This window comes from Solanum dulcamara, chromosome 9 (assembly GCF_947179165.1).
Source record: "Solanum dulcamara chromosome 9, daSolDulc1.2, whole genome shotgun sequence".
Lineage (NCBI taxonomy): Eukaryota > Viridiplantae > Streptophyta > Magnoliopsida > Solanales > Solanaceae > Solanum > Solanum dulcamara.
The window spans coordinates 1610854-1663464 of NC_077245.1; the positions used below are offsets into that span (position 1 = coordinate 1610854).

Below are 52611 nucleotides of genomic sequence, written 5' to 3' on the forward strand. Positions count from 1 at the left end.
CATAACTTGGATACTTAAGTTCCAGATAAGTTTGGAATACTTATAATTTATTAATTAGATGAAGTGTATCAACAGTGCAGGGCGGAGCCAATGTGTTGATTATGGATTCAGCCTAATCTAGTAACTTTGGTTCAAACTTTAAATTTATAGCAAAAAAGTTCATTGAATATATACAAATTATTAATTTAAAATCGAGTAAACTAAAAATAAAATAAAATTCTAAACCTATACATTTCAAATTTTGGCTCCACCTCTCTGTCTGAATTATCTCTAATTCCTCTATGTGTTGGATTATAGAAGCAAGCAACAATTTTCTTTATGAAGTAGCTTTTGTGAGGATTATACAAACACGGAATCTACTACTTAGTTTATTCAACTACTTAAAGCCCTTCATTATATATATATCCAACTCGTGTTCGATATAACATTAAGCTTGACTAAATTCGAATTTGCGTAGGAACATCCACACTGCTGAACTAATTGAATTTTACAAGAATAATGTGTCGATGTCGTTGGGTAAGAATATCTAATACATTTTCATAATTAAGTGACCATTGTTGTTGTTCATGAGGTCCCATAGGTCAATGTTTGTGTGAAATGGATATAACAAAGAAGAAGGATCACAATATACGTCAGAAATCTTAGGATTATTATATAAATTGCAATATTTCTCGTAAAATGAAAGCACTAGATAAACTTACTTTCGGCGCTGCAACACATACATCTTTGTCAACTTGTTATTTGTGTAACATCATGCGCACTTCTTAATTCCCAATATTTGAGTCTCGTCCCGCTCGGCTTAGATTTCAACCTGTCTCGCTTTATTGTCATCCCTAATTAAAGATTTCATTTAAAAAACTGGAAGGCTACATATTAGATGTTATAGAGACGATATATAGTGTAGAAAATTTCTATATCAGTTTATTAGGTTTACTTATATAACAATACGTCTTCCTAACCTAGAAAAATAAAATATTAGTAACCAATTATAGTCAATTTAAATTGTAATATTAGTGTAAGAAGTTTATGTACATAGTTGGTGGACATGAGTTCAACTCTTTGTATTTTTTTCAATAGTTTAAGTTTATACACTGAAAGTATTGAATAATTTGGTCACTTATTTTGTAACTACAAGTAAATAGCTTAATAAAAAAATACATAATTAATTAATTTACCAACTATCACAAATTAAAATTATCTTTACATTACACTATGCATGTTTATAAGTTAGTTCACGAAGATTCTAATTTCACCCCAATATAAGCTCCATCATGTGACTTTGGCTAGTTTTACATTTCGAACTTGATTGCTTAGTATTGGATGTTAGAGAAAGTTGTCCTTGGTACCGATATGAGTTGTAGTGGAATTATTGGAATTTTTCGAAATTTCTATGAATAAAAAAAATCATGTTGGAAGTGCTGCCTCTAGAATTGTGTCATGCAATGTTTTAATATTAATTAATTGAACTCCAATACGAATATCAAATCGAAGTCGTTAAGAAACCAAAATAAAAGAGTGAGAGAGAGTGAGACTAGTCCTTTGGGTAACATGTCACGCATTTGTTAACTTTGAAAAGTTAGTTGAGGTGCTTAATTTATGTTAATCAAATAAGTACTATTAGAAATGAAATTTCAAATCAATTATTTTGTGATTAGTCAAGTCAATAACAAAATTAAATAGACAATTTAAGGATAATAGTATTAGTCTATGCTCCATTTTCTATTCTACCACAAGACAAATTAAGGAATCTGGTTGAAAAAAAAGAAAGTGCATAACAAGACACTATTGAAAATTGCTAGGAAGGTTCTTAATTAGTTGAAAGAAGACAAGTTTTTTTTCCTCTTCCAACGATGTGATTTGAATTTCATATTGTTGTTTATTAAGTATTTTCTTCTTTATTATTTTCTATCTCTCCCTTTTTTCCAAAAAAAAGAAGAAAAAAGAATCAATAGTAGTACTTATAGTAGGTTTATTGCGTGTAACCTCTACCTTATTTTCTAGGTCGCTAATTTGTCAATTTTGAACAGTTTCATGCATTTTGATTTTTTAGGAATTCTTCAAGTTTGAGTAATCAACATTTGCATAGTAGAAAGCCCACCATAGGGAATTTTCGCATATAATAACTCAAAAATATCTTAATTATGCTCCATAGCTATAGTTTGCTAATTACAATTCGTAGCTATAGTTATAGCAACGTTTGTATAATTCGCGCAGCATTTGTATACGTTTGTATAATTCGTTATATAATTTACAGTTTTTGTATAACGTTTGTATATTTCACTATACAATTCATGCACAACGTTTGTATAATTAGCTATACGATTTGTAGTGTTTGTATATTTAGCTATACAATTCGATTCTCGCACAGCGTTTGTATAAATCACGCAAATTATACAAAAACTCAACTGTATCGTTTGTATAGTCACGCATAACATTTGTATAATCACGCAAATTATCAAAACTCAAACTGTAATTACAATTAGATGTTTGCCGCGAGTCATAATTAATTCAAACTATAGTTGTTAACTAGTACATACATTGCTTATCCGCATGATTTTCCCCAGATTTTAACCCTCTTTACCAAAGACGGTTTATTTTTCTTTGAATTCGAGATCATAAAAAATTGCGTGTTTTGTCCTTCATATGAGATGATCTTTAACTTGTTTTTCAAGTGGATTGGTCTTTAATTATTTTTCTTTTAGCAATATTGAACTTATGCATAGTGGAGCATAAGTTAATTGAAGTCATGCCTCAACATAATTTATAAGATATTATGATACAAATATATAAACTTATATCCCGTGATAAAATTATATGTTATGAGGGACATACATTGAAAACAACTCAAAATAGGTGCAAGCGTGCAAATAACTCATTCAAGATCTCTAATTAAGGCTAAATGGACCTTTTTATGTTGATTTTTCGCTTGATGTCTTGCATCCGCATTGTGACTTAAATAACCAATCTGAATTCATGTTGAATAAAGCCCATTAAAGGTGGAAGTGTTCATTCTTTCCTACCTCAAACCTCTACTCAATGATGAATGAAACTTTTTTTTGTTTTGTTTTACACGATATCGGGTACAAACATTTGACGCCTGATTAACTTGAATTCGTGTCAATATAAAGCTTATTAAATGACGAATTGAGGAAGTGCCCCTTACTAGAACTTTTTTTCATACTAATGATCAAAACTTAAACTCGAAACGATATGAATCTTTTTTAATCCATCTCGACCCAATCTTTCATGGTTAGGGGTGAAGGAACCTAATTGAAAATAGAGTCAAAGGGACCAACATGTCTTGACTAAAGGCTACAAGCGGTAATAAACCCAAAGCCTTTGGTTCCCAACATACACTTTTTACATTTGTCCTTGAGCCCCTTACACTCCCTCCTATAACACCCGTGTTATCTCTCCCTTCTTTACCACCCCCAACCCCACATGCTTTTGTTTCTCTAAAATAAAAAATAAAAAAAATATTTTTTCTTTTTTCCATTTATATACCCCTCAAAACTCCATTCATTTCCACCACACTCCTTTTCTTAATTCCTGTTTTTCTCTCAAACCATTTTTTTTCTTTCTCTTTCAAGAAATGACTATTAGGAAATCAAACAAGTTGTCACAAACTGCAATGTTGAAGCAAATTCTAAAAAGATGTTCAAGTTTGGGAAAGAAAAGTAGTACTAATGGATATCAAGAGGAACAAGAAGGTCTTCCAATGGACGTACCAAAAGGTCATTTTGTAGTATACGTTGGAGAAAATCGAACAAGGTACATTGTTCCAATTTCCATTTTGTCACGGCCCGAATTTCGGGTACTACTTCAACGGGCCGAAGAAGAATTCGGATTTGATCACGACATGGGACTTACAATTCCTTGTGACGAAGATTTTTTCGAATCTCTAACTTCCTCAATGCTAAGGTAAATAAAAAAGACGAAAATTAGTCGCCAGTAAGTTCCCAACGGAGTTAGTTAAATCTCCAGTAAATTCTTTATAACGGAAGTTCAGGAATCTACTTTATTGCTTCTATCTTTTTTTCTATTTTTGTATTTATTTTTTTTGGCTTTTGGGATCTTGTGTTTATTGTTATAAACTAACTGGAAACCTGGTGAAGGGTATGTTTGTAAATCTCAAAAGTTTGTAATTTTCCTCATAGTGGTGTTTGATAATATTTGTACCCTATGAGAGAATTAACTAATTACTATAATATATATAAGTTATATAATATTTGGTGCTATTTTATTTGTGTTTCAATGATCTTAAAATGTACAGGTTGTTTTTATTTATATTATATTGTTTTTTTATTTTTGGGTGAAGGACATTTTATGAATGCCAACTCCTATTGCTATCAGATATTAATGTTTTCTTTGACTGGCCATTCTAATAGTATACTTCTTTTTTTTTTTGGAAAAAATATGAGTGTAGCTAAAGCTATCAAGTAAAGTAACTATAAATAAATAGGAGTAGAGCTAAAGCTATCAAGTATAGTAGCTACAAATAAATATGAGTTAGGAAGGAAGACGTTAATTTATTTCAACTTTCATAAAAATAGCATTTGAATTTGTTAGTCCAATAATTCAGATGCTCTAACTAGAGTCCATGAAAGGGAAAACGTTTCTAATTAGAAAGTTTTTTTATTCACGCAACTCAATATTTGATATTTATTTTGAGATTCAATTAATTTAAATTTATATCGTAAAATCCCATTATAAGGGGTAAATCATTAAAAACTAAAAGACGACAATTCCTTATTCAAAATTTAAACTCCAAATGAATATTTACTACTAATTAGCCACAACCTTTTGCGGTCTGACAAAATTACTTTCAAGATTCTTTTTTAAGTGTGGGGAAAACACCGTGTCACTTGATATAATGACACTTTAGCATGCTATCAAACAAATCTATGCACAATTAAAACTTTACACCCAAAAAATGTAATCATTAAAATTGTGTCGAGACTAAAAAGTCTTATGTACTATTTATGATTAAAGCATGAATTTTGTGATCTAGAGTGTCAGAGGGTGTCATTTGCATAAAATTGTGCTTGTGTAAATATTTTAATACTATTTTTTTTCCATATATATACTACTTGACAAAATAAAATAAAAAATACCTATTCACGTGAATTCCTAAATATTACTGTAGTAAGATGTAGATATAAATAAGAATTGGCCATATATGTATGTCTAGGTGGAAATAGCAAATGGCTCTGAAATTCTACAGAGCCCACTTGGAGTGAAATTATGTGTACATAGATAAGACTTACAGAGGCTTTAAATAGTGAAATGGTGTAGGAAAAGATAATATATACTACTAGTATGAATTGTATTTATTAGAGTCAGATTCATAATCTAAATTTAATATTTATTTTCTCATATCCCCGAACATATTGCACTTTTATAATTACGCGTATAGAACTTTTTGTTGTAGTATTTAGTTAATTATTTACGCAGGTATATATGTATATGCAAAACCCGTTGAATGTATTTTATATCCATCTATGTGTAATATCTTTAATCATATCCCTTTATTTTTTGTTTGTTTCATCAATATGGGTCGGATTGGATGTGGTCCATTAATCCTGGGCCGATGACACATTAACTAGCAGGTAATTCCTAATTAGTATTTTTTTGTTTGTTTGTAGTTTGTAATAAATTATGAATATTACTATAACAAACCAAAAGCTTAATAAAACCTAAGATTACACATCACACATTTTTAAAAAGGTTTATTGGTGAATTTCTTTTTACGCTAACGATATATATAACTTAAATTAAATAATATAATTAATATGTACCGACATTTTGCATATACAAGAGAGTTTACACTATCCGTTATGGCTGATGCAAAATGTTCCTATATTTACTAATCAGAATAACGCAAAAATACAATATGGGCAGTTCTAATAATTTTAAAAATTAGATAATGGCCAAAAATAAATTTGAAGTATCACTTTTTTATGAGTTTTATGACTGAATTGTCAGGTGTTTACGTTTTCTATCTGCACTATTATCAACTATTTATCAAAATATACTCAAAAGCTAACTAAACTAAGTATTTGAATACAATCGGAAAAAGAGAGCGACAACTTAATTTCCCCATAAAAAAATTCATATGACAATTGACTCTTTAATTTCGACACGTGTTTCGATAGATAGTTGGTGATAATTGAGATACGAAACTCATAAAAATGATACTTCACTTGTCTTTTTTATAATCATAATCTCCTGATTTTTTTTTAAAAATATTCTAATTTATTTATTTAATCATTCGCATGAAAAGAAAATCCTACACCACACACCATCAAAATTAGTTGAAGTGTGTTTGATAAATAATTGATGATAATTCAAATAGGAAACACAAATACCATTATTACTACTATATGGTTTATCATGTTAATTGTTGCATTTAAGTTTGAAACACGTTAGTGTGTTTCAACAACTTGAAGAAGTACTACTGTAAACAGCTTGAATTATAAAAGAAGAAACAGGACATAAACCAAGGTGCACCAAAAGAGTCCAATGGTTTTATATAAATTACTATATTAATTAACTAGTACATTTTACATCATTTTGTTTGACCTAATTGGACATTAAACTACTTTAAAAATGAATCTATCGTTCTTTTATACAATAAGAAATAATTTGAAGGACATATATATCTGTTCTTGCTTCAATTCGAGGAAATAGTATTTCTTTTTTCCTTGTTGCCCAATTAAAAAATAATAATTATTCCACATCTGTTTGTCTTCAATTTGATTAGCAGGAAAGATTAATTAATATTTTCTAGTTGCTTCTTGGCACAAAAAAGGAAAGACAAATAAATATAAATGATAAAGTTGATGACTTCATGCAACTGTTGTTCTAACTCGTTTTAACTAATTCATGTTGACCAATAAAATTAAAACAATTGGGAAGTTTATAATAATATCCTCAAAGACAACAATTTTTTTTAGCTGTATAGATCATGATGAGAATGTGCAGACATATATATCTGTATGAAAAGAGAAAATATACCTGAAGAAATGGATCATATTATAAAAAAAGAAACATGTCTCGTACTTAAATATTTAGTTTAATAATAATAAGTACACTAAAGTCATATTATAACTACTTATGTTGGGCATTCATGACCAAATGGTTAATTTTGTGGTTTTAGATTAGTTTGAACGTGCCTTAATTATTTTACTATTATATTATATTTAGTTCTTGATCATCAGTATATGTATCTAGTATTTTTTTTTCAACCCAATTTAAGAGACAAAAGTTCACAAGTAGAAGATGAATAATTAGGAGGATATATTTATATCATGTAGAATCAAATATACATACATTGGGCACAAGTCAAGTCCAAATCTTTTACATTTTTAGAAGTTGTATCCGTCATTCTACCATGTCTTTTTCAATTTTCCTTTTATAGTTATTAGATGTTCAACTCAATTCTTGTTTCCATTCTCTCTGTAGAATTAAAAATACTGTATATATACTGTCCTCCCCAATTCAAATTTTGAAACGTACACAATTATGTGATGTCCTGGTAACAATTAAGCTTTTAGAATGTAGACATGTTGAGTCTAACATCATTGGGAATAAATATATATATTATTCTTTTTCCATTTAGCTTTTAGTGTTTGTTTGGGTTTGTAACTATGTGACCACCGGAAGTGGAAGAGCTATTTGATGAGAATTCATTAGATGATTGTACAAGAAGGAACTAAATAGATTAGAGAGAAAAAAAGAACGGATAATAAAAATGATAAATAAATAAAGGAATCCCTTTATATGGTCTTGAATAATCTTCGCTCTTCGTGAATTAGTTTGGAGGTTCAGTTCGATCTAAAGTAGAGGCGGAGCTAAAATTTATAATTTATGAGTACTGAATCGCAATTCCTTGTAATGTTTTACTAGGTTCCAAATAGGTTATTTATACATATTGTAAATAAATTTCTCAATTATAAAGATATAAGGTTTGAGCCTAAGCTACTTGATTTTACTAAATTTCGAAATGCAAAATAAGGTAGCGTACAATATATTTTTATAGTCCAATTTATTAATGAATCCCGCACATAGCGCACTACTTAAAAAAGGTACAAATCTACCTCCAAACTGACTGATAACTCCATCAAAGGAGTTAGAGCAAGCATGCAAGATGCTAGATGAAGAAGATGAAGAAGACGAGAGGAAGAAGATGAAGAATGAACAACCAGAGTTATAGAGAGAAGAGAGAGCAGAGAGTTTTACAGAGAGAAAAATATCTGTGTAAAATGAAGTTGTGTATGTCATTCATCAGTACATCTCCTTTTATATATACATCCACATTGTATATGTACTGTATTTATACCTTTATACAAGTTGACTCTTAACTACATTTTAACTAACCATAACAACTTGCTAACAAACTCTTAACTACTTTTACCAACTTATAACAATATTATAACCACTCTTCAACCTTGGTAGCTTGCAAGGTTAACACTCCTCCTCAAGCTTATGGTTTGAAGAGGTTCATAACTCCAAGCTGATTTAGTAAATGTTGATGTTGAGCTTTCCCTAGACTCTTGGTAAGTATATCTGCTAGCTGGTCTTTTGTATGTATAAACTTGGTCTTCAACAATCCTTGACAGATTCTTTCCCTTACAAAATGACAATCTATGTCAATATGGTTGGTTCTCTCATGAAAGATGGGATTTGCAGCAATTTGAATAGCAGCCTTGCTATCACAGATCATGTTAACAGGTAGTTCAATCTGGACTCCTAGCTCTTTAAACAGACTTACCAGCCAGGTGACTTCAGCTGCACAGTTGGCCATACTTCTAAACTCAGCCTCTGCTGAGCTTCTTGATATTGTCTCTTGTTTCTTTGATTTCCAAGAAATCAGTGATCCACCAAACTTTACTAGATATCCAGTAACAGATCTTCTTGTTTCCAGGCAGGCACCCCAGTCAGTATCACAGTAGGCAGTCAAAGTATTTGTACTTTGAGATGGCATTAACAGCCCAAGGCCTGGAGCTTCCTTGAGGTACCTGACAATTCTCAGTGCAGACTCCATATGTGACTCCTTGGGATTGTGCATATATTGACTCAACACCTGGACTGGGAAAGATATATCAGGTCTAGTCATAGTGAGATATAAGAGTCTTCTCACAAGTCTCTGGTACCTTTCAGGGTGCTGCAGTTGTTTATCATCAATTGTGCCTTCATGTGATAGGAGTTCATCATATTTCACTGATGTCAGCTTCTTGTTTTGTTCTAATGGTGTTCCTGCAGGTTTAGCTCCTCCTAGCCCACATTCAGCAATCAGTTCCAGTGCATATTTTCTCTGAGACATGTGAATTCCTTGACTGGATCTAGCACATTCAATGCCTAGAAAGAATTTCAACTCACCTAAGTCTTTCATTTTGAATTGCTTTTGTAGACCCTTTTTTGTGTCCTCTACTAGACCAGTGTTGCTACCTGTAATCAGTAAGTCATCCACATATACCAGTACAATAAGTATTTCACTGTCAACTTGCCTGGTAAACAAGGAGTAGTCATAGTGGCTTTGATGAAATCCCAGCTTCAGTAAGGCCTCAGTCAGCTTCAAGTTCCACTGTCTGGGAGCTTGTTTGAGTCCATACAAGGACTTGTGGAGTTTACAGACCTTGGTAGTAGACTCCCCCTGTCTAGCAAACCTATCAGGGATGGTCATATAGACCTCTTCCAGCAGGTCCCCATTGAGAAATGCATTGTGAACATCCATTTTGTGAATAAACCATCCTCTAGATGCAGCAAGGGCCACAACAGCTCTGACAGTAACCATTTTGGCAACAGGACTGAAGGTTTCACTGTAGTCTAGGCCTTCTTGTTGGTTGAACCCTTTGGCCACCAGTCTAGCTTTCAGCCTTTCAACCTCACCTGTGGATTTATACTTGATTTTGTACACCCATTTACATCCAATAGGTCTCTTGCCAGGGGGTAGATCAACCAGAGACCAGGTATGATTAGCCTCCAAAGCATTAATCTCCAACTGCATTGCCTGAACCCATTGAGGATCAAGAGAGGCAGTTTTATAGGATGTAGGTTCAGTGATTGCTGAGTAAGAAGCTAGACAAGAGCTGTAAGCAGGGGAGACATGAGAGTAGGATATGTGTGCTGCAATAGGATAGGAACAAGTGTTGCCTGTAGAGGTGGTGATAAAGTCTTGAAGCCAAGATGGTGGCTTACTGGGTCTGGAGGATTTTCTGGGTGGAACAGGAAGGGAAGGAGACTGAGATGGTAGCTCAAGAGGTGATGCAGGGGATAGAAGAGATTGGATGGGCTCTGAGTGTGGCTGTGGAGGGAGGTAAGAGGTGTCTAGAAATGTGAGGACTGGGAATAAAGGATTAGAGGAGACTTGGGCATCCTTGAAAGGAAAAATATCTTCTTTGAACACAGCATGTCTATTTATAAAGAAGGATTTGGAGTGAAGATCATACAGGAGGTACCCCTTTTTTGATGAGGCGTATCCCATAAGAACAGCTGGTATGGCTCTAGGAGAGAATTTGTCATAAATGTGTGGGACTGTCGCATAGCAAAAACAACCAAAGACTTTAATGTGGGCTAAGGAAGGAGGGTGTGAATGAAGCATTTCAAAAGGAGTTTTGAACTGAAGGAGCTCGGAGGGAATTCTGTTAAGAAGATAGACTGCAGTAGTGACACACTCACCCCAGAATTTCAGAGGGACATAGGATTGTAACCTTAGTGCTCTGGCCATCTCCAGGATAGTTCTATGCTTCCTCTCAGCAACACCATTTTGTTGAGGAGTATACATACAGGTGGTCTGATGAAGGATGCCAAGTGTAGACAACATATTCTGGAATGCAGCACTCATAAACTCACATCCATTATCAGTTCTCAGAGTCTTCACAGTTGTAGAGAATAAGTTGTGAACCTGTGTGAAAAAATTTCTTAACACTACAATAGTGTCAGATTTAGAGGTTATAAGAAAAATCCAAGTAAACCTGGAGTAATCATCAACTACGGTCACAAAGTATTTCTTTCCATCATGAGTGGGTACCCTGTAGGGACCCCAAATGTCACAATGAACAAGTTCAAACACAACATTTGACACATGAGAGCTTAAAGGAAAAGGAAGTTTAGTTTGCTTAGCAAGTGGGCAAACTGTACAAGTAGAGTGTTCAGTGTCTAGTATCTCAATACTGGATGATTTCTTTATTATATCTACAGGAATGTGGCCTAGTCTTAGATGCCATAGAGAAGCTGTGGCAGGTCTGCTAGTTGGGATGTCACTGCTACTTGTGGAGTTTGCAGGAGCTACACCCTTGAACTGAGTTGCACAACAATTGACTTGTGCATTTGAAGCATCTTCCTTCAGAATGTAAAGCCCTTGATCCTCTTTACCAATCCCCTTGACCTGACCACTGAAGAGATCCTGGAAAACACAGAAGTCAGGGAAGAAAGCTGCCATACATTTGAGTTCTTTGGTGAGCTGTGATACAGAAAGAAGATTACACTTAAAGTCAGGTACAAACAGAACATTTCCAATGGATTGATTCCCAAGAATGTTTGTGCTACCAACATGGGAGACTGACACAACATTTCCAGTGGGCAACATTACTTGTCTCCTTTCAGATGATGATATAGTATGAAGGTCATTTAGAAGTTCAGTCTTAGATGTCATATGATTTGTTGCTCCAGTATCAACTATTCAGCTTTTATCTACATATTTTGAGACTAAAGCAGATAGAGCACTACCTGCTGTAGCTGCTTTAGCTGAGTGTTCTTCTCCATTCTCACCTCCTCTGGCCAGCATCTGCAAAATCTGATTGTACTGATCGTGTGTGAAGAAGGCTGCAGGTGAAGATGTGTCATCTGTGGAATTTTGATCTCTACATTGAGTAACCTCAGCTTGATTAGCATATGAGTTTGAATTAAATGGTTCCCTCTTCTTCTTTGACTTCCATCCAGCTGGATAGCCTTTCACTTTAAAACATTGTTCCTTAGAGTGTCCCCTGTAGCCACAGACCTCACATACAATAGTTGACTTCTGGAACTTTTGTGGCTTGTATTGGTTGTCATAGTGCCCTCTTCCTGGGTTGCCATCACCACCTGGTTGATGTCCAAAGTTGCCACTCTGATTAGTGTCATTTCCCCTATTTTTACTGAATAGAGCAGTGCTTTCAACCATTTTAGAAGTAACACTTTCATGACATGAACTTGCTAGGTTCCTTTGGCTTTCATGATCTACTATTAGTGAATAAGCTTTGTTTAGGTTGGGAATTGGACTTTGCATCAATATCTGACCTCTAGCAGCTGAATAGGACTCATTCAGTCCCATAAGAAACTCAAGCAGTCTCTGGTATTCAAAGTGTTCTTGGAACCTCTTTGATTCAGCACACGAACACCCAGGGCATGGCATGATAGAGTCAAACTCATTCCACAGCCCTCTTAGATGTGTGTAGTATTCTGTAATAGTTATAGTTCCTTGAGTAAAACTATGAATTTCCTTGTGCAATTGAAACACATGCGCACCATTAATTTTATCAAACCTTTCTTTCAGATCACTTCAGACCTTGTATGCATCACCGGCATAAACAATACTACTCAACAGTCCAGGTGTAACATCACTCATTATCCAGGACAACACCATAGCATTACACTTTTCCCAGACATCAAACAACTCAGGCGCAAATTGATACTTAGGAAACCTTCCATCAACAAAGCCTAATTTGCCTTTCCCTAACAATCCGATGCGCATAGATCTACTCCAAACCGCATAGTTTTCTGAACCTATGAGCTGAAGCGAGATTAGAGAACTACCTGGAGTATCATTCGGATGAAGATATAGAGGATGATTGTGTCCTACAGTTGGAGATTCAAAGCCGGTTGGACCAGCAGTTGCACGAGCTCCATTTAGGTTTGCATCACCCATTTCCATAGATCCGGACGTAGTCTCAGCTGTGTACATATCTATTGACAGCTGAAGTCCTAGCTCACAGGTTGACTTCTTCTACTAGAGTCTAGACCGCCGATTGTAGTCTTCTTCTTCTACCCTACGATCTAGGCTCTGATACCATGATAACTCCATCAAAGGAGTTAGAGCAAGCGTGCAAGATGCTAGATGAAGAAGATGAAGAAGACGAGAGGAAGAAGATGAAGAATGAACAACCAGAGTTATAGAGAGAAGAGAGAGCAGAGAGTTTTAGAGAGAGAAAAATATCTGTGTAAAATGAAGTTGTGTATGTCATTCATCAGTACATCTCCTTTTATATATACATCCACATTGTATATGTACTGTATTTATACCTTTATACAAGTTGACTCTTAACTACATTTTAACTAACCATAACAACTTGCTAACAAACTCTTAACTACTTTTACCAACTTATAACAATATTATAACCACTCTTCAACCTTGGTAGCTTGCAAGGTTAACACTGACCTCAACTCATAATTTGGAAAAAGCTTGATCAAAAAATCAAAACGACCTGGTAAGGACAATTTGTAGTTTTTTTGTTGATAATTTTGACCTCAAAAGGTCTTCTTTTTTTTTTTTTTGGAAAATTTTGGCCTTAAAAGAAAAAAATTTATTCCAATCTCAAAGGGACGTCATTTTAAAAAAAATAATAATAAATTTCCAACTTCAGGAGGTCAGTTTCAAAATTACCAAAAAAAGAGTGCACAATTCAAGTTTCAAACCCCTATCTTCTTTGTGATAGAATGTATTTTTATCACTAGATTATTGATGCTTATTGGGTAAAGACTATTTGTTTTTATTTATACACTTTAAATGAATATTTTCGGGGGGAAAATCGACCAAAAGAAGTTGATTTATAAAAACAAATAAAATCGAACTCAGGAGGTTGATTTTCTAAATTTATTTTAATTTTCAAAACAACCGATCTTCAGAGGTTGGTTTGCATTTTCTCGATTTTTGCTCTAAAAATCGACCTTCGGAGGTCCAATATTTTTTTAAAATATTTTATAAAATTTTGATCTTGCTTGTGATCGATTTTAAGTGTTTTTTTAATAGTGGCGAGAATTTAGTGCATGGGGCTTCATATTAAGAAATTTCAATACTATAAATATATAATAAACACAATTACTATCATATTCGATTGACGGAAAAATTTAATATCTAAGAAGAAGTAAAGCAAACAAAAAAATAATAATTTAGTGATATAGCAGGAGCGTGAAAGTAATGGAAAGAAAAATAATGGAAAAAATAATAATTGGAAAAACAGTTAGGGTTGCGCGTTCAATTGGTTTGATTCAATTTGATTCGATTTGTAAAATGTAGTTTGATTTTTTTTTATTTTTGATTTGGTGAAAATGTTAATCCAAATCAAACTGAAATGCATTCGATTCAGTTCAATATTCACAATTTCAGTTGGATTTATTTTGATTCAATTTGTTTAAACTTATGAGGACAGAATGCATACAGACTTTATTCATACTTCAAAAATAGAGAAATTATTTTCGATAAACCTCGCCGTAAAAAAAAAGTTCAAAGCTGTCCAGAAAAAAAATACTACTCATTCCAAGCTACCCCTTATTATAAATATCTTAACCTCTCTTTGTCAAGAAAAAAATAATAATAGTATTAACTATTTGTCTAGTCTTTAAATGATTAAGACCACTTGATCTATCTATCTCCATAAGAATTTTTCTAGTTTTTTTGCATTCAAAATTGGGCTTCATATTCTTTTCTAAAGCCTTTAACGTTCTACGTTGGGAGGGTAGGTAACTATTTGAGTCACTTATATATGTACGTTGCCTTTTAAATTCAAAATATAGTTATGTCTAAAAAGATACTTTTCAAAAAATATTTTTATGTTCAGTTGGTCAATATCATTAATTAAGTGATAAATGTGTGTACAAAGATAAATGGTTTGAATGGCACTTCCTCTATCTCAAAATACTTGTGACATTTTCTTTTACGAGAGTCATATTACATGAATTCTGACTAATATTTTAACATACATTTTCCCATCATATTGATATGAGAAGAATGGGATACTTTTTCGTACAATTTGGATATCCAAATTTCAATTTGAAAATTTTAAATTAATCTAATCCAATTACTCCGAATATTGACTAAATTGACTCTCAAAAAGTGAATCGTGATAATTATTTCAGACGGAGGAAGTATTAATTTGGTGTAACCGGATATATTAATATTAATAGAAACGAATTGATTGGGATCCCTCCAACTTAACTAGAGGTTTTGGGTTTGAACCCTGAGAATATTGAAAAAAATAATGTTGGGAGAGTCGTCTCCAAAGATATGCCATGTGATGCGTGAATCCAAATTAATCGGGCTCAAATGCGGATACCATATAAAAGGTGTGGAACCAAAAAAAGAAGAAGAAATTAATTCCATGTAGGACAAAGACATCTTGATTGTAATAACTGGATGCTTGATTTAATTTTTGTATATGCTTACTAAATTTCTTAGTGCAAATATAAAGTTTAGAATAAAGCTATTATGTTTGGCCGAATTAATAATAAATAATCTTCTAACTCCACTCCTGATTTGTTACAAATGTAAGTCCTAACATATCTATTTTTGTGGTAGAATTATGGGAAGGTAAGAATACATCACTTAATGATAATTAATTGATATATATATAAATACAAAATGACTTAGATTAATTACTTTGGTGATTACAAATGAAGTAAAAGAAGCGCAATAAAAAATCTTTCAATAGTATTTGCTTGTAAATAAAAATGATTTACTTAAGTAAAGTTGATTGATTGAGAGATCGACACATAACAAAGAAACAAAGGAAAAAAAGTGCAAGGTATCTCTCTTATGTTCTAATCAATCACTAATTTTGTAATGTTGACGTGAAAATAGTTACTACAAAGTCAACAAGTGTGTCTTTTTATAAGATACCACAAAATCCACACATTTCCTATCAAAAAGGATTTGTCACTTAAATATGATATTTACAAATGATTCATGATAGATTTGTTTCTCAACTAGATTCATGAATTGCAATATGGGGGTGTCTTAAATTTGGCTTGACGTATGAACTATAAAGTTGCATGTGGCTGAAATTCAAGCACGTATAGCTGAAGTTCAATCACTTTTATCTGAACTTTTAACACATATGATGAAATTTAACCGTTTTCAATTCAGACATAAATATCGTTGTACTTGAAGTTGACCGTGCACGGTTACATACATGACTAATGTTTAATCAATTTTTTCTAAAACATCAACTAACTAAACTTCACCCTTGAAGCATATGTAACTTCACCTCGTGTCTAACATTGAACCTAGTATTAAGCTTGGCTAAAAGGACCTAATTATTTTCCAAATCAAAGCATTAAGAGTAGAGAAATATGTCATGGTCCAAGTCCAAATCAAAGCCTTGAATTAAGAGCTCATAGATAAACAAAAGGGTCAAGTCCAGAAAAAGGGAATTTTGACAAAAATGATTGTGTGCATTAACTTCGTGCAAAAATGATTGAACTTTTGATAACTTCGGTCATATGAAATTTTAGATATATTATCTGAACTTCAGACACCACATGATATCTAAAAATATTTCATAATAGATAAAAGTACAAAAATTTATAAATGTAGCTAGGATTATTATTATTTTTCGTAATTGGAAGTAGGGTAAGGGGATTACAAATGGAGAATTGAACTTTTACCAATAAGATGAAAGTTCAGACATTCAACCAACTTGATTACTAAGAATCCGTAATAAAAGTAGGATATAACTTTTAAACAATATATAGCACCAAAATTCAGTCAGGTGAGGTGTTCTCTTTCCCTGGTGTTGGTAGGGTGCTGGAGAAAATGTTCCAGCTCCCACATTATAATATATTTTCTATAAATATCAGAAATTGTATTTTTAATTTTATCACCTGATATTTTCCTGATTAATTTTATTCTACTTTTAAATCTTAACAAGCCTTTTACGTATGATTACGTGTAATTAAATTCACCCTCGTTTTTCTCCTAAAAACTCACCTTATACTCATAAATGTCCTTTTCAAATCCTAGGTCTTAGTATATGATTAATTTTTGTCTCGAAAATCGCTCTTAGAGAAGGTTCCACGTGGGATTGTATATCGAAGGTTCTTATGATTGAATCTCAAAGGCATTCTTATAATCATCCGATAGATCCAAGTTCATGACCTATTTCAGGTTCACTCAAAACTTTGAAAACCTATAGAACAAAAGAAAGTCTTTGTCCTAACTAAACTGAGTCACGACTATTTATAAATTATTACAGAAGACTCAGACACAATTACATATTTTTAACGTGAGGGCAAGGGAATAATTTTATACTATTAGGGGTCGTTTAGAGAATCTAATGCATGTTTAGTCATGACTCATGTTAATTACACACATATTTAGTATTATAGGGTGTATAATTATACTTAGCAAATTATGGTATCAACAATACAAGGGTGATTAATACATGGATATAAACATGATTAAAGACAGAATTGTCTTAACTACACAAAATCAAACAATACATTAAACAATATTCTCACATTAGTAATACACCTTACTCAGATACTTTCTTATACACTCTAGTAAACGACCTACAGGGTATAAAAGGTAAATTCATTTGCAAATGTTTGCCAAATTACACTTTATGACTGGACCGAAATGATGTGGACTTCCTTCCACAGCTCTATTCCAACATCATATGGCTAAAACCACATTGCACGGCCCAAATCCAACTTTATATGTCTATACCACTTTCAACGGCCCAATCCACCTTACACGGCCCAATTCTAATCTCTCAAGCCGAATACCAAGTTTATTTTCATTAAAGAATTTTATTTACTAAAATCTATTTGATTAATATAAATGGAGTCTAAGTAGGCATTTAGGCATGAAAGGAGTAATATTTGAAAGAAAAATAGTATTTAAATTTTGAAGTTATCCAGACAAAGAAAATTTGAAAATTGAAAGTTGTGTTCAAACGTGCATTTCACTTGAAAAAACTTTTTTTCCCCGTGTAGAGTGAAAAATTTACACAATGTATCACCAAACAAATATGTCCAAATGGGCCAGCATAGCCTTATTCAAAAAGATTGATAGGAAGACTTTCTAGAGAGTGAAGAGGAGGAAGGAACCATCATTTTTAAGTCCTACATACTGTCATTCTCTCAATATCTCTTTAGTATTCAGGAGTGGAAAGCAACTTGTTGGTTGGGGTTGATAAGAGAGGTTTCTTCTTTCTTCATTCAAGTAAGGAAAAGAAGGGAAACAGGGATATAACACGTACGCAACAAGCTTATTGTAGAATAGGCACAGAGAAAAAGAAAAGGTGGAGGAAAAACAGTCGAGCTCATTCTCTTCCCTTCACAGTGCAACCAAAGAGGTTTTGTTTCTTAGAGCATTGACATTTAGTTTTTGAATTATTTTTATCATTTTAGCTTAAAATCAAGTGCTTATAAGCATTTTTTAAATTTACCCAAACACTCCAACTGTGAACTATTATTAAGGATAGCATCCCGCACATATTCTAGACCTTAAATCAGATACCATTGGAAATAATAATGGGGAGAAGCAAAGCCATTTCCACAAAAGGTATATTATTTTATAGTAATCACAAAACATCTTTTCATACAAGAAAAAACATACAAAATGGCTTCTTCATTGTGTAATTTCAAGGAGCTAATGTGTACAAATATTTTAAGAACTTCACTACACAAAATTTAAAAAAAAAAACAACACATAAGCTGCTAATGATGAACCAGAGAAATGATTTTTTCTTGTATAACCTTTTATTTTAGCCTCAACAAGGCCAAAATAGGGGAATTTCCAAAGTGTGAAATACCCTCATGAAGAGTTGCAATGAAGCAAACTGACAAGGTGTACCTCATTATCTACAGTAGTCAAGTCAATGTGTTGCTGCCCTTCGAATCTTTTATTAATGTGGCATACGAAGCCTGCAAGCCGCAAACTAAGATCCGTTCTTTCCCTTAGAAGAAAAGAATCGGCTGAAACCACGAGATTGTTTTTCAGGTGTAGGGCCAGCAGATGATGAAGAGCCAGACTTAGTAGGCCGGTGTTTAGGAGACTTTGAGCTGATTGGTGATCTCAATGGATTGGTTACTTCAGTGTCCGAGGGACTATATGACACATTATATATATCCGCAGGGGACTCACAAGTTGCTTTTACGGAACTGGCACTGTCCATCTCAGCAAGATCATTGTCATGGATGTTCATGCTAGTGGTTGTCGATTCTTCCCGAAAGCCTTCACCTTTTGAACTTCTATCGATGTACGGAGACCCCATAAACTCTGTCTGAGGACGCAAAGAGTTCAACTGTTTCCCGAGAAGAAATATGGTTTCTTGACACTCAGCCAGCTTCTCTGCTGCAGCTGTTAACTCTTTCTCCTGGAGAAAATTAACAGACTTGTCTTCTTTAGACACAGTTTAGATTGAAACGATAGTCATAAAGTTATTCACTAAATTACTCCAGCTGTCCCAAAATAAGTGTTGCTTTCGCGAAAAAATTGTCCCAAAAAAGGTGTTGCGTCAGGAATTAAAGACAAAAAATAGTACGTATTTCCAACTATACCTTTATATTAAAGACCTGGTTCTTCTCAATAGTGCTCAATTCTCAAGAAACATCCAATAAATAGGGGTAACTTAGAACACTATACCTTATATTTATTGTTTCTCTAAATGGGTGTGAAATGAGGTAAAACGACAATTATTTTGGGACGTAGGGAGTAAGACAACAGAGGGATTCCGGGGAGTGAAGACAATAGAAGGATTCCGGGGAGTGAAGACTGCAAACCAGGGAAATTAGGAAATTCGGATTCAATTGTACATGACCTTACGAAACTCCGTGTATACTGAAAATTATGTCAATTTCTTATAGCTGTCTCCAATCTAATTCAATGTTCACTAATAAGACAATGCATTGATAAAAGAAAATTGTTCTTTTACTATTTAAATGATGGTCTCCACCAGAAAAAGGGATCAAGTAATTGATTTAACAGTAATCTTTCAATGGAAAGGTTATACACGATTCTTTGAGTTCTGAATGCAGTAAGACTTAGAAGTCATCTACATATCATATTTTTGCAACATTTGCCCATATTATACATGTTTAATTTGCAGAAACTTTGATCACTGAAACAAAACATAGAGAGATGGACCAAAACAAAAAAATTATTTGCTAGCAGCGATAAAACACCAATAATAGAGGCAAACACAATTTCAAAGTTCAGTTGCATAGCATCACTATCACTGGAATCTAATGTACATGTATAGACAACAACAACATACCCAGTGAAATCCCATTGTGGGGTCTGAAGGGGGTAGAGTTGTACGCTGACCTTACCACTACCTTGAGGAGGTAGAGAGGTTGTTTCCGAAATTAGATGTATGGAGTTAATGTGAAATTAGATCAAAAGTTCGGACAACCAACAAGAAGTACAATCTTTTCCCACTAAATTTAGTACAGTGAACTACTGCATCAAATACACAACTGCAATGGATAGGATTAATCACTTATTAGGGAGCAAGAAAGCAACCTGGTTGGTCTTAGCATCAAGATCAGCAGCACTCTCCATCCTGATTCAAACGAGAAATTAAATTAAACATAGTTTAAGTGTCACTTAACATAATCTTAAATCGACATATCAGTTGCAATATTTCTATAACTCTATGAATAAAACACTTGTGAATAAGAACCAAGAACAATGAATTTTTATAGGATGCTATCAAAAATTAACATGAAACAGTGCTGATGAATTTACAAGTTCAGTTTTTGTGCAATCTTTACTCTCCTTTACCATTGAAAAAACAAAAAAACAATGCTGGTGAACAGAGCAGTAGGTAACAAGCAGTCTAATCCTACACCCTTTATATAGATAGCAAACAACATACCCAGTGTGATAGTGCAATGCCACAGGTGGGGTCTGGGGAGGGTAGATGGTAGAGCGTACACAGTCCTTACCCCTACCTCGTGAGGGGTAGAGAGGCTGTTCCCGAAAGATCTATATAGACAGCAAACCCCAAGCAAATGAAGAATCTTAATCAGGGTGAAAACTCACAAGTGACCCTGACATCGGATCAGCTATAAATTATTGAATCACATAGAAACATGACTTTTTTCCCTTTTGCTTCTGTGTTACTCCCACCGTTCATTTTATGTGGATGGGTCTGAAGTATGAGAGACACACTACTTGGTTTCCTACGTGAATTCAGATATAGAATCTTCAAGTCTTCTGAAATAAAATTTTAAGAAACTACATAAAAAATACAAAAAGTACTAAAAGCTAATAATTTAAAATATTTTACAAAATCATGATCAAAGAAGAACCTGACTTTTTTTCATCCAAAAATTAGGGGGTTTGAGCAAAATTCACTGACACACGAACTTCAAACATTTGAGAGATCAGTGGCTACTTTCACACTAACATAAAATTCATTCGATACGACAGAGCACTATGTAATAACTTTAAAAACTAATTTTGGATTATAAGATCTGACAGTCAAATTTTTTATAATTCCAGGCCAATGTGGAACAAAAACCACTAACCTTTGTAGTTGCTCTTCGAGATCCTTGCAACTAGCTAAAGTATCCAGGTGGCTCTTCTTTTCCTCTTGAAGCTCATTATCAAGACTTTCTATCTTACCCTGAAGACGGTTGACTTCAGTTTGCAATTCGTCAGTCCGAGTTTCAAGTGAGTTATATGACGCTGCCATGCATTTGAGCTGAGTTTCAGCCAAACTGTTTGCCTTTTGAGCAGATACCAATTGTGACTTAACCTCTGCTAGAACCTGCTCAGTCTCAGCCAATTGGGATTTCGAGCTCTCCAGGTTCTCAGAGTATCTAGCAAGATCAAGAGCCATATTGTTTTTCTCTAGTTTCAATTGTTCAACCTCCTCCAACGAGCACTTCAAAGAGGTTGATGCTGACTCTGAAGTAGGAACAAGGCTTCCTTCATGAGGAATGTCTGGATCAGAAGTCGAATCAGAAAAATGAGCACAACCATTTGCATATATCTCTCCTGAGTGCTGAAGACCTTTATTTTCTGGTAAAGCAACCTTGTCTATGCAATCAGAAGTACTTATTTCTGTTTCAGAATTCTTGTAACCAAGTATATTGAAGTGTAGTTGGCTCGCATTACTCAGTACATGAGAGAGATCAAGGACAAAATTCACCATACTCAACCTGCTGCTTATTACCTCAACATAAGTGGCCGAAAAATCATCTAATTTTTCATTGATTCCACTTCCATCAGGAGCTGTTCCCTGGATAGCCTTTGCTTCTTTGCCCAGAAAGAGTACAAAGTCATGAATTTGAGACATAGCATCTGCTAATTCTTTGCTAATACCATGGACAGACTCATTGCATGACTTACTATCTTCTGAGACAGGAATTTCCTTTTCTAAGTTTGCCTCACCATCATCAAGAGAGGGCTGAGATTCAGTAGCAGTCATAGAGGAAAGAGTTATCTCAACAATGCTCTTAGTTGATTGTGGTACGACAGCATTGCGCATTTCCTGCACAATCTCTCTGAGATCCTCTTGAATTCTTTGAATGTCAGCTTCCTTTGACAAAGACTCCAAAATCGTTGAAATTCTTGATTGGAGCTTCATGGATATGGATGTATCTGAAAGAGGTTGATGACTTTGTGATGATACTTCCTTTTTGCGAGATTCTTGATTTCCTGATACACTTGTCTCATTGTGTTCTTTCAGCTGAGAATCTGGGGTTATGGTGACATGTATGGAGTTGTCAACTTTTGTAGTTTCTGGTCTTGCATTATTTGGAATATCTGGACTTGAAACTGATCCATTTGTGTCACTGGACTGATAAGCTAATTTCTCCATCTCCAAAAAGTCATCCATGAGATCCAGGTGGCTTGCACTTTCAGATTTATGTGGACTGTCAAAGTTCTTTTCCTTCTTGACATGGGAGAGTTCAGACATTAATGCTGTCGTCCAAGAGCTAGCACAACTAACATTATCGTCATTTCCATCTTCGGACATGGAAGTCAATCGTGGAAGATGATTTGCTTCATGGATAAAGGAACCTTCAGAAGGCTGTCGTCGAATTGTGGACTTTTGTGGGCTTTTCTGTTCAACATTTGCTTGCAGCTGTGCTTCCAAGTTTTGAAGCTTGCTGGACGTCTTTGCACAAAGACTCCTGGACGCTTGTAATTCACTATTCCGGTGTGCCAAAGCTTCTTTCAGCATCTTTGTTTCCTCCTCCATAGCCAAAAGGCGTTCCGTTAGTTGCTCATTCTCTTTATGGAACTTCTGCACACTATCAAATGAAAAATCTGGCAAACTGGAAAACTGTGGACTAGAAGGCCTTCCTTGGGATTTCTTTACACGGCTGTCCCCATAATCTCTACCCAAACTCTCAACCTCAAGCTTCATTTGGGCCAAGGCTGCAGGCCCAGGCAACTTCTTCCGGACAAGACCACGTAATCTCTGACACTCTGCTTCCAATTTTGCAATTTTTTTCACTCCCTCCAGGTGTTGCTTATTTGCAACTTCGGCAGACCGTACACTCATATTTTTCTCCTCATTACGAATTTCTAGTTCCTTTGAGTTAATATGGAGTTCATATTTCAGAGAATTTATTTCCCTTTCATATGACTCAATATTGCTCTTCAACATCTCTATTTCTCCTTCAGCTTGGGCTTTTTCTTCACTGAGCTGTATCACCATGCTAGAACGCTCCTGCAAAGACCTCGACAGTGCAGAGTTTTCTGCTGCAGACCTGAGTAACTGTTGGTCCAAGTTAGCTATCTTTGCTTCGAACTCATGCTTCATTTTGTCAAACTGTTTGGCTTTATTCTGAATCACATCATGCAGCTTCTGTTCATGCTCTTCTTTCAAATTCCGTATCTGCCGCATGCACTCCTTCAATGCACCATCCAAATGTGATGCCCTGTCTTCAGCAGTAAGCTTCAAAAGTGTGACGGATTCCAGGTGATTTTTCAGTGTCGCAGCTTCTGACTCAGCCTTCTCCCAGCCTGTCCAGAAAGAGTCAATAAAATAACTTAATACCAAGTTACAGAACACTTGTTGCAAGAAAAACACAAGTCAATAAGGAACATCACCTGAGACAGCTTCTTCAGCAACTTTAGCATGCTGTTTCACCAAGTTCTCCTTATTAGTCATTTCTGACTGCGCAGCAGACAACTTTTCATTCAAATCCTTGACTTCATCCTCTAAGCCATTCACTTGTTCCTCGAGAGACTTAACTTGATCCTCCAGTCCAGTCAAATGTGAATAAGATTCAACAGAAATTTGCACATATTTCGGTTTTTTGATTTCCTGTTTACTCTAAAATACAATGGAAACCAAAACATAAATCACCAAGACAAGACAAATTGAATGAACCTTTCTCACAAGGTATTATTGTACACACTTCAATGACTCATTTACCAAACCGAAAACTAAGTCTTCTCCTTTCTAGCACCAATAAGATTGTAATGTAGAGACTAGAGGGGCATACAAAATTTCAGAACTAAATTAGAACTTATAATTTGTCAGGTTAAACTTTTAACACTAGCATCCATCAAATCTCAACTTAAAGCTTTAAGCCTCAGAATTTGGATAAATGTAGTAGTTCTTTACTAGTATCGACCAAATTAAGCAGAAACTTTTTTAAACAAGTCTTTGTACATTAAAAGGTTAGCATGAAAGCTTTATTGTAGATGCAAATATATTGACAGATTGTCTAAAGGAAAAGACATGAAGAATTACGGATATACAATCGAATAGCAGGGGTGACCACAAAGAATGAGAAGAAAATGGAAATCCTAGTTCAAGGAGCAAGCAGAAGAAAAAAAGAAATTGACTTGTACATAATCCTTTCTAATTATATAGCTATCAACTAACACACCTGTTCAACCTTAGATTCAGTTGACTCTGAAGGGGCAGATGGTGACTCCACAATAAGGGCTGCAGGTTTCTCACTTGTTGTCTTATCTGATGATTTCTTCTTCCAAGGCCAACTCCTACGATCCATTGTAGACTGTTGGACAAGGAAAATATAGACTGAATTAAGTGAATGAATAACAAAAGAACGGGCACAAGAACTTTCATAACTGAAAAGCACAAAAAATGCATCACAATTTCACCACACTTGTCAGGAGATACAACCAGAAGTCACATTAGACCTCAAGCTTCAAGTGGTGGTAGTTAATGCAAGAAACTACAACACAACGGAAATATACATTGTATCCAGAAATTGTCCTCTTAATTTACTGAGAAGAAGCAATATAAACTATTATGCCCCGACCCCCAGCTCAGAGAACACATAACGAAATGTTACCATACCTGGAAAACTTTAGACTAACTTGCAAAGCAAACTCTATAACCTCCTTACAACAACATACCAAGTGTAATCCCATAAGTGGAGTCTAGGGAGGATACTTATAGGTAGAGAGGAGAGGTTGTTTTTGATAGACACTCGGCTTAAGGAAAAACATTTCACAGCATTTTAAACGCCACAACTCGGGATACTTCCATGAAACTACAATGCAGCGAGTTTTAGGCAAAGAATTAAGCACAAAAGGAGGAAAACAGAGAAACAGGAGTAGAGGGAGTTGAGAAGGTAATCAAATTGTGTACAAGCAAATATACATAAAGGAAAAAACAGAGTAATACAAGAATCTGGCACCTGAAAAGTTCCAAATAGGTAAAATCATAAGCTCAATGAGAAATATGAAAATATATTAAGGGATTTATTTTACTCAGATCAAAGACTGATGATTGCATTTCCATAACAAAGCCAATTATAAGGCATAAAATGACCCCAGATGACATAAAATAGGCAAAAAGGGGTAGTTAAAGAAAATGACACACCACCATAAACAATAAAAACTAAACATGAATATCACACATTTTCATATTTTAACAAGATGAATACCAAATCCAGAATAAGCATTACAAAGCAATCTGCATTGCTAAAATATGATCCTTTTTTTTTGCGAGAAGCAATATCCATTAAACCTCAAGATTTTAAAACAATCACACACACACACACCCTTTCTGCAAATACAATCAACTACACAAAAAGAGCAAAAAGTTAAGAAATTCATCAAGAAAACTCATACCCAGAAAAAAGGAGACATACTACAATCTCTCTTTACTTGCAAAAAACCATAAAAATCAAATCTTGAAACAAATGAGCTAAAATTTGTCTACAGAAAAGCAATGAAACCCCAAAATGAGGATTGAAACTGATATTGAGATAAACCCACCGACAGAAAATGAGGTAGATGACAAGTTCATGAAACAAAAAAAGAGGAGAAAAAAGAGGAAAAGATTCAAATGGAAACAAAATTAAAGCAATCACAAAAATCCAAGCTAAATGGAAACAACAACAAAAAAAAGTATATTTTTTTACATCCCCATTGACGCCATCATCTTCAAAGAAAATGTAACGGAAGAAAAACAAACATCAAAAAAATTCTACTCACCGCCAACAATGCAGCGTTTCTGCAACTTTAGTAAAGAACCCAAAACAATAAATATGACCCAGTTGATATTTTAGCTAAATATTTAGGATCTAGTTCATAATTTGAGTTCTTGAAAGATGAAGTTTCAGTCTTTTTAGTAACAAAAATTTTAGAGAGAGAGAGTTTTAGAGAGAAAAAGTGAGATCGCCGGAGGAGAAGGTGGTGTTAGTGGGGGGGAAAGGGCGAGGGTTAAAAAAATATATATTCGACATTAGGTGTCACTTAAAAGGCAAGACGTTGGAAACAGCCAAAACTATTCAGGTTTTTATTTATTTAAATAGTAACATTTAAAAAAATTGTAAGTTTAATAAATGCAAATAAACAAAATTATTATCTCTAGTTATTTTATGTCTGGTATAATCTGGATAGAAGTAAATTAAAATATTAAATATTACTACTAGGATATGTGTGACGTGAAAAAGGCAAGTTTACCCTGGAATATATAGGTGAAAGTAAAACTCTTTTGACTTTTTAAGAACATCCCAAAATCTTTGCATCAATCAAATAGTTTTCGGATAGTGATGGAATAGATAGAATTTTTCGATTTATTTTAAAATTTTGTACTCAAATAATAAAAATAAAGATATTAATAAATTTGTGTTTTTATTTTCACAAGATAAGAATATAATTATGAATACTTAATCTTTTTTGATAAAATTTTGTTTATTTTGATATATATATCTGACATTTATATAAATTATTAATATTTTTAAGGCTTCTTCTGTCTTTTCAATTTAAAAGATTTACAACAATAACAATGACACATCTTAAGATCTTTTTCTCCCCTAAATATCTTAATGTGAACTTTTTAGTATAATTAAATTATTTTACATGAAAATAATTAAGGTAGGCTTGTGGGTGAAGCAAGGTGGGGGTGGGGTGGGGTGTAAGAAATAAATAGAGAATGACACTAACTGTAGTCCACACAGTCCAGCTCATTGCTTATGTGCTCTGTCTACCACTCCCCACCCCCCTCTTTTACAAAGATACCTACTGGCTAATGTTACAAATTCAACCATGCCCATAATTTTTATTTTATTATTTTTCCACTCAGCAATCCAATATTATAATTTAATTGTTTTTATTTATTTCTTGCATTGAAGGAAAGTAACCATTAAAAGTGTTCTTTTAATAGATTATGTATTATATTTCATTAAACAACAAATCTTTAAAAAAAAACATCTTAATACTTGTTTCTATGTTATCTTTAAAATAAATGGAAATTTTTTTAAACAGAATATATAAACACAACTGTATATATCAAGATCATATTACATTTATTGGATTCGTTTTGGTAGTCTTTTTTTTTTTTTTTTTTACCCCCCATTTTTGAGGATTTATAGTGTTTTCACACTTCCCTCCAGTGTGACTCGAACCCAGGACCTACCTGTCGTGGGTGGAGGTGCTTAACCAACTGAGCAAGCCTCACTTGTCTTTGGTAGAGTCTAGTATACTACTACCTGCATTATTATCACAATCCAAAAAAAATGAAATTATATGCCATATTTCTCTTTTACACATTCTTTAAAGAAAAAAATAATTAAAAATATTTTTAACTGTTTTATTCTTATATATAAAATCTCTCATCAATAAATATTAACTTGATTTTTTTATGTGTGATCATATTCATAATTGAAATATTTGTAGTCATCAAAACTAATTACTACAAAAGGTAAAATGGACAAAAGAAAAAAAAATCTTGAACTTTTAAAATAATAAATAATTTAATATAATTATTTTTAAAAATCACGATAAATAATTTGAGACATAAATAATTCTCTACTAGAAATATATGATTTTCTCATTGCGAATCAATGAAAAATTTATGTTGCATAAAACATAATTTGTCCATCCATTTTCAACAGAACAAGCTCACTAGAAAAAATTTGGTGGAAAATAAATTTTCATTTAAACAGTAAGAAGCTTCCTAATTTTTTCATGAAAATACTACACAATTTTTTTTTTAGTGATTTAATCAAAATATCTATAAAAATAGTTAATAAATATTTTTAGTGAAAAATAGTAATTTTTTAATAGTAATTTCCCGTCATGTTCTGACTTCGAAGTAATCACCATTTGTCATTTTCTACGTCTTATGTTGTCTCACTAATGCCCTTTTTATTATCCTTTATATTTAAAAAATTATAATTTATGTTTTTATTAATCTCAATTTCCTAATGCAAAGCTTACATCTAAAAAGTTGATAGGGTGAACTTTTTTTAAAAAAAAAAAATAATGTCTAATTAGCAAACAGTATCACTAAGTTACAACATTAAAAGTCAAAAGCGTTACAGTAATTAAAGAGCGTAATCAAATAATTTCCTTATGAAGCAATCTCACTAAGAGCCCGTTTGGATGGGCTTAAAAAAAGTAGCTTTTATGTATGAAGTACTTTTAGAACTTTGAAGTGCTGAAAGTTATTTTTATAAATAAGTAGTTGAGTGTTTGGATAAAAGTGCTTATAATGTGAATTTTAGGGTTAAAAGAATAAAAAAAGGTAGTTTGAGAATTTAGTTAAAATATAAGGGATATAAAAGTAATTTTCATGGTCAAAGAAAATGACTTTAAGCACTTTGGAAAAAAAAGTTAGGAATCCTAACTTTTCATTTTTGACTGACTTTAAGAACTTTATGGCTTAAAGTCAGCATTAGTCAAACACGTCCAAAAGCTAAAAAGGGGCTTTAAGTTGGTTTTGATCAACTTAAAGCCAATCCAAACGGGCTCTAAACATGATTTGACAGTCCCCATTATTATATTAATCTATAACATTTTATGTTAATATTTCTCTATGTTGTAAAACAATCATACTACTGTAACAATGTTTTAAAAATAAAAACTTTAATTGTCAAAACAAATTACTACTAAAATGTTAGTTGCTTTATTGATCTTCAATTTCTTTTTCACAAGCAATGCCGCTCAATCTTAAATAGAAATAATGATTTAAAATAAATATAAAAAGGGTGTAAAATTGAATATTATTACTATTATGGGGGGTGTAAATTAGATTTGGGGAAATCTAGGGAGTAATAAAGAGGACATATGTGTCGCTTTCAAGTAATTAAAAGGGTCATTTTCGAAAATAGTGTGTTAAAGGAATCAAAATAACGAAACATGTGCAGTGAATACAGTACACATGAGTGCAAATTGATCTTCTATGGAAAAAAGTGATGGAGTGCTTCTTTTTAACCTTTTATTTATGTCCATAAGTTATACCTTCGTCGTGTTTATTAGTCTGTTTGAATTGATTTATTTTTAAGTAATTTATAAGCAAAAAATTACTTATAAATTAAAATAAAAAAATAGGTGCAGGTGAATTTTTTTTTAATTTATAAGTTGTTTTCAACTTATAAACTGCTTAAAATAAGTTCATCCAAATAAAATCAACTATTTATTGGTGCTTATTTTAAGCACAAAACGACTTTAAGTTGGTAAGTCAAACACTCAAAAAAAACTGAAAACAACTTATAAGTCAATTCAAACGGCCTCTATTTTAATTTTGTATGATTTTAAAATAAATGATCAATATATAATTAAGATTTAAGATCACTAATAAATTGATAAACTTTACAACTTTACCATTTATTTATATAAATGCAGGTAAACATAACTTAGATAGAGTATAACAATAGCTAGTATTGAGAGATGTTTACATTCAAAATGTCATATTAATTATAAGGGTAAAATGGAAAAAATTTAATTAATATTATCCTGATTTAGTAAGTGATAAAGTAATATGAGACAATTACTTTTAGTGAGATATTCATCTAATATGGGACGAAGATGGTATTAATTGATGTTTAATCTTAAGGCCTTGGAAATTATTTAGAGAACAAGTAATTAATGTTGAAGGTAAAACATAAAAAAAAATGAAAATTCTCTAGATATGTTAAAAGTGAAAATATATTTTTAGTATAGTAGATAAATAAAAATGAATCGAAGGATATTTTTTCGATTCATTGACAATTCTTAACCATCGTTTTTTTTTTAACGGTGTTATTTCATTGTCTATGTACTAAAAAAAAGAAGAGAAAACTAAGTTCTTTTATTTTCTGTTTGTTGTGTATTTCCCCTAATATATTCTCTAGATATTCAGGGAACTAAATCGATTGACCTATATAACAATATATAACAAAAATAGCTCATTAGCACCCAAAGGTTCATTTTGGAACTTTTTACTATACAAACATTAAATAGCACCCGTTATATTATCTAAGTGACTATAAAAAAATGAATTAATTATAATTGAACAATAGCAAAATTATTTTTTAAAACAATATATTGATAAATTTTGATGGAAGCAATGGAACAATAGCAAAAAGTATCATCGTGATCAAGAAATTACAAGTTCAATCCATAGAAATAATAACTCATAGAAATGTGAAGTAACATTACCTATGATCAATATAACATCCTAATTTTCTTTTGAATTGATTTTTATATTATATTAATTATAACAGTAATAAAAAAAAAATAAAAAAAATAGCATTATTATAAAGAGATTTAATTGTACGATCCAACCCTTTTTTCATCTATGCATATGTATGATTGGGATCTAGACCTAATCATAACAATAGGACCACACCACAAAAAAATTACAGTAATGAGGAATCATAAAAACGATGAGCTCTTTATTGTGAATGCGTGACACATAGGAAATGTGCAAAAATAAGATACATATAAGTCCAACAATAATGATTTTATGATTATCTCTTGGACTTTGCCAAAATTTGAAGATTTGATTATAAAATCATTATTTTTTTTAAGGATAAAAAGGAATAAGAAAAAAAATCCTTGAGATGTTTGGTAATTTTGTAACTAGCAGGGTTCATGAGATTTGGAATTTCTTTCATTTTATTTACTAAGAAAAGAAGCAAGAATAAATTAAAGATAAATTTCTCTAATGAGAAATTTAACTACTACTAATTAGTGTATGTGTCTTTATCCTAAATGACATTGTTTTCACATATTTCCAATTTCTAAATTTAAGTATAATATGTATTAGTTGGTAAATTTTATAATATCGACATTTATACTAAATTAAGAAATACGAAAAGGAAAGTTAACTCCAAGTCACCAGCCCCCCCCCCCCTCCCCCCGCCAAAAAAAAAGCTCATACAAACTTCTAAGATTGTTTTTTAATAGATGAAAATATAAATTATTTGTAAATTCTGAATTTTACGAAAATTATCATGTTTCAACATTGTTATTGTATACTCACGTAGGCCGAAGCCTCACATGCTTCTTTTGATAGGGAGCAGATTGTCAACGTATATCAATTCTGGTGCTTACAACAATGTCTAATGATTTAATCAATTAATTACCATTACATAAAATTGTCGCACAAACATATGTAACATTTTTATATTCTTAGGGCTTTAGAACATTCTAAACTGTTAAAAATAACTATTCGTAATTTTTAATTAATGATAAAAAAATATTACTCATTTTATCATATTTTTAACGTTGATATTAGTACAAACCATATAAATTAACATTAAAATGTGTTGACAATTATATGTTTTGTTTTTGGGGTGTGTGATACATTCTTTTTAGCCTAGGCACATAGGTAGAGAGTACTATTCAAGCAGATCCATTAAATCCTGTTTAAAAAGATGGCCATTTTATTCAGTTGTACCTCTTTGTTTTTTCTTTTTACCTCCATTGTATTCAATTGTACTTTTACTTTCATTCTTCTGCACACAAAAAGTTTACCATGACGCTCCTCTATCATTCTTCTAACCTTCTAATTACTGTGTATTACCCCACTAGGTACTAGGTACAGTGATTCACAGTTCATACAGAGCAACTTTTTTTTTGTTTTTTGGTTTCAGTGGTGTTTAACAATTGTATTAAAATAGATTAAATTTGAATTACACACAAGGTCTACTTTTTGATGTGGCATTTTAAACATAATTTATTTTCATTCTCATGGATGTAACTAGAAATTTTGATTAAAGGTGGAAAAATCTCAATTATGGTACAACAATTCTTTCCATTGATCGCTATTGTAACTTTTTCAATAATAAAAACATTTCAAAAAAATAGAATAAAAATTTAGAGAGTCATTTTTTTAGGAATAATATCTCTAGACTCCTCTAAACTTTGATATGTTTTATCGAGTACTCTTTAACTATTTTAAATTCTAGTTATTCCATTTAATTTGGTTGTTTGATAATTTTGACCCTAGAAGCGAAGAGTGTGAATATACTCTCTTTTAGACATATGAGATTTAAATTATTATTTTTTAAAATAAAGTGACGATTTTAACGGAGGATGGACCAACTAAGCTTTTAAAAATAATATGAACGTCATCTAAGACGAAATTCACATCAAAACTACTACTAGGAGAGAAAATTGAAGAGTCTTAATTTAATTAAAATCTCACTTAATAAAATTAAAGAAAAAGGAAGAGGTGAGTGAGTTGTTTTTTGACAGCTTTCACTAACTGGAAGCAATCATAAACTGCACGAAGTGCCCATTCACTTTAGGTTAGATCGGTACAGGCTTTTTGGTATATGCAATTCTACTATTGTACTACTACTATAATTTTTTTTATATTATTGATAGTGAAATAAATAGAAGAATAAAATTATGGTTGGATCAAGTATATTTTTACTAGCTAGGTCGAATTATAATGATTAAAAAGGGTAAGCATTCAAGTTCCACTACTAGACCTTTCTTAGTCATTCACTAATTACTAATAATATCAAAAACATAACTTTTATAACAAATGATGAAAGATGGGAGAATAAAGGTTTTGTTTTGTTTGGAAAACATTTTTCATATTAGGAATAAGGAAATTAAATTTCATAGTGGCTTTTTAAACTTATTGTATTTTGTGGCGGTTTCAAAATTTTCATTTATTAAAAAGTTTGAAATATAAAAAAGTAAATACACATAGAAGTAAGGGTGATTCAATATGCATAAAAAATAATTATAACCTCATATATATTTTAAATATTTTTAATCAAAAATGATTTGAATGAACCACTTTCCCATCCACTTGGTTTTGCCCCTGATTTTCTCTTCCCACCCTCGTTTCTTGACCATTTTATATTATAGTATTGTTCTAAATTATATATAAAAGTTTTAAATTTACATATTATAACACTAGAAATTCACTATTTAAAAAAAAAGATATTTTCATAATTTTTTAATATATATTTTTTTAACCAAACACAACTGTTTGGAAAGAGCCAAGACATTAGACATGGACATATACAAAAATTGATAGCTCTAGTCACTACGTAATGCCAGCTAATGTCCATCAATGCATTAATTAACATATATTAAAACCAAAATAAAAATAAAATTACTGCTATTCGTGAATTCTTCCAACAATATAAAAGATTCCTTTAATTTAAAAATAAAAGTAGAAAAAAATAAGAGTGCAGATGGGTGACAACAGAAATTATCCCAAATATTTGGCAACATATTAATTCAATCAGCATTCACCACCGTCACAAACAGGTCTTTTTTCGACAACATGGTCCGGTTGTTATACGACCAACGAACCCACTCGAACCTCGAAAATTTAATGTTGGACATGCCAACACTAACATATATACTTCCAACCTTGCGGCAGATTCAGAATTTGACAGTGGATAAGTTTTAAAGGTTATTTGTTATATTTTACGGATGAGTTATTTATGCATTAAAATTATCATAAATATCATATTTGATGATTTTTTTGTTGTTCTTTACAAAATTTAGCATATCAAGTATATTATTTTTTATAATTTCACACAAATAAAATATGTGCATATATTATTTTATAATGAATAAATAACTTTATATAACTTTAACTACCTACCAAACGACCTTTCAGAAACGACCTTTAAGTACTATATTTCTTTTACATTAAGATCCACTTCTTATATCACAATTTTATAATTCACTTGTAGAGTGATTCTTATGATGTCAATATAATTTGCACTCCTAGCTTAACTTGGATTGATTCTTCTAATGTCAAATAGTAAAAATTATATTTTGAAATATTAATAAAAGTTCACGTATTTTTATTTTTGAATAGCGAAAAGTATCATATAATTTCAATAGATTTTCACACATATATTATAGGCTCTATATTATATTTCATGTCAAATGAACCAATTACGGAAAGGCTAGGCCCACTCCTGAGCCATACCTATTGTAATTTATATTTTTTTTCCAGAAATTTAAACATTAAATTATAAACTTATATTTACAATAATTCTGAAGGAAAGAAAAGGATTTTTATTTTTTGTCTCTTAGGCCATACATTTGGGTGACAGTGAGTAGTACTTCACGGAAAGACGTGTGGACACCACCAATTACTTCTTCTTTTTTCCTACGAGAGTAAAACGCTTTCTGATGAAGACAATTTTATATTTATAAAGATTCAAATTCAAAACTTGAGTATTTGTTCCTTCACATAAATCCTCGTTGTGGACATCACCAATTACACCTTCACTCAAGCAATTTTTTCCTTTTTAATTTTTATTTTGGCAGTGTGAAATGTATTTTAGAATTATTTATATCACCACAAATTGAAGTCAAGCTAGGGGTATTCTGTAAGGAAAATATTTTTCCTGAAAAATATATTTTCTAGAATAATTTTAGAAATAAATAGGTTATTATTTATTTGTATTTGCTGCATAAATAAAAATTATTATTCTAAATGCATTCGTATACAAAATAGATAAATACAAATACAATGGATGTGGAAGTGGAGGTCGAGTAATGGACAAGGAGCTTAGGTGGTGGATGGAAATGAAGTACGTTGGAGGTGATATATCTCTCGTGGAACTTGTTTTTTCTAATTTCACTATTGAAAAGTCATTTTCTTCATTAAAAAAACTACGTTTATAAAAAAAAATTAACCGATTATATATGAGGGAAATTAAATAATATTTTCCTGCAAACACTCCCCTAATTTCATGTCAAGAAAATCCAGGAATATCCGGATTACAAGGATAAAATTAGTTTGGAAATTGGACATCATTTTGTATATTTATTTGACTCCCCAATAATAATAGTATTCGTAGTTAAAGATTAAATTCATTCGAAAAAAAGAACTTTTACAAGAAAGGAAATCAAAAGTGCATATTTCAAAATAATTAAAGAGTAAATGTGTGTTATTAAAGATAGAGAGATGTATTGAAAACACTCATAAATTTATTGCGAATTATTAGTTTCATATCCCAAACTATTGACATATGTAAAAATAATTTTTTACTTGGCTAACTAAACTTAAATACACCCAGGATCTTGTAATATAAGTGAAATATACCCTTAAATTCTCACCAAGTCTAGGGGTGTTTTCAACACTTTTCTCGACTTTTTATCAAGAGTCTCATACTAGCTCGTCCAAGAATTTGAGACCATTTGCTATGTCATGTGATAGATCGCAGATGTATTTAAGTTTAGTTAGTCAAATAAAAATATGTTTTTAAGCCTATCAATATTTTAGGGACGAAACTAATAATTTGCGTCAAATTCAAGAGTGTTTTCAATATTTTTCTCTTTAAAATATTATAAAAGTTAAAATCATAAATCTCAAATTCAACTTCCTTGAAACGTAAAAAGTCCTAAAGCACATTCATATTAGAATATATTTTATGAGACACGAATATAAATTAATCAAAATTTCAAAACGATTTTAGACATCGAACTAAAACCAAAAAAAGAAGAAGCTAGGTACTACTCTCTCCGTTTCATTTTACTTATCAAATTTTGAGTTGTCAAACTTATTAAGAAAACAATGATTGGTATAGTGAGTTTACTATTTTATCTCTATTAATTGATAGAGTTTTAAACATATTACTCACTGTATTTTTTTAAAAAATTAACTCAATATTAATAAATTAAGAGTATAATAAAAAAATTATCTTTTTTTAATTTGTCAAAATTAATTAAAAAATTAAATTAAAAAATATTTGATAAATAAATAGTAACGGAGTGTATATTATAGTTGGGGACGAAACGCCACATTTGTTATTTTGTGGCCTTCAGCACCGCATTTAAAGTTCGCAGATACACGTGTCCCATGAAAACGACCAGCTTCCTCATTATAAGCTGTGTTTGGTAGCTCGTAATCACCCAAACACGCCCTTGTCGGCAACCGTCGGTAGAGTAAAAAATAAAACAACACCATATTCCCTATTACAAGGGAAAATCAAACGCTACAATTATATTACAACTTGGGTTATATATCTTATATGGACATAGTAAAAAAACAAAACAAAAAAAAATAAGTAATTCTTCGTTCTTAATCAAAAGTTATAAGTTCAAATCTAAAATAAAGTTGCCTACCTCTAGTATAGAAGTGTATCGTGTTTATATTATCACTTTTTTTTGCTTTGAGTTATTTTTTCATTGTAGACTATCCTATTAATTGTTATGCTGTATTTATTGTGTATTATTATGTTACTTGGGTTTGAGGCACTTGAGCCGAGGGTCTTTCGAAAACAACATTTCTACCTCCTCGAGGTAGTGATAAGGTGTGTGTACACTCTACCCTCCTCATATTCCACTTAATGGGATTCCACTGAGTATGTTGTTCTTGTTGTTGTTACCTCTAGTATAGGAAGCTCTTCAGACATGATTTTATTTCTCTAGTGTTTTTTGAGATTTATTGTCATGACTACAGCGAGCTCATGACACATATCATCTGTTTTGGAGGAAGATTCATACGAATTTATCTTCTGGGCTACGTTATATCAAATTCTAAAAGTGTGTCATATCATGTGAATTGGATATATGCCTTATTAAGTTCATAACTTCCCTCTCTCATTCAAATATGCAATTCACCTAAAGTATCACATACATTTTATCTTCACAAGCTTGTCAGCCTAAAAGCCTATGCTTGATCCACTCTCATCACATTTATAATTAGGTAACAATTTGTGGTCCTAGCTAAATAGCTAGTTTATTTTGGTACCCAACTTTAACTATTGTTACACTCAATCAACATTAGGACGTAAAGAATTGCCATAGACATATATACTTAATTCATGTTAGTTCAATATATAGTTAGTAGAATTGCCATATTAGAGATAGACTATATGTTAATTGAAATAATTATGTACCCTCAACTAAAAGAACAAGCTAACAACTCTAATTTGAAAGTGTTTTGTGCACATTAATGAGTTGACAGTGAACTGATATATTTTTATCTTGAAAGTCCTTTCATGGATGGCAATAAGGTACACTAATTAGTTTTCTATCACCTAATCCTAGTTTTGTTTTTTTACAACTGGACAAGTCATATAGTTCTTGTCAAATGTATAATCTGTCTCACCAACCATTTGACAAGAATATTATTAACCTCTCCACTAAGACGTCTCTTTGTATCTTAAACATAATGACTACTAAAAAATATACATATAAGGACAATTGATTAGACAAAATTTATAGCTAAGCAACAAAATTTATCATTATCTCTATCTAGAAAAGATTAGCAATGGATTTATCAAAAAGTTCTATTAGCTATGACTAATTTAGTAATGAAATTTGTAGCTAATTAATTCTATTATTTTAAAGTGAATTGTCACTATGTAAATATGATTAATTACGAACTTCGCCGTTAATTCATCGTGAAATAACTCATAAGTAATATAATTTTGAAGTAATGCAGTGCTAATTAATCTATCATTATATACATATAAGATTCACGACGATTTTTTTGTTGTTGTTCAGAGTCATAATTTGTCCGTGCTAATTTTTTCCGTTTTTGATAGCATTATAAAGACTTGTTAAAAGACAAATTCATGGTTGATGAGATTTAGTATTTATATAATCAGTTACTTATAAGTAAGTTATTACAAGTAAATTAAATTTGTGACAAACATTAATTGATAATCTGATAAAAATAATAAATAACCTACTGTAACATTTTAATCTTTACTTTGATGTTATGAGTGTGTTTGGTATGGAGAAAAACATTTTTCGCAAAATGTTTTCAATTTTTCATGTTTTGTTAATCAAAATATTTTGAAAAACATGTTCTCTAAGAAAACGAGTCCTCAAAATGAGAAAAATGACTTTCCTAATGAAAGTACAGAGAAAACAAGTTTCATAAGTAACATTTTGTTAAGCTAAACTACCATGGAGAAAGCCATGGATTTAGGGCTGAAGGTATTTGGAGTTCAATGAAGAAGAAGAAGAAAATAGTTGAGAGAATTTTGGAAAATATCTGATTTCACGATAAACTTTTAAACTCAATGCATACAATTACATTGTATAATGCCTCGTGCTTGTGGTATGTGACTGCTGGTCGTGTGATGAGTTGTTAGGGTGCTGGAATGTGTGTTGCTAAGGGCGTGGGTGGCTTCTGGTTGCAGCCACACGACCCTCCGCTTTGCAATTAAAGAATTCGCGAAAGGAAGATTAAAAACTCTAGTTTTGGTATCTTAGTTTCGAGTGAATTGTTGAGGGTTTATATTGTGTAATGTTGTCGTAATATGTATATTTTTGGGCTGCTGGTTGTATTGTTGGTTAGCTGCAGGTGCTAAGGACATGGTTGTGTATTCGGATAGGGCACGTTATAGGGGAGGTGTTGTCCGATTTTCGTTAACTTCTTAACTGGTTAAGGAACTAGTCGAGGATGCGAGCGAGGGGACGAGCTCGATGAATACTCGTAGGTAGTCTAAGTTGCTGAAAAGTCTAAGGTTGTTAATACTTGCCTTACTTCCGTGTTAAATAGGTTTCGAGGACAACGACGTGGACACGATTACGGGGAATCCATAAGAGGTAGGTAAAGCCTATTCTTTCTCTTCTTTTGGCATGTCGTAGAGGTAAGTAAACAATGATGTGATCTCTAAAGTAATTCCATTTCTAAGTGTCTTTTATTCACTTCTGGGTAATGAACTTTTATAACAATTAAGCTACTTTCCTTGAGCCTTACCTATACTAAGGACTTAATGAATATACGGGCTCCTAGTTGTAAGGACTATATGAAAACATGTATTCTGGAGTCCTTAAGCAATTAGCATTATCTTAGTACGTGTCTAAGGACCCCAAAACACTAACTAGTATATCCCCTAATGGCATTTAAAGGGCATTTAAGGTGATTACATTACAATCCTGATTCTCAGACAATAGCTTAATTTTCTTCTACGGTTGAGTCTTCGATAATGATTTAAATTGCATATAGTTGCTCATTACTCTACTCGTGTATACTGTGACCCATCTTTCCCTGAGTCCCGTGCCTGGATATGTTCTCGTGCGCAGCTCACTGCATTATTCCTCGAGTCCCTCACTAGAGGGCCGGGATACGTGTGTATATATATGATGATGCGTGGTAATAAGGTGGTGATGGCACTGGGCTGTGACGATATTACAGATATATCCACCGGACCCCTGATAGGGCCGGCTATACGATATAATGTAAACATGCATACTTTGATACTTCACAGGGTACAGGTATAAGTTTTCATATGATATGTTATCCCCTACTTCGCTGTTTCAGATATGTGTTCAGTTGTGCTATATTATATTTTACATACTCAGTACATATGTCGTACTGACCCCCTTCTCCGGGGGGCTGCGTTCATGCCCGTAGGTACAGGTACACAGTTTGGGGATCCGCCAGCATAGGGGTTCCACTCAGCAATCCAGAAGTGCTCCATTGTGCTGGAGCATGATTTTGGTACTAAACGTGGTGTATATATTTGTTTGGTTACGGGTACGGTAGGGGCTCTGTCCCGCCTTATGTTACTGTTTTCTTACTCTTAGAGGTCTGTGGATACGTATATGGGTTGTGCCTGTATATGAGTGGTGTATGAGTTTGACTTTCTTCTGTCGTGCTAGGCGAGCGAGTGCAAACGGCCTATGGAGAGTTAGGCCCTCTCATTTCTTCCCCCATATATTTTGTATATGATCTCAACGAGAATACGTTGTGCTCCTAATTGAATTTACTATCTAAGTACAGCCAAGCTTGGTGCAAGTTGCGCCAGTTAGAGTTGAATAGGAGGTTTGGATACAAGCGAAGACTTTCACTCGATAGGAGGTCTAATAGGCGAGGTATGAGGTAAGAGAAGAGTCAGAGTTTCCCTCCCTGATCTTTGAGTTGGAGTTTGTTTCAGTACTTTTCGCTGCAAGTTTTGTTACACCCCTTTCTGCTATATCCCGCAGCATCAGTCTCGTCCTGTAATATGTTTTTCATCCTAGGACGACTTTACCAGCAAGTGTGAGTTCATCGTCTCTTTGGTTAGTCCCGCGAAGTAGAGATGGATAAAGCAGGGATAACTCAGTTCGCTTTGTTCATTTTTGAGGGCTTTTCCTTCGTTTCGGTTGGGCCCAGAAGTTTACTTGTCCAATCTAAGCTAAGGCCCGTGAGACTAATCAGTCAAGTCAACCATACCTAAGGATCGGTGAAAGAACCCCAACAAGGTTAACTTCGAGTTACAATTTAGCTGCTCATGTTATCCTTCTTCTATAGAAAATAGTGGCATATCAGCTGTCTCACTAGTAGCGCATATAAGCAACTATAGACTGAAAGCTGTCATTGGATTTAGAGCTAAGCAGTTACTATAGTGTATGAGAACTCAAAACTCTCTCTGGAATCTAGCTATGCTCTTACATCTTACAGGCACTGGGAATTCCTGACTTCCAGTCCTAACTCTTAGTCGCGCATCCGCTGTGAATGGAAGAAGTTTATGTGGCATATAAGCTCTTTCTTTTGGTTAGACTTCTAATCTACACATCATTCCTATCATCAAACAGTAATCGAACTACTACCTAATTCTGTTTAAGTTAGTTATAACCTCCTATCTAACTATCTTTAACTAACTGTCACGTCACTAGCTTCAATACTCCCCTCAAGCTGATGGGTAAGAAAACATTCTTAACTTCCAGCTTGGTAAGCAAATGATAGCGTTGCTTTTTGATTGGTTATTGAACTTTGACCAGGATCGTCACATCATTTGAACATGTGGCATCCTCTTGTTGGTCTTTAACTTGACTGGGATGCCAAGTCATCTTGACATGTGGCATGAGCTTGGGTCTCGAGATGAAATGGACCTCGGACTTGAATTTAATAAATAAAATAGACTTATTTATAAATTGTGCAGTCAAAATAATTATTCAACCCAAAACTATGAATTTAATCCAAATTTTAAATGAATTAAATCTAACGAAATTTATGTGTCTATAACAGGCTTGCTATCACAATACATATTAATATGCTAAATTATTGATACTCATAATTTCTTGAATAAACCTGTCAGCCAAGAGAGCTCTACAACAGTTGATGCTGTGCTTCTAAATTCTTCTTTTGCTGAGCTTCTTGATATAGTGTTATGTTTCTTAGATTTCGAAGATATAAGTGAGTTGCCAAATTTCACCATGTATCCTGTTATTGACTTTCTAGTCTGTGGGCAAACAGCCTAATCTGAGTCACAGTATGCAATCAAATTCTGAGCCTTATTTGATGACATAAGTAAACCAAGACCTGGTACATTCTTGATGTATCTGATCACTCTAATGGAAGCATTCACGTGAGGCTTTTTAGGCTTGTGCATAAACTGGCTCAAAATGTGGACAGTATAGGTTATATCTGGCCTAGTCATAATTAGATATAATAACCTTCCTACCAATCTTTGATAGCTTCCAATTTCTTTTAGCAGGTGGTCATCACGAGAGCTATTTGTAGTAACATCAAACTCATATGAGGTGAGGTGTTGATTGAAATCCATAAGAGTCGATACTGGCTTAGCTCCCCCTTGCCCTGAATCTACAATCAATTCCAAGACATATCTTCTCTGGTTCATCAATATATGAGAAGCATTTCTTGCGAATTCAATGCCAAGAAGAAATTTCAACTCCCTTAAATCCTTCATTTTAAATTTCTGCCGTGATGCGAGCCTAGTAGAGACAAAAAGAGTCGAATTGGACCTAGTGATCAAAAGATCATCAACATATACAAGAATAATAACTATATCATATCTAGTGATCTGAGTGAAGAGGGAGTAATCAAAATGACTTTGGGTAAAGTCTAAATCCTAAAGAGCAGCTATAAGCTTCAAATTCCACTGTCGAAAAGACTGTTTCAGACCATATAATTGTTTTTTTAACTTGTAGACCTTGTTAGCACTCTGAGTATGAGAAACAAAAAACTAAAGGGCAATTGCATATACACCTCCTCAATGATATCACCTGTAGGAATGCATTGTACATATCTATTTGGTAAATATGCCAAAGTTTAGAGGCTACAAGTGCAAGGACAAACCTCACAGTGACCTTTTAGCTATAGGGGAAAAAGTCTCAATATAGTCAAGACCCTCTTTTTGGCTAAAATCCTTAGCAATTAACCTCGCCGTGTATCTATCTACATCACCATTAGCTTTATATTTGATCTTAAACACCCATTTGCACCCAATGACAGTCTTACCAGAAGGGAGATCAACAAGATCCCACATACCATTCTCTTCAAAGGCTGCAATTTCTTATTGTATGATAGCACCCACCTAGAATCTTTTGAAGCTTCATGGTAATGCTGAGGTTTCAATTCAGTTGTCTGAGCAGCTAAGTATGCAACATAAGAAGGAGATAGAGAATCATAAATTAAGTAATGAGCCATAGGGTAAGTACAGGAATTGACTACATAATCTCGAAACCAAGTGGGAGTAGTTTTGGTTCCTTGAGAATGTCTCACAAGTGTTGAAGCTAGTACAACATTGAGTATATCACGTAAAGAAGAAATATCTGCTGTTGGCAAATCTGTAGGAACATGGTCAATTATTGGATGAGTATCTTAAGGTAGCTGGTCCTGAACATAAGGTGAGTATCTTGAGGTAGCTGGTCCTGAACATAAGGTGAGTGGGAAAATCAAGGATAATGTGATCAACAAAATCCAAAATAGAACACAAAGGACCATGATTTGGCCTTAGCTGCCTAAAAGGAAAAACAAATTCATGGAAAATACCATCCCTATTGAAAAGGAATTGTTTAGTCTGCAAATTAAATAATTTGTAACCTTTCTTAGTAGCTAAATACCCCATGAATACTGTAGGTAAAGCTTTAGCCTCAAACTTGTCATGCCTTCTAATATTTACGGCATAAGCGAGGCAACCAAACACTCTTAACTGATCAAGAGAAGGAGCAACATTAAAGAATACTTCAAAAGGTGATTTACCCTTTAGAACATTGGATGGCCATCTGTTAATAATATGGACAGCTGTAAGCACACACTCTCCTTAAAATGCAAGAGGTATAGCAGCCTCAAACCTCAAGGTTCTAGCAACCTTTAGAATATACCTATGCCTTTTTTTACACAACACCATTCTGCTGGGGGTGTAGCCACATGTGGTCTGATGTATGGTACCTCGTGAGGCTAAATTTTCTTTTACGGAAGTGTTGACAAATTTTGAACCATTATCAGTTCTGAAAATCCTCACAGCATAGTTGTAATGAGTTTTAATCATAAAAAAAAGTCTGTAGGATCCAAAATTTTTTATCTTTAGAAGTCATCAAAAATATCTAGGGTAGGCTAGAAAAATTATCTACTACAGTGACAAAAAACCTCTTGACATCAATAGTGGGCACCCTATAAGTCCCCCAAACAACAACATGCAACAAGTTAAATACAACAAGAGATGTACTATTACTAACTGAAAAATAGAGCTTGTCTGTCTAACTAAAGGTAATACATGACAAGGACTACAAGATTTATTTACTACACTTCGCTTGAATCTATTAATCTTCTGCAATGTTGCCATTGGCATGTGTCCAAGCCTCTTATGCCAAATGTTGAGGGAGATAGAGTCTTTAACACTTTGTGTTGGTAACACAATTGTTTTATTAGAAGCTAAAACTGGTTTAAGTCTTGTTTGAGCTACATCTCCAAATAAATATAGTCCTTCTGATTCCTTACCAATCCCCAACACTCTATCAGTGCAGAGATCCTGAAAGTCAGGATAAAATCCCACCATACATTACAATTTTTTAGTGAGTTTAGACACTGAAAGTAGATTAAACAGAAATTTGGGACAAAAAGGACATTGCTAATTTGTTGATTCTACAGAATATCCACAAACCCTTCGCGAGTGATTTCAGATTTTTCATCATTAGGCAAATGTACAGAGCCAATTTTTACTAGAAGACTGGGATTCTGCAATAATTCTTAACTTGAAACCACATGATTAGTGGCTCATGTATCTACTACCCATTGTGTCTCCATTAATTTAGACAATAGGGACAAAGTAATACCTGTGTTGGAATTTGAGGCATTAACAATGTTGGCCATGACATCACTTTCTTGTCTATCATTGATCATCTGTTGAATCTGATGGTACTGCTTGGGTGAGAAGATAGGGGCCAATTTGTCAAGAACAAGTTGATTAGGAATCAAGTTCTGTGATTCTTCAGTCACACAATTAGCTACAATTTTAGGATGATATTTCATTTTCGGTGTATGATAAAAAAAATGACCTATCGTGCTGATACGTTTGATCATTTCGATCATTCTTCTTATCATTCTAATACCTCCTGTCATTTTAATATCCTCTGTTATTCTGATAACCTCTATTGTTTTGATAACCTCTCTCATTTTGAAAATTTTTATCTTGTTGAGTGTCTCTATCATCAAGATACCTAATTAATCTATAATATATACTTTTAGTATGGCCAATTCTCTTATAGTGATCACAATATTAATGAGATTTGTTGGGTTTGTAACTTTGTCCTGGTCTGTTTGACATCACAGTAGATTCGTTCATATCAATTTTCTGCACAGCTTTAGACAAAGATCATTGGCTTTCCTCCTGTATGGCTAGAGCATAGATCTGGTTCAAACTAGGCAAAGGCTGTATCATGAGAATCTGACTCTTGGCTCTAGAATATGAGTCATTCAATCGTGTGAGAAATTGAAAGGTCTTGTGCTTCTGAGTATGTTTAGCAGATGTTTTGGACGTCTCACAATCACAAGTCGAAGGCAGAATTAAGGCATCAAATTTATCCCATAAGTCACTGAGTCTAGAAAAGTAAGATGAAACAGTGGTGTTTCTTGTGTGAGAAATGTTATTTCTTTGTGCAAATAAAAGGTTCTCACATTGTTCTCCTTGTCAATTTTTTTCCGCAGGTTATCCCAGACCTTACACGAGTCTGATGCATAAGTGATACTAGTCATTAACTCTTTGGACACTACATTCATGATCCATAATAGAACAATGACATTACACCTTTCTCATCGATTTAACAATGCACCAGTGTATGCTGATTTAACGCAAGTTCCATCAATAAATCCAAGTTTGTTCTTCTCTAGCAAAGCAATTTTCACATACCTGCTACATAAAGCATAGTTCTCTATTCTTGTCAACTGAAATGCGATTAACGTCACACCTAGAGTGTATGTAGGATGCAAATATAGTGGATCATTATGATTTGCTACTAGAGTGTCACGATTTACATTCGCATCACCCATTTAAGCTTTGAGAATTCAAATCAAGAATTTTGAAGTGATAAAGAAAAGATAAAGAGACGAAGAGAAAATAAAAAAAAAAATTATGCGGAATAGGAGCACTAGATCACTGGCTCTAATACGATGTTAAGCTCAACTACCATGGAGAAAGCCATGGATTTAGGGCTGAAGGTATTTGGAGTTAGAAGAAGAACCTTCGAATCTACACATCATTCCTATCATCAAACAATAATCGAACTACTACCTAATTCTGTTTAAGTTAGTTATAACCTCCCATGTCACTAGTTTCAATACATTTCAAGTTCATCATCTCCTCCCCACCCACGCAACATCTCCAACCCCCTCCCCTCCACACATAGTATTTTACTAGATTATATAATAAAAAAAAATTGCTTACTTACCAAATACTAGAAAATAAGTAAGAAACTCATTTATTTTCGAACAAAACATTTTCCTTCATCCCAAACACACCCATAGTGTAAAAAATCATTTGCTCACAGTTATTGATTCAAGTTAATGTAAAGTTTGATTAATGAGTTAGTGTCTATTTAAAGGTGCCTTGATTAAGAGGAGTTATTTGGGTCATTGAAGACCACGCACGTACGTTGAGACATATATAATCAAAAAATCACTAAACTAAATTACAAAAGAATAATAAATAAAAAACACTATTACCGATTAAGACAGTTCAATAATAAATTGCTAATATATATAATAGGATTGTACATTTGATATGACGTAATACTAAACAAATACGTATGAAATACCCTAATCCAGTTGGCTAATTATAATATTTGTCTGTCTAATTCGTGATTGCATTAGTTTTAACTCCTAGCTGGCATCTTTTTTCATTTGATATACATTTATAATATGCATGCATGTAGACTACTTGCTATACTAAATAACAAGCAAGTTACTATATACTAATGTGATTTTTTTTTAAAAAAAAATCACATTTGATTACTATATACTAGTATAACTTATGTAGTTTGGAGTAAATAATTATTTAATATTTTAAAATAATCTGATAGTGTAAAGGCTTGAATTCAATACCAAATTAATTAAAGTCTCACAATATACCTAATCTCAACTCTTAATAATTTTCCCATGAAAATGAAATAGGTATACCAAAAACAATATATTATTAATAATTTTTATTTCTAATAATAGAATTTAGCCTCCTCAAACTTATAGATGACTCTTTATCTTTATATAGAAGAGAAATGATTATAAATAGTGAAGCTGACTTCCTTTTTAAAAAAATAATTTTCCACTTTGGTTGAAAAAATCAATCTTTGCTTTGTTGATACGAAAGAATAGAATATATATTATGGACAAACCATAAACTAAAAGGAGGAAAAAAAAAAAGAAATTAAAAGTTGTCATATTAGGAGATAAGAGGAATATGGAACCAAAATTATGCTCTTTGGGACCACAAAACATAATACATAGACAGCTTTAATCCACCACCCCATACTATTAATTAAAACACCTAACTATAAAAAAAAAATTGTGATAATAAATGCAAATTTATTTTAGACTTTTATGTTTTATATATCATAAATAGAGACAATTTTTTTCACTATCCGCTCGTGCAATGAATTTCTACGTATAAGTCTTCTTAAAATTTGCAAATTTAAATTTCGATATGGTGAAAATAAGATATATTATCTTTTATAACTGATAAAGATAACCTGATGATATAAAAATTATTTATATTAAAACTTCATATTATCTTTTTTGTTCCTCAATTAGTTCTAATGATATTTGGTTATGCATACTTAACCTTCAATTAATTGAAATGTGTATTTTCATTCCTTTTCTTGTGAATATTCACAAATGTATCATAATTATTAATTGTTTTACCACTTAATTATCCGCGTATTATGTTTTGTTTGTATCGTTAATTACTCAATAGTATTTGATACAATTTGTTGAAAAATAATCTAAATATAACCTATTTTCTATATAATTGAATATTAAGTTCTATCCTAGGTGAATATATCGTGGTTCAATTCATATATTTTAACTCAATTATTTTTTGCCTAAACCATATACTAATAGTGTTTTTCATAGGATTCGATTTGCCTTTTGGTACTTTTAATTTGGTGGTTAATTAATTTCCTCTTTTCTCTAAACTTTCTCTGTTTAATGATAATCTATGACAATCATTTGTCATATCGCTTGTTGCTTCTTTGTCTTGTTTCTCACAATTTTGTTGCCACGTGTCGTAATTAATTAATATAATCACTGACCAAGAATGATAAAGACAGCAAAGTTAGAAACTCATGATTCTATAGTTGGAATTTTGTTAATAACTTTCTAAGAATAATAAAGAAACAATTCCTCATTACGGTAATTATAGTTTCTTCATAACTAAATTGTGAATTTGAATCAAAACTATTAAACTTTATAGATTTATTTCTACCGCTGCTTCAAATGTAAGATTCATCAATCACAGCCAATACCAACATAACGAGCTTCAAATGGAAAGACACATTAGATTCTGCTTATACTTACTGCTTTATTAGATTCATCAGAGCACCTGATAATAATCAATTCTCACATTTATATTAATGCTTGTTTACGAATTATCATGTAGAAAAAAAAGATAAATAAAATAGTTTACAGTGTATATGCCATTTTTTCCATCATTCAAGTCAAATGCTTACAATTGGATATATTTGGTGATTTATTATTATTCAGCTATTTTTATCCTTTTATGGACGGGGATGTGCAAAGTAAGTAAATTAGTGTACTAGTTATCATTTTTTTCGTTTCAAAATAAGCATCTATCTTAAAAAAAAATTATCCAAAATAAATGTCACTTAGGAATTTAAGACAAAAATTAGTATATTTTTTCAATTGTACTTTTATACTTCATTTTCTTAGTAGTGTTCAACTTTCAAGAGATTTAGCATATTGTATTTGTAATTTTTTAATGAACAAATTTTTATATAAAATAACATTTATTTTGATACGAATAATTGAAATCTTAGTTTGAGACTGACACAAATCGAATCTGATGTAAATTTGTAAACTAAGGCCTTTTGGGCTTTAATTTTTCTGATTTATACTTTGCATCACTCTCAAGGAAAGATGATTCCATTTTGACACACAAATTAAAGAGACTACCACATTTAATCAAATATTAACCGATTAAAAATTTAATACAACTTTTTTATCCCGCTGGTGGGAGAGACCCTACATTTTATCAATATCTCTTTTGGTTTTTTAATCCTTCAGAAGTTTATATTCGTTGTTTAACCTGTATCACTAACATATTTAGAACAATAATTTTAGAGAACTTAGTAAGAAATAGTAAAGTTTAGAGAGTATTTTTAAAACTAGTCAAGAAAATCGAATTTGAAACAGATTAGAAATAATATACAAAATATTTTTCTCAAAGAAGAAATTCGAGCCCATTGAATGCACAACGTGTTCTTAAGGAAATTATTCCCTTAAAGTACCTGAGTTTAATGGAATATATCATTCCAAAATAGAACGATGTTACTCACCAGTGTATTGATACCTAAAACCACGGTGTCAACGAACCATAGGATAGAAGATTAAGTAGAAGAAGAAGTACAGAAATTCGTTGTTTATAAAATGAGAGAAAAATCCTCTATTTATAGACAAAAAGAGTAGTGTGAACATGTGTTTACTGGGCCATATTGGAAATGTTACAACCCTTTGCAAAAGTCACAATCATTCGCAAAAGTTACAACCTTTTAGAAAAATCGCAACTCTTCAAAAAAATCACAACTTTTCATAGAAGTCACAACTTTTCATAAGAGCTACAACTCTTCATTTTCCATTTATACCTATTAAAACCCAACTATCCTCCGCATGAATGGGGAATGACTCTCAAAAAAAGAAACGGACAAAGTGTATACCTTACAAACAAGAATTACTTACATCTGAATAAGTAGGTTTTTCTTTGAACTTTCCGTAATGAACATATATCAGATATACTCAATCAATCGATAACTTTGATATCTTTAAACCGTAAAACTTTAGTGTATATCTCGAAAATCACATGTCACACAAACAAGTCCAAATAACTATATGCTTTTTCAGTGGCTTTAAGAGAGTAGTAGAGTGGTGCCAAATACAAGTAGGTTAAGAGGACCACAGAATTGCAGAAATCATCATTAAATTGATTTGTGGAAATTCTAGTTATGGTTTAGGTTTCGTTTTCTTGCTTCTTTTAGTTTTTGGCAGATCAAAAAAGAAATATAACTCCAAAAAAATTGGCAGCCTTTTATTATGTTGATACATAAATGGGCACTAAACTATCTTATATATTTAGCCTCTTTTGTTGGTATGTAGATGGACACACATATATATATTTGGCCCATTAACTATTTGTAAGTGGTTCACATGTGCTCCATTCTTTTGACCATACAATCACGTGTGCTTACCTTCTAGTACTGGAAATTTATATAAATGTACTACATTAAGAAAATATTTACCATTTATAATATTAATATTATTTTTTTACTAAACACTTATAATATAATTATAATATAATTTTAATACATTTTAGCGAGAATAATTTATAAAACTCATATAATACAAGTTTTATTAATGGATAATTTATTTATCACATATTTTAATACACTTATAATACATTATGTCAATTTCTTACCAAACAAGTATAATATGTTTTAAAACACTTATAATACATTTATATTGCATGAGTAATTCACTTTTAATACATGACAGATATATCATATTATTCTCGCTAATATGTATTATAAGTGTTCAGTGAAAAAAAATATTATTACTATAAATGATAAATATTTTCTTAATGTAGTACATTTATTTAAATTTCCTTATTTGAAATGCAAAAATTAAACATCATCCGAAAATAGTAACATTTGTGAGACTGACCCACATTATAATGATTAGCCCATTCTTGATATATTATGGATTAGTCATCAACAATGACAATGTTAAAGCCCAAGAAAAATAGGCCTAAATATTTGGTAGGAATATGTATAGATGGGCTTTAGTCGCCATTTTAGTAAGTTTGATCATTAACACAAATGGACTAGCACAAATCTTCGTAATTGTTTCGCTATTACTCCACTCTAGAGGCAACAATTGCGCCTGATAGCCACTTTTCACAATACTATTTAAACTATATCCATTTATCAAATCAACAAACTTCAGGTTGGAAGTGAGAAGTGCTTTACCCCCCTCCCCTGGGAGCTCCCATCTTTTTGCTCTCTTGGTGACTTGAACTCACAACTTTAAGGTTAAGTGAGGAGTGCTTATCATCCAAGCAACTTTCTTTTGTCTTAATCTATTGACAGTCCAGTGGGTCATGACGAATAATTTTAAGCGTCATAATTATATCATAATATCTCACAAGTTATTTTCACGCCTTTAAAACACTTATATTCCACTAGACATAAATTCAATTTTATGGATAAAATTTAAGACTAGTCCATTTGGAAATCATTTGTTTTAATTAAGTAGCACAAAGAAGTTGAACTAGAAGAACAAGTCAGAAGTATCAATTTGAATTTAAAGTCAAAAGTCTCAAACATGAGCTGTATCTTGTTTGGCAGTTTCATTACTTCTTTTCTGAAAAAGAATATTAGAAATTATTCCAAAACTAACATCATCATTAGCGTCCAATCACTCGTCTTCCTTTAAGACATAAAATAGATTTACATATAAAAAAATGTTCTTTTCTTTTACTTTCTATTGATTCTTTCTATTTGCCAGTATGTCAGTCAAGCCCAATAATGATATCGTCCAAAGTTGTGGTTGAGTGAATATGATCTTTTTATTTATAATTTGAAGTCTTGAGCTTGAGTCATTAGAATATAAAAAATCTAGATAGCTAGCAAGCCTTTTCGGCTGTGTAAACGTTAAAGAGGTCATGTTACGTAATGTGAAATCGAATTAATTGAGCCCTAAAACACACATTGTATATTAGATAGTAAGAGGAAATGGAAGTACAACAATGGTGACAATAACATCCAATAGTTTTCATGTTTACGTAAAGCTTTTGTTACGAACTGAATAAATAAAACGAGCTATGAATTATGCAGCAAATCCTCGCTCTGTCTTTTATTTTTTGTGCACTTAAGTCAGTTTAACTCATACAAAAAAAGTAGCTAGGCACTATTGCATGCAATTAAATTTCTAAGTTGTTGAGTTTCATGTTAATTGACTAAACATAGGAAAAGGTCAAACTAAAAACATCATTAACAACCCCCCGGCAACCCTCCAAGGCCACTCCTCTTACAAATAATACAGCTAGTATCAATTCATGGGTTCTAGTTCTCTGGTGAGACTGCTTCACTATTAATTAGAAGTTTTGGATTCGAACTCTGAGTACGAAGAAAATTCTGTTGGGAACGTTACTTCCGAGTGAGCTCTGTAGTGCGCGACTCAAAATTAATCGGGACTCTAATACAAATTTCAAACATCCGATCGAATGAGAAACAAAAAAAAAATTAAAAACAGTACGTAGTACGTGAGAGAGTACTGTGGGTTTTCACATGGGGGTGTTATCATTATAACTCCCACAACGACCTGCACGTTACTACTCAATTATTCCACACTATATAAAACAACAGAAACTCATACGTAGTACTCTGATTTAATTTATGTATCTTAATTTGATTTGACACAACTTTTTTAATTTTGTGATTTTAAATATGTAATATAAATTATGATATTTTTTTTCAAAACAAATTAATAAATAAATAAGATAATAAATAAATTAAAA

At 32.4% G+C, this 52611-nt stretch overlaps 2 protein-coding genes across 3 annotated transcripts; one reads left to right on the forward strand and one right to left on the reverse strand.

Moving 5' to 3' along the window:
• The first annotated feature begins 3527 nt into the window (after positions 1–3527).
• LOC129903361 (protein SMALL AUXIN UP-REGULATED RNA 51-like) lies at positions 3528–4226 on the forward strand. Its single transcript, XM_055978898.1, has one exon. The coding sequence runs from the start codon at positions 3593–3595 to the stop codon at positions 3923–3925; it is 333 nt and encodes a 110-aa protein (XP_055834873.1). The 5' UTR covers positions 3528–3592; the 3' UTR covers positions 3926–4226.
• Positions 4227–18549: 14323 nt separating this feature from the next.
• On the reverse strand, positions 18550–26652 carry LOC129902113 (filament-like plant protein 4). 2 transcript variants are annotated; one of them, XM_055977157.1, is made up of 6 exons: positions 26423–26652; positions 24841–24972; positions 24053–24278; positions 21514–23965; positions 20504–20543; positions 18550–19355 (listed from the first exon to the last, which is right to left on the reverse strand). In XM_055977157.1, exons 2-6 carry the CDS (start codon positions 24964–24966, stop codon positions 18918–18920), a joined length of 3282 nt encoding a protein of 1093 aa, XP_055833132.1. In that variant the 5' UTR covers positions 24967–24972; positions 26423–26652; the 3' UTR covers positions 18550–18917. The 2 variants fall into 2 exon arrangements, with proteins under 2 accessions (XP_055833132.1, XP_055833133.1); XM_055977158.1 differs by lacking the exon at positions 26423–26652 and adding an exon at positions 25621–25671.
• Positions 26653–52611: the final 25959 nt, after the last annotated feature.

Coding starts and splice junctions, on each gene's coding strand:
- LOC129903361 (XM_055978898.1), top strand. CDS start 3,593: ATGACTATTAGGAAATCAAACAAGTTGTCACAAACTGCAATGTTGAAG.
- LOC129902113 (XM_055977157.1), bottom strand. CDS start 24,966: ATGGATCGTAGGAGTTGGCCTTGGAAGAAGAAATCATCAGATAAGACA. Junction 24,279..24,840: donor CTGAATCTAAGGTTGAACAG/GTGTGTTAGTTG, acceptor ATTGTATTTTAG/AGTAAACAGGAAATCAAAAA. Junction 23,966..24,052: donor TGCTGAAGAAGCTGTCTCAG/GTGATGTTCCTT, acceptor CTTTCTGGACAG/GCTGGGAGAAGGCTGAGTCA.